The sequence below is a fragment of the Scyliorhinus torazame genome, chromosome 12 (genome assembly GCF_047496885.1).
Source record: "Scyliorhinus torazame isolate Kashiwa2021f chromosome 12, sScyTor2.1, whole genome shotgun sequence".
Taxonomy (NCBI): domain Eukaryota; kingdom Metazoa; phylum Chordata; class Chondrichthyes; order Carcharhiniformes; family Scyliorhinidae; genus Scyliorhinus; species Scyliorhinus torazame.
Window position 1 is genome coordinate 14,891,878 of NC_092718.1, and position 71,296 is coordinate 14,963,173.

At 51.2% G+C, this 71,296-nt stretch overlaps 1 long non-coding RNA gene and 1 other non-coding gene across 3 annotated transcripts; one reads left to right on the forward strand and one right to left on the reverse strand.

The window, feature by feature from the left end:
- The first annotated feature begins 6,772 nt into the window (after positions 1 to 6,772).
- LOC140387560 (U2 spliceosomal RNA) lies at positions 6,773 to 6,966 on the forward strand. The gene has a single exon (XR_011933904.1). It is a non-coding gene; the product is annotated as a U2 spliceosomal RNA (small nuclear RNA).
- A 3,023-nt stretch (positions 6,967 to 9,989) lies between these two features.
- Positions 9,990 to 47,185, reverse strand: LOC140387147 (uncharacterized). 2 transcript variants are annotated; one of them, XR_011933738.1, is made up of 5 exons: positions 46,952 to 47,185; positions 20,856 to 20,985; positions 20,590 to 20,739; positions 11,239 to 11,324; positions 9,990 to 10,430 (listed from the first exon to the last, which is right to left on the reverse strand). It is a non-coding gene; the product is annotated as an uncharacterized lncRNA (long non-coding RNA). The 2 variants fall into 2 exon arrangements; XR_011933737.1 differs by lacking the exon at positions 9,990 to 10,430 and having other exon boundaries at positions 11,092 to 11,324.
- Between the last annotated feature and the right edge of the window lie 24,111 nt (positions 47,186 to 71,296).

Here is a 71,296-nt window from a genome sequence, read left to right on the forward strand (position 1 = left end):
GTTCCCGTGTTGGCTTCCCAAGAGGTTCCCCTGAAACCCGACAATGATGTCTGTGGGTTTGAGCCCCACTCCGTCTGAGACAGCGGCGAGCGAGCTGCCCTCTGGGACATGCCCAAGTCCTGAAGAATATTGCGTTCTGTTTGGTCCAGCAGAACCAACCATTTCATTGTCAAGCCCATAAAAAGAAATGAATCACTCAAATTTAGATAATCCGATTGCCTCCTCTGTGCACATCCTGAAATATACCTGAAATTTTCTTCATGGTTCATTAGCAATGAATGAATTTCTTGAACTCTGCACTTGAAAAAGATTGACGACAGGATCCAGCCAATGAAGCTGTGGGTTCAGAGGCATTTGTGCCACAATCTATTCTTCCTTTGCACGAAAACAGCGGCAGAAGATAAAACAAGCACGTTCGCCTTCCAGAAGGTTCCTAGCTGCCATGCCAAGTCCAGCTGCGATTGAACAAGGGAGGGAAAGTTGACTTGAGCTTCTGGCCATGTACTGTTATAGAAGAATGAATAAATACAGAGAAAATCAAGAAATATAACACCCTTCCCCACCTCAGAACCACAGAGCACAGAAACAGACCAGTCATCCCTCATTCTGTGGTTTTGGCTCCACTCAAATCTCCTCCTATCCTTCCTCCACCATTTCTATTGGCATTGCCTTCAAGTGAGGACCTTTTCAACTCTGCAGTGACTGGCAGCTGAACCAGGGGCTAGATGCAAGTTTAATACAGATAACTGTTGATGAGAACATGGGCTCAAGCCAGACCAGCACACAGAATCATCCATGAAGGGACTAAATGCAAATATAACAAGGCACATAGAACTTATTCTGCTGCCCAGAATACCCCAGAGTGCCTAACATCAAAGGTAACTTTGTGATCGCCTCCTACACGGTAGCACAAGTGGATAGCACTGTGGCTTCACAGCGCCAGGGTCCCAGGTTCGATTCCCCGCTTGGGTCACTGTCTGTGCGGAGTCTGCACGTTCTCCCCGTGTGTGCGTGGATTTCCTCCGGGTGCTCCGGTTTCCTCCCACAGTCCAAAGGCGTGCAGGTTAGGTGGATTGGCCATGATAAATTGCCCATAGTGACCAAAAAGGTTAGGAGGGGTTATTGGGTTATGGGGATAGGGTGAAAGTGGGGGCTTAAGTGGGTCGGTGCAGACTTGATGGGCTGAATGGCCTCCTTCTGCACTGTATGTTCTATGTTCACTATGTACAGTAGCGGCAAGTGGTGAACATGTAAATTTGAAGTGTGGAGAAAACTGATGGAGATAATACTCCAACTGTTAAGGTTTTAGATGCATAGTTATATCTGGAAAATAAAGCTAGTCTTGGTAATGATGACCATGGCAACGATTATCAATTGTTGTAAAACCCCATCTGGTTCACTGACGTCCATTCGGGAAGGAAATCTGCCGCCCTTACCTGGTCTGGTCTACATGTGACTCCAGACCCACAATAATGTGGTTGACTCTTAACTCCCCTCTGAAATGGCCCAGTAGGCCATTTAGTGTAAAGGCAGTTAATAATAATAATAATAATAATCTTTAGTGTCACAAGTAGGCTTACATTAACACGGCAATGAAGTTACTGTGAAAAGCCCCTAGTCGCCACACTCTGGCGCCTGTTCGGGTACACAGAGGGAGAATTCAGAATGTCCAAATTACCTAACAGCACGTCTTTCGGGACTTGTGGGAGTAATATGAATATTGCGCACAATTCTGGTCACCACACTACCAGAAGGTTGTGGAGGATTTGGAGAGGATGCAGAGGAGGTTTACCAGGATGTTGCCTAGTCTGGAGGGTGTTTGCTATGCGGAGAGGCTGAATAGACTCGGACTGTTTTCATTAGAAAGACGGAGGTTGAGGGGGGCGACCTGATAGAGGTCTACAAGATTATGAGGGGCATGGATAGAGTGGATGGGCAGGCAGTCTTTCCCAGGGTGGAGGGGCCTGTCACCAGGGGTCATAGGTTTAAGGTCCGTGGGGCAAAGTTTAGAGGAGATGTGAGAGGCAGGTCTTTTACACAGAGGGTGGTGAGTGCCTGGAATGCGTTGCCAGGGGAGGCTGTGGAAGTAGGTATTAATGGCGTTCAAAAGGCATCTTGATAAACACATGGATAGGATGGGTATTGAGGGATACGGCACAAGGAAGTGCTGAGGGTTTTGACAAAGGTTGGTATCATGATCGGTACAAACTTGGAGGGCTGAAGGACCTGTTCCTGTGCTGTATTGTTCTTTGTTTTCTGTTCTAGCCTTAGCCCCCGGCTAGAGCTGCTCCCCCACTCCCACTGAACCACCTCCAACGGAGAAAGACATGCAAAAAGAGAGAAAACTGAAGTGAAAGAGAGAGAGAGAAAAACTTAATAGAGGGATAAGCAGGAGACAATAGAATAAACAAAAACGATCAGTCGGGCAGTGAGTGACGAAGAAGGGAGAAAATGAGGGGCAAAAGATTGCAAGGGGGATGGAATGGAGAAGAATGAAGGGAGCGAGTGAGAGAGGGAAGGAGGGAGGAGGAGCAGAAAAATAAACAGAAGCGGTAGCGACAAGCGGCAGCACAATGACAACAAAGTCAACGAAGAGACAGATTCTTCTGACTTGAGAGGCGAGTGTGGAGATGTAATTCCAGTAGAATGGAGAGACAGAGAGAGATGAGCTATACCTACCAGACTCTCAGGTCTCCACAATGTTGTTAGTTGGAAATGGAGCAGGGTCATCACTTGTGACCCATCTGGTTGGGATGGGCTGGATTGGATTCAGCAAGTGATGTCCTGAGATGCATTGACCATCAAAGAACAAAGGTGCTGCTGGTTTGATTGAGGCAGGTAGCAGCCTGTGTTCTAGCAAGGCTGCATTGCAGGTTTCTGTCTGGCTCAGCTGCCAAGAGCTTTGCTCACAGTCGAAAGATTTAGGGTTCAAGTTGCACTCCAGAAGCTCAGCACAGGACCAGGTCTGTGCTCCAGTACAGTGTTCATGGAGTGCCTTCAGCAGCTCAGCCCTTCAAACATCACGTCACATTCATTTAAGCCTGTCCATCAGTCCACCCCAGTGAATGGGCGGCACGGTAGCACGGCGGTTAGCACTGTGGCTTCACAGCGCCAGGGTCCCAGGTTCAATTCCCTGCTGGGTCACTGTCTGTGCGGAGTCTGCACGTTCTCCCCGTGTCTGCGCGAGTTTCCTCCGGGCGCTCCGGTTTCCTCCCACAAGCCCCGAAAGACGTGCTGTAAGGTGAATTGGACATTCTGAATTCTCCCTCTGTGCACCCGAACAGGTGCCGGAGTGTGGCGACTAGGGGCTTTTCACAGTAACTTCATTGCAGTGCTAATGTGGGCCTACTCGTGACAATAATAAAGATGATTATTATAAAGTGCCGATGGCCCCATTTGAAGAGCATGGATTTCTCCCAGGGCCCCGATTAACATTTTTACTTCAACTAATATTAAAGAAGTAAATCAACTGCAAATTCAACTTGTGCCTTTTGTGGAGCCTCTTTGTTAATGCAACAATGGTGATGTTCCTGCGAGATTTGTCTGTGTTACCTATACGTATATTTTTTCAAGGCGATTGTGTAACGCAAGGTTAACATTGAAAACGATTTACATTTGTATGTCATGTTCAATAACCTTACAGCAAACAAAGTGTTATCACTGTTGTAATGTGGGAAATTTGACAGCCAATTTGCACAGAGCATGATCCCATAAACAGCTAAAAGGTAATGCCCAGATTATCTGCTCTTCTTACTGGTGTTGACTGAGGGGTGAATATTGACGGAGAACATCCTGCACTTCTGGGGCGAAATTCTCCCCCAACGGCGTGATGTCCGCCGACTGGCGCCAAAGACGGCGCCAATCAGATGGGCATCGCACTGGCCCAAAGGTGCGGAATGCTCCGCACCTTTGGCGGCCTAGCCCCAACATTGAGGGGCTAGGCCGACGTCGGAGGAATTTCCGCCCCGCCAGCTGGCGGAAATGGCGTTTGTTTCCCCGCCAGCTGGCGCGGAAATGCGGCGCACGCGCGGGAGCGTCAGCGGCCGCTGACAGTTTCCCGCGCATGCGCAGTGGGGAGAGTCTCTTCCGCCTCCGCCATGGTGGAGGCCGTAGTGGAGGCGGAAGGGAAAGAGTGCCCCCACGGCACAGGCCCGCCCGCGGATTGGTGGGCCCCGATTGCGGGCCAGGCCACCGTGGGGGCACCCCCGGGGTCAGATCGCCCCGCGCCCCCCCCCCCAGGACCCCGGAGCCCGCCCACGCCGCCTGGTCCCGCCGGTAAATACCAGCTTTGATTTACGCCGGCGGGACAGGCAATTTCTGGGCGGGACTTCGGCCCATCCGGGCCGGAGAATTGAATGGAGGGTCCCGCCAACCGGCGCGGCCCGATTCCTGCCCCTGCCCAATGTCCGGTACCGGAGACTTCGGCGGGGGGCGGGGGCGGGATTCACGGCGGCCTACGGCCATTCTCCGACCCGGCGGGGGGTTGGAGAATGACGCCCCTGGTCTTTAACTTTTCCAATTAAGGGGCAATTTAACATGGCCAATGCACCTACCCTGCACATCATTTTGGGTTGCGAGGGTGAGATCCACGCAGACATGGGGAGAATGTGCAAACTCCACACGGACAGTGACCCCCAGGGCCGGGATCGAACCCGGGTCCCAGGCGCCGTGATGCAGCAGTGCAAACCACTGAGCCATCGTACCGCCCTCCCCTCCTCTTCCTCAAGATAATACCAGGGGATCTTGTAGCTTGTATCAGAGGCTCGGTTCAACATCTCGATCAAAAGACAGCACCTTTGGCCGCGGAATGCTCCCTGATAATAAAATTATACATCGATGATTCATCAACCATTTGAACTTCGTTACCACACTTTCAGATGCACTCTGAATCCCTGCGCATCTCAGTGCCTTGTAACAGGCGATAGAAAGAACATTCTTCTGTGTTCACATAGTCCACTTGTCAAAGAGACATTGAGGGAGTTAAAATTCCCTCAATCCAGATTTGATCTTTACTGCAATCAATGTGCCATTTAGTCTCCAGAAGAAAAAAAACGCATGAGTATAAAGCAGCTCTGATGAAGCCGAGACAACAATTTAATGAGTTAGAAATGTTAACCATGCTTAGCTTGTCTGAATACTGTAATATAATCATGCTGGCTATGGTGTCAATATCTTACAAAAGTTGAAAACAGCCAGAGGATGCAAATACTTAAAGAAGATTAAGACTTCTTCGCCGCACTGTATTACTGTGACATGTAAACAAATTAAATTGCTTTATTGTGTTGTAAAGTGCATTATTTTTATATTCCTACAGTTGACTGTTTTATTGAGCTATTACAGGCTAAACATTTGCTATAATTTTGAAGCAGTACAGGAATAATGAGATGGCAGCCTTCAAACCGGTAATGATTAGAATTCCTCCTTATAGAGAGTATGGACAGAAGAAAAAAAAAAATCACATTTTTGCACACATAACATATATAAAAAGGAATTATTTAGTGTTTGTATGGGCGGCTTAATTATCTCTCCACTGCCCAAGGGGCTGAAAAAGAAATGATAAAAAGAAGCAACTAGAATTTCCGATTCAGGAGGATAAGACATTTGTACTCCCGGATCTCGCTGAAATATGACATAAACCTATGACTGTTTAGTCTCATCCTTGCACTTTATGCTTCGCATTAAGAAAAGTAATTTTGCACGTATGGATGAAAAGTGATATGTCGGGGCATTAAAAATATTTTGAAGATAATTTTATGATGATTAGTTAAAAGGGAGAAAGAAATACAGAGTTTATGTCATCCATATGCACTGATTTGCATAAAAATGCCCAAAGTTGCTATGCCAACATTTTCCATGGCGCTAGTCAGGGTCGTTTCTATGTCAAGACTGCGTATTAAAATGGTCTCCAGTGTGTTCTCCTTTAATTCATTCAATGCTGTAAGTCATTTGCTCCAAATTGCTTCCAGTAAAACAAATGAATAGCTAAAATACTCATTTGCATGATTCCCATTTTAAAATGATTCCCCTGAAATTAAAGAGCGTGTTCGATGGTTGTAAAGATGAATGTGCAGATGAGGCATGCAATTAATATTTCTGTGTTCTGTTTAAAAGCCCTCTGAAGAATTAAAGAAGCACGCACCGTCTTCAAGACAGATTGGGCTTTGTGACAATTCCAAAACAGCACAGTGCGGTCTGTTCTACATTTCCCTCCTGTTATCCCCAGTAATTAAAACTATTTACTATCCCTGCACATCTGCCATCTGTACCGTTCTGACTCGGCCTCCTTAGGACTCTGACAGCAATGGAGCTGGACACTGCTACAGAGTTAAGTAGGGTAACCGCATCACAGATCTGCTTGCGCTTTGCCCTAAGTGGACTCAGGGAGACTGTTGTCGACCGAAACGCCTTTTAAAAAGAGATAAGGGAGTTGGAAAATCCCCAAGTAGGATTAGGATGGGAATGACAAGTGCAGACAGAAATGATTGAGTGTGGGGCAGAGCGTGGTGCTAGGAGCACAGGAAAAGTCATGTCAACAAGTTAATAATATTGGGTGTAAGGTGAGTTGAGATGAATAAGCCTGGAGCTTTTTTCAACTTTCCTTTGATGTGGGAGGGGAGAAATTTCCTGGGACGTTTCCTGAAGAGTTGGTATGTTGTGTAGGGTCCACGTAGCCAAAGATATGTGAGTGGGCTGGTAGAATAGACCTTTTGCTCTAATTTTCCCTTGTTTTCTTAAAATTGTATGACAACCACTTGCCAAGTTAGCAACAGGAATTGCTTCTCAGCCTTTTGGCTAAGATCAAGTGCAGTATCTGCTCTGCCTTTTGGCTCAGATCTGGTATGTCTCTGTTGTGGGGACCGTGAATTGGATTCAATTTGAATTGGTTTTTGGAGCAGGCAAGGAGCTGGATTCGGGGTTCGCCCCTGTCCACACTCTGAGCCCTGGCTTTGGAACTCTGAAAAAATAATTTTAAAAAAGTAGCCGAGGCGGGGGAGGGAGGGATAGACCGGGGGGGGGGGGGGTGGGGGGGATAACAGCTAAACCTAAGAGAAAAGAAAGGCGAAGCATAGGAGAAGGGGAGGGGGTGAAGGGGGCAGAAGGGGGGGGGAGGGGGGGAAAGAGGGAGGAGACAGGGAACAATAGAGGGGAACCAGAGAGGTGGGGGAGAGGCAGGGGATGACAACCGGAAGGAGGGCACGGGAAACGATAACAAACTTGGCATCTACAGGAACAGAGAGCAAGGAAAATCCGGGCGAAAGACGGGACGTACGGCTGAAGCGGAGGTGAACGCGAGACGACAACGGCGGCGAAAACCGTCCGGGAGAAGCAAGCGACAACACCAACACCAGACCCATTCGCGTATTGCCCTCTGTATTTGTTCTGTAATTGTTTCTCTGGTGTCCAAATGTATATGTACCTCCCCAGTTCCCTCCCCCCCCCGCACCCCCCACAAACAGATGCCTACTTATGTGCTAAAAATAATATTGCCAATTGTACAGAGTTGCTGTTGTTGAGCGAGTGCACAATAGCCTACCGGTTATTTTATTCTAATTTTTTTTTTTTGGTTTTTTTGTGTGTGTTCTCTTCTATATATATATATATTTTTTTTTTTTTTATTCTGTGTACATAACGGTAAATATACTTTGTTCAAAAACCCAATAAAAAACATTTATAAAAAAAGAATTCTTTTTTAACCTCTTTCTGTCGGTCCGTTGGACAAATATCCACCTTATAATAATCTTTATTAGTGTCACAAGTAAGCTTACATTGCCATATAGAATGGTGCAGCAGACTCTATGGGCTGAATGGCCTAATTCTGCTCCTATATCTTATGAATTTATGAACAGTGCAATGAGGTTACTGTGAAAAGCCCCTAGTCGCCAAATTCCGGCGCCTGTTCGGGTACACGGAGGGAGAATTCAGAATGCCCAATTCACCTAACAAGCACAACTTTCGGGACTTGAGGGAGGAAACCGGAGCACCCGGAGGAAACCCACGCAGACATGGGGGAGAACGTGCAGACGCCGCACAGACAGTGACCCAAGCCGGGAATCGAACATGGGACACTGGCGCTGTGAAGCAACAGTGCTCACCACTGTGCTACCGTACCGCCCTTCTTCAATAGGAAATTGGTGGCCCCATTTTAGCCACTTTTAACAGATAAGGGAGTCGATGCATCCCCTGCCTCCTCCAGAATCTTATTTAGTTCAAGTTAGGTTACAATGAAATGTTGGGAAAGGACAATGTCATTCCATTGGTTAGCTACGGGATTACCTCAGTTCTGACACCTATAAGGAGCTGCAGATATCCACCACAATATTTTAGTCTCAATAAAATGCCGTCTACTTGCAAACAAATTGTTCCCCAACTTTCTGCCTTCGCTCCTGAAGATATTGACAGAATAGAGTTCCAGAAAACTGCTGATTCACACACACACATAACACTGATTTTTCATGTTTAGGGATAAGCAATGATTATACAACAGTGAAAGGGAAAAACAATTTATAGAATGCAGCACATACCAGATTAGAAAAGCATAGACTGACTGTCGCCTTAACTGGATCACCATGAAATTTGAATCAATGTTCAGGAGCTGCTCAGATGATTTTTATCTGTCTCTTACCCGTGATACCAAAAACACATCCCTCCCAGAAGGAATGAAACAGTTCAGACCAATATTCTTATTTCCCCGTTTTACTGTTTCTTTTACCTTCCGGGAGCTTCGCTTTCAGTGAAATCGCAATGTTGCCCACTTTATCTTTTGAATCGAATCACTAATCAGGTGGCAGTCTATTGAAACAAAGCTGTTCAATGTGCAGTAGTTACTTTTTGAGCTTCAGTTGCCTGGAGGAATGATCAGATTGTGATCATGTGAGTAGCTTCTCTGCTTTTGACTGGGGACAAAATTTCTCGATCGTGCACCATACTCCCTTCTTCAGTGAAAAACAAAACCTGGATTGTGTCCTCTTTTGTGTTGGATTTTCGAGTGGGAAGAAATTGAGCTCCCTTGTTCATCTGCATTGGAATCTCTCAAACGTTCTACAAATTATGGGCACCCATGGTGGCACGCCAGCACAGTGGTTAGCACTGCTGCCTCACCGCTCCAGGGTCCCGGGTTCAATTCCGGCCTCGGGTGACTGGTTGGAGTTTGTATGTTCTCCCCGTGTCTGCGTGGGTTTCCTCCGGGTGCTCCGGTTTCCTCCCACAGTCCAAAGATGTGCAGGTTGGGTGGATTGTCAAAGCTAGAGGGAACTGGAAACGGGGGGGGGGGGGGGGGGGGGGGGGCGGTGCTGGTGGAGCAGTGGGGCTGAATAGATGGCCAGCGATAGGTGAAAATTGACAAAGATGTCATGGACAGAAAGACAAAGGGAATGTGAAAGGCTAAGAAGGACGCTGTTAGAGGCATATAAATGGACGCAGTGTGTCAAAGGGCAACTAGGAACAGGGAACAGATGCCCCAAGTGGGGTGGGGGGGAGGGGGGAACAATTGTTATGGGTCCGGGTTTACAGAACCCCAAAGTGTTTCATGGAGTTCAACCGACCCACAACTTTTAATAGATTGTGGTGTGGGAAGCACACGGCGTACTCTCCAGGTGTGATACAGCAATTATGGACAAGTGGTTTTTAAAACAAAACAATGTTTATTCTATGAACTCAAGTTAACCTTTTAAAAACAAACATTGAATATCTTAACACCCATTACTTCAAAGATAACCCCAAAAGACTACAACACCAAATAATCCTTCAAACTGTTCCTTTAAACATCCAAAAGACTTCAAACCTTCAAAAATAGGAGCACATTAGGTTACATTCAATATATTTATAGTCTTTGGACTACAGAAATCAACAGACCAGCTCTGTGTTTCTTCCTGCAGCTCACAGCAAAACACACAGACACTCCCAGCTGCGTTCTCAAACTGAAACTCAAAAAGCAGAAGTGAGCTCAGCTCGCACCCCCCCCCCGCCCCCCCCCCCCCCCCCCCCCCCACCCTGACATCACTTCAGTAATATGATCAGCTCCATTTCTTAAAGGTACATTGCTTAAACATCCATTTCTTAAAGGTACTCTCACATGACACAATGGTGAGGGAAAAACGGATCGATGGAAGAAATGAAAGTAAATTGATAGAAATAAAAACAGGGTGAAGGTGGAGTTGAGAGTTCACAGTCTGAAGTTGTTGAACTTAATGTTAAGACCGGAAGGCTGTAATGTGCCCGATCGGAAGGTGAGGTGCTGTTCCTCCAGTTTGGGCTGGGCTTCACTGGAACACTGCAGCAGGCCAAGGACGGACATGTGGACGTGAGGGCATGACAGGGAGTTGAAATGGCAACGACAGGAAGATCTGGGCCCTGCTTGCGGACGGACCGGAGGTGGTCTGCAAAACGGTCACCCAGTCTGCACTCTATCCTCTTCACCCATTTGGTGTTGCCTGAAATGAAAATGAATGAAATGAAAGTCACTTATTGTCACCAGTAGGCTTCAAATGAAGTTACTGTGAAAAGCCCCTAGTCGCCACATTCCGGCACCTGTTCGGGGAGGCTGGTACGGGAATTGAACCGTGCTGCTGGCCTGCCTTGGTCTGCTTTCAAAGCCAGCGATTTAGCCCTGTGCTAAATCAGCCCCGTCACATGACAGCAATGCCGTCGCAATATTTAAGCACTCTCTTGTCCAGAAAAGGGAAGGCTGAGGAGTAATCTCATAGAAATTGTTACATTTATGAAACCAAATAGAAAATGCTGGAAAATCTCAGCAGGCCTGGCAGCATCTGTAGGGAGAGAAAAGAGCGAACGTTTTGATTCCAAGTGACCCTTTGTCAAAGCTAAAAGACTTAGAAAGTGGGAAATATTTATACTGCGGAGGTGGGAGAATGAAAGATGAGTCATAGCCACAGAAACCAAGGGAACAGAGGGCTAATAGCCACAGAAAGCAAGGGGAAAGAGTTCTAACGGCAGTCCCCAGAGAGAACAAAAGGAGTGAAAGGCCAAACAGCAGAGAAACTAACATCAGAGGGTACACTGTGACAGATGTAGATGTGGGGGGATAAAAGGTTAGGGGAGGGGGATACGATCGGGGGGGGGGGGGGGGGGATATGTATAAAGAAAGACAAGAAAGAGAGAAATGGTAAAAGTCAATTAAAATGAAATGGGATGAAAACAAATGGGTCGAGGTGGGGTTGAGCTGATCATCTGAAGTTGTTGAATTCGATGTTCAGACCGGAAGGCTGTAGCGTGCCTCACCGGAAGATGAGATGTTGTTTCTCCAGTCTGCGTTGTTACATTTATGTACTGCTTCAATAGGGTTGATGTAGATAATATTTTTCCGCCTGTAGGGAATGCAAAACTAGAGGTCATAAATGTAAGAAATACACCAATAAAACAAGGAATTCAGGAGGAACTACTTTAGCAAAGAATATGACGCGGAATGAAACGGTTATGCAGATAGGTTGAGACGATTTCGAGTGGAACAAGGTTTGTGTGGGCCATAAATACTGGCATGGACCAGTTGGTCCGAATAACTTGTGTCTTTACTACAATCTGGTGTCATTCTATCGAACTGACCTTGTACTAATTGGCGAGGTCAGTTGATTTTGACACAGTGCTTGAAGCGCCTAATAAGCAGTGGTTCTGGGAATAGCAATTCCAGATGTTGTTGAACATCTGAACGGAAACGTACCAAACATGACATTCCCTTTCAATGGGCTTGCCCTGTGGTTATTGTAGGTTTGTCAAGGTTGCTCCCCCCTTGTCCAAGTGAACTGTTCCACTGATGGTCCTTCATTGGAATCCCCATGCTCTGTGGATGGAACAGTTCATTGGTGGAGATGGAGGAGACCCTCATCGTCTCGACTATGTTTCAGAGGTGATAGGACATGTGCCAGGAACAGCATCCCCGCACCCCCCACCCCCAACATGCTGCTTTCCCGATCACAGCTCGACTGGGACAGGGAGATGTTAGATGGAAACCAAGAATTTTCTAAAGAGAGAGAACAACTAAGGAGAGTTATTAATTCCATGCAGTTTTCCTTCAACCACTAATATCTATCAGCAACAATTTGTCTTTGTATAACTCCTTTGGCGTCATAAAACATTCCAATGCATTTTTCAAGAATGTTATCAAGCAAACTTTGACTAAGTCGCATTAGGAGGCATTCGGACAGGTGACCAAAGCTTGATCAAAGAAAAAGAGCGGGATTCAACGACTGCGTTGTGCCTGGCACGGATGCGGACACACTGGTTGAATAGCGGGAAAGGCCAAAATCGAGATTTGCGCCGGATGCGAACCATTTTGTGATTCACCCGACCTGCTCCTGATGGGGAGTTCTCAATCTCGCCCAAAAATGGCAAGAATATCATTAACCTTCATTTCAATCTCATTAACAAGATTGAAGATATAAAGCTCAGTGCAGCGCCTCCCTGTGTATTACCCGACTCCCCAGCGAGAAATCACAGGGGCATCGTATAGGACTCCTTTTCAAAAACATGACGCTGGCGGCAATGGACTCGCAGTAGCACAGTGGTTAGCACTGTTGCTTCATAGCTCCAGGGTCCCGGGTTCGATTCCCGGCTTGGGTCACTGTCTGTGCGGAGTCTGCACATCCTCCCCGTGTGTGCGTGGGTTTCCTCCGGGTGCTCCGGTTTCCTCCCACAGTCCAAAGATGTGCGGGTTAGGTGGATTGGCCACGATAAATTGCCCTCAGTGTCCAAAAAGGTTGGGTGGGGTTACTGGGTTACGAGGATAGGGTTGAGGTGTGGGCTTGGGTCGGGTGCTCTTTCCAAGGGCCGGTGCAGACTCGATGGGCTGAATGGCCTCCTTCTGCACTGTAAGTTCTATGATTCTATGAGGGGAATTGTGGAGGTGAGTAGCCATTTCCATTTTGCAACATGCAGGTCAGGGGCACCCAGGCTGCTCCGAGGGACCCCTCAGCGGGGTTGGGCTTGGTCAGGGAACGTTCTAGTCGGGGGTCGCCCCTGGGGAGGGGGGTGGGGGTTAGGTGCTTTGCGTTTGTGTAGCCTTCCAGCCATCTTTAAATCTTGTGGATGCCACAACAGGGGCAACTACAGCAGCAGCCTGTCTGTCCCCACCAAACTCACCCAGGACAGAGCCCTGCTGCGGCTTCTATCCTGCAATTCAATTTCACTCCCTTTGACAGTGAGCAGCCTCTAGCTTCACAGCTGAAGGCTATTTCAAATGAGGAATTAGCCTTGTTAGTTATGAAACCACTTTGCGCTCCTCAACTCTCAAGTGCCTCCTTAGGGCACAGGTTCCGTGACTCAGAGGATGATTAGTGGACTGCATATCCAGCAAACTTTGATGCCTGAACAGTTTGCCTGAACTTTAGGAGAGTCAGCACCACTGAGGCAGCTGCCAACGATCAAACAGCTTCAGCACTGTGGATCTTCTCGCGACGAAAGGGTAAGTGTGTGGATCAGCGGAGGGCAGCTGAATACGTCTCCCTAATGTTCCCGGCAGAGGACTAAGGCCTGTGGGTCTCTCTCCTTCTCCAATCCCTTACAGATATAACAACGTCTGGTGGAATCGATCCTGCGGAGACTGACCTTGCATTGCTGGTGGTAGCCGAGGCGGGCAGACGCTAGAGACGGCAGCAAGGCCAACACTGGCTGGATGCAGCATTCCATGCGCAGGGGGCCACCGCAAACCCTGAAGACCCGGCCACCCATCAGGCCAAGGAGGTCCCCAGACGGGGAGGCCAGCGACGGCCCAAGGTGTACAGGCATCGTTGGTCATTCAATCAGCTGATTGACACCATGTGCCGCAGAAGACTGTGATTCAGAAGGGATACAGTGCGGCACCTATGACACACCCTCACGGACTTGGCACCCCGCCCGCTCCCGGTGGTCATGAAGGTCACGGCAGTCCTAAACCTTTACGCCTTTGGGTCATGCCAGGGCCCAAGCGGAGACCTGTGTGGCATATCACAATCCACAGCCCACAGGTGCATTCAGGATGTTTCTCAAATAAATTTTAAGTCCCCGATTCATTTTTTCCAATGAAGGGGTAATTTAGCGTGCTCAATCCACCTAGCCTGCACATCTTTGGGTTGTGGGGGGAAAACCCACACAAACACGGGGAGAATGTGCAAACTCCACAGGGACAGTGACCCGGGTCCCGGATCGAACCCGGGACCTCGGCACCGTGAGGCAGCAGTGCTAACCACAGCGGCACCGTGCAAACCTTGCATCCAAGAGGTTACGGATGCTCCGTATTCCTGGGCATCCAACTATATGTGACAGAGGCTTCACACGTGTCAAGTGTAACATGTTTCAATAGTGAAAATTGTTCTGTGATGATCTCCACCCCCCCCCCGAGCTACAGATAGTGACCACACAACCCCTCTGCAGCCTCCAGCGATTCCTCCTCCCCGACGGTGCCCGTGGGGCCCGGGGGGACTCCAGGGGACGGAGGGGCAGCTGGAGTGAGCTCCAGGGGCCTCTGAGTCATCTGGCTCTGCCAGTCCTGGAGGCTCCCCATGGTCAGCACCATGATGTCAACACCCTCAGCGATGGTCCTCAGAGATTGGGACATGCTCTGGAGAGCTTCAGCAATGACCACCTGCGTCTGGGACATGTCTCTCAGAGACTGGGACATGACGTTGAGGCCCTCAGCCATGGTGGTCTCAGACTGAGCCATACCTTGGACCACTCATGCGGATGTCGTGCTCCAGGTTTTGCGGGCAGCTTGACCAGGAGGACCGCCGTGCAATGTCGGAAGAAGATCAATGACCACCACCAAGCTGCAAGGGTAAGTTACCACCTCTCTCCTGGCAGCAGTTCCGCCTGCCACCCCTCCAATTCCCACCATCCCCCAAATCACTGGCTGACGCCTCGCACCCGCCTGACATCCGATCGTCCGCCTTGTTCCTCAGAACTCCCTGGCACCCACAGTACAACTCCTTCATGTCCAGGTGCGGTGCCCACACAGGCCCCCTGCTATAGACCCCGCTGACCCTTCACGCATGAGGCTCACAATGCTCTCTCTGTGTCCCCGCAGGAGAAGGTAGCCCATAATAAATAGGAAAGGGCCAAGACAGGGAGAGGGGGCGGGTTGGAGCCCCAGAGATTCGAGCCTTCACCCCCTATGAGGAACGGGCACTGGAAAATCGCGGGGTTGCCCGCGGAGAGAGCAGTCACCGACAGCGAGGTTGGCCTGCGCCAGAGAGGTGAGGACCCACTGCCCCTTCACCCAGATGACCCATCTCAAGTGTGTAAAATGATCCTTCCCTCTCACTGACCACATGTCCATCGTCTCACAGGATCTCTATCTGATGAGGCTGGGCCACCCGGATTTAAAGGAGGCGAGTGTCCTGTGAGAGTACCTTTAAGAAATGGGTGTTTATTACTGCAGTGATGTCAGAGAGTGCGTGGAGCTGGGTTGTCTGTCAGCTTTTTCCTTTCATTTTAGGCTGTTTGCTGCAAGGTGTGTTTTAGTTTCGTTTTCAGAGCTGGATAGCGGCAGTCACAGCCAGAAGGTGTATGAATCTCTCTCTGTCATCTAAAGACTGTAAATCGATCCTGGTGATTTAAAACTAATAACTAGTGACTTTAACCTGATGTGCTTCTGGTAAAAGGTGTTTTAAGTCTCATGGATGTTAAAAGGAAAGCTTAAAGGATTACTTAGTGTTGTATTCTTTGGGGGTTGTATTTGGATTAATGGTTGCTAAGATGTTACTGTATGTTTTAAAAAGGTGAACTTGAGTTCATAGAATAAACATTGTTTTGCTGAAAAAAATACTTTTCCATTTCTGCTGTCCCACACCTGTAGAGTGGGCCGTGTGCTCCCCATACAACAATCTATTAAAAGTTGTGGGTCAGGTGAACTCCATGATACACTTTGGGGTTCTCTAAACCCTGGCCCATAACAGCGAGGTTCAGGGAGCTGATTCCAAAGCTTAAGGACCAGGCAGACGAAGGCACAGCCACCAATGACGGGGTGATTAAAATCAGGAGTTGCAGGAGGTTTCAGAGATGGCGAGGTGTAAGGCGACAGAGGGATTTGAAAACAAGGATTGATTTACAGTGCGGCATTAACCCTGCCGTGCAGGCAATGGACACCTTCAAAGGGAAATAAATTGCAAGTCGATTGAGAAAGAGCTGGGGGGGAGTGGGGGTAGGATAAATTTAAGGGCTCTACTAAAGAAACAGCGCAGACGTGATGGGCCAAATGGTCACTTTTTTTGCTGTATTTATCTCTGTATCGGAGAATGTGGTGTGTAACAGCATTTGGAGGTATGAGGAAACAATGGACATTTTGAAAATATGCTGATAGGTGAATGATTTACTGTCAGGAAACATTCCCTTTGGGTATCATAAAAATATAATTGATTTGACCATAAGAACAGAATATGTAAAAAGTAAACGCATTGATTTTAAAATCATTTTTATGCATCAATTTTACTCCTTTAGAAAATATAAATATGATTCTAATAACATAAAAATGGCAGCTTTATCATAATGTTAATTCAAATCAAGATCATTGGAATAGTTATGTTTGAGAGACACTAATCACTATGGAATCATCCCACCTCTTTTCTATCTGTAACCTTGTGCTGAAATCTATATTCCTTTCAATGATTTCAGAAATTAATTCCCCAATAAAAACGATTGATTCCGAATTGCAGATCCTGGTTTGGAATCCCATTCCCAATGTGTTAGCATTAGGATTTGTCCCCCTGCGCCCAGCCCTGTTCAAAACTCCCCCTGGCGGGATTCTCTCAGCCCGGGGCCGGGCCGGAGAATCGGCGCGATCGGCATGGTCTCTCCTCAAAGGTGTCAACACTTAGCCTCAGGATCAGAGAAACCCACCACCCATTCCCAGCACCCTCAGAACTGAGAAATTCCTCACCCAACAGACTCTCCCTCTTCCTAGGACAATCAAAGTCAAGCCCCGTGGCATTTTCTGGTTCATTGTTCATAGCCATGATGAATCATGGGAACTTTGACCCATCGTATGAGCCCCATAGCTTTTAGAAATAATTCACACTTACAATGGATGTTAAACACGTTCCGTCCACCCTCGACATCTGCTGTCGTAGCACCTCCATATCATCAGAGTTCTGTTAGAGTGCTGCACAGCCAATGACCTTCTCCTGAAATGTTCTCGCTGATGATACAGAGGCAAATGTGGCAACAAATTCACACACAACGATGTTCTAAAAATGACAATGAGACAAGGCAGCACGGTAGCACAGTGGTTAGCACAATTGCTTCGCAGCTCCAGGGTCCCAGGGTTCCGGCTTGGGTCACTGTCTGCGCGGAGTCTGCACATCCTCCCCGTGTGTGCGTGGGTTTCCTCCGGGTGCTCCGGTTTCCTCCCATAGTCCAAAGATGTGCGGGTTAGGTGGGTTGGCCGTGATAAATTGCCCTTCGTGTCCAAAATTGCCCTTAGTGTTGGGTGGAGGTGTTGACCTTGGGTAGGGTGCTCTTTCCAAGAGCCGATGCAGACTCGATGGGCCGAATGGCCTCCTTCGGCACTGTGAATTCTATGATCTAAATGGTTATTTCCCAGTGCTGTGCGCTGAGGAATAAGCCATGGCTCAGGACACCAGGAAAGACCTGCGTTCATAGGGGCTGCACCATTATCTAATTTCATGGTCACCCATCTGCGCTTAACTTAAAATCATCGCAGGTTTATATCACAGAAACAGGTCACTTGGCCCACCATGTCTGTGCCGGCCAAAACGTGAGCCACTGACCTTTGTGCTGAAGTAAATAGGAACTTCCCATCCACTCCATCCTGGCCTCTCACAACTTGTACTCCTCAATCAAACCTTCCCTCAGCCTCCTCCATTCCAACAATCCCCAGCCTACCCAATCTCTCCTCAAAGCTGCAATTTCCCAGCTCTGGTATAACCCTCGGAAATTCCTCTCCAGTGCAACTACATCCTTTCTGTCATAACCTGGGGTTAAGCAGGTCGGGGAACAAAAATAAAACCTTAAGCAGATCATGGGACACTTATGAGACTGGGAGATTAATATATGGGGGATACACACTCCCCCACTGAGCATTTTGTGTCATCCGCACTCATCTTCATTGAATCCCCTGTATTTATGTCCAAATCATTAATAAAACCACAAAAAGCAAGTACTTGTGGTGATATGCATCACTGTAAATACACAAGGTGCCAATGTAGATACACTAGGACTGAGTAAACACTAGAGGGAGCACCAGAGACATCATGACATGCAGACATACAGCTAATGAACACATAGAATAGGACACGACCAATGGGCAGTCAAGACACCCAGAGGTGACACTGCCACAAGGGGGCAACCCATATATAAGGACAGGGCACACATGCTCTGTCTCTTTCCACAGGCAACACTCAGGGAGACACGGGGGCACATCGAAAGCATCACACCCACCGCATGGCTTAGAGCAGACTGGTTAATTAGATTGAGTTACTATAGCAAGATCAGCAGGAGAGTCGAACTCAAGTAGGAGAATTGTTAACTGTTCAATAAATGTGTTAAACCGATCTCCAAGTCTGAACCTTCCTTTGTCAGAGTATACATCAGGAAAGCAGCTTATGCTACATGAAGAAGCAGAACACAACAGAAGTGAGCCCTGCGGAACACCACTGGAATCTATTTTCCAGTCACCAGGAGGTACAAGTGTCACTTTTCTTTTAATTGTTACTGTTCAATGTAGAGCCCCATGCAGGACAACTGAAGCTTCTATTCCTGGTTAAACAAGGTCCTGGCTTATCATTTAACACTGTTCCTCCTGTCAATACAAGGTGGCCACTGATACCCTTCAGCACCTGTCCACTGGGCCACCGCGTGTGCAGGAAACCAATGATGTCACTCCACTGCACACTTCAGATCATTCTTTAACCTAAGAAACTAGTAGAATGAGAACTGGACATTTCATCATTGTCTCTTACTTTGTAGATGTATAATCCATTCTATTGTGAATTCTACCCAACTCATTTGATCCCCCTGGAAAAAAAAAGGTTTCCCCCTGCATTACTGAACTGAATCCCCACACAACTTCACAGCGCCCCCCCCGCCCCCCCCGTGTGATTCACCCGTGGCCTTCTTTCGTGATATCATGGTTGTGTTGTAATTCACCGACTGACCACTAGGAGTCTCATTAGTATAAGTGAATGTTAGAGTCAGGTGATCTCAGACTGACTAGGGATCTGGGAGAGAGGTTGCTTGTGCCTATTCATACTATTATTCATCTGGTGTTCGCATATATTTGGCTCACAGTTAATGTGTTTTTTTTAATAATGTTTTTTATTGGGTTTTTGAACATAGTATATTTACAGTCATGTGCACAGAATGAAATATAAAAAAACAAACTGGTGGGATATTGTACACCAGCTCAAAAACAGCAACTCTGTATAGTTAGCAATATTACGTATAACAACTAAGTAGACACATGTTTGCGCGGGGGGGGGGGGGGGGAGGTATATATACATTTGGGTGCTGGAGAAACAATAGAGGGAGGGGCAAGACGAGAATGGATCTGGGGTTGGTATTGTTACTTGCTTCCCCTGGACGGTTTTCGCTGCCGTCGTCGTCTCGCGTTCACCTCCGCTTTGACCGTTCGTCCCGTCTTTCGCCCGTGTTTTCTTGCTCTCTGTTACTGTACTTGCCGAGTTTGTTATCGTTTTCCGTGCTCTCCTTCCGGCTATCATTCCCCCCCTCCCCCCCTCCCCCCCCCTCTGTGGTTCCCCTCTTTTGTTCCCTGTCTCCGCCTTCTTCCCTCTTCCCCCCTCTCCCCCCACCCCCTTCTGCCCCCCTCCCCCTTCTCCTGTGGTTCACCTTTCTTTTCTCCTAGGTTTAGCTATTCCCGCCTATTCTTCTGCTTCTTCGTTGGTCACAAACGGGTCCCGGAACAGTTGGGCGAATGGCTCCCACGTTTGCCCACCGTTAATGTTAATAAATCATTTATAGCTTTAGCTATGAGGAATGGTTGAATAAACTTGGTTTGTTCTCACTGGAACGACGGAGGTTGAGGGGCGACCTGATAGAGGTCTACAAAATTATGAGGGGCATAGACAGAGTGGATAGTCAGAGGCTTTTTCCCAGGGTAGAGGGGTCAATTACTAGGGGGCATAGGTTTAAGGTGCGAGGGGCAAGGTTTAGAGGAGATGTACGAGGCAAGTTTTTTACACAGAGGGTAGTGGGTGCCTGGAACGCGCTGCTGGAGGAGGTGGTGGAAGCAGGGACGATAGTGACGTTTAAGGGACACATTGACAATGAATAGGATAAGAATAGAGGGATACGGACCCAGGAAGTGTAGAAGATTTTAGTTTAGGCAGGCAGCATAGTCGGCACAGGCTTGGAGGGCCGAAGGGCCAGTTCCTGTGCTGTGCATTTCTTTGTTCTTTGTTCAAGTGTTCTTGTAATATAAATCAGGCCATCCGACAAGAACATTACACCTGCTACGACAGATCATGTCCTAGACCACAAAACCAGGAACCATTCCTTTGCAGTGGTCAGAAAAGCGCCATCATTTGTACTAGCTTTCTAAGCCTCAATCCCATTCCTGGTCCAAACAGGAGAACTGCCTTCAAACAACCACCCACTCGATTAACTTCCAAGTTGATGGGGTATACCAACCTGCACTGTAGGGAGTCTATTATTCTGTGAGTCCAGGACACGAGGGACATCGTCTTAAAATGGCGGCAAAGTCACTCAGGGGTGATGGCAGGGTGAACTTCTCAACACAAACGGTCGTGGAAATCCGGAACTTTCTCTCCCCAGCAAAAGCTGTTGAGGTTGGGGAACAAGTGAAAATTTCAAAACTGGAATTGAAAGCATTTTTATTTTGGAATTATATGAACAAATCCAGGTGAAAGAGGTTAAAATTGCAAACCAACCATTACCTGTTTTAATGGCCCGAACAGGCTCGAGGGGCTGGAAGGCTCGGGACCTGTTTCTTGAAGAATGACTCAAGAAGGTGGTTTTGTCATTCGTTTATAAGGCTTGCATCAATCACGTCGTTTGTTTGTGTATCTAAAATAAAAGCAAAATACAAATTGTGTCCCAGGTTGCTGTGGGAGGCGAGGGAGGATATTGCAGGGGTTTAATTCATCTCTGACCACGGAAAAGTGCCAGAGGACTGGAGAACTGCCAATGTGGTCCCACTATTTAAGAAAGGGTGTAGGGATAAGCCAGGGAACTATAGGCCAGTGAGTCTCGCGTCAGTGGTGGGGAAACGACTGGTGAAAATGCTGAAGGAGAGAATCTATCTCCACTTGGAGAGGCACAGCATGGCTTTGTCAGAGGGAGGTTGTGCCTAACAAATTTAATTGAATTATTTGAGCACGTTACTAAGTGTGTAGATGAGGGTAGTGCAGTTGATGTAGTTTACATGGATTTCAGCAAAGCATTTGACAAGGTTCCACATGGGAGACTTATAAAGAAGGCAATTGCACATGGGATACAGGGGAACCTGATAAGGTGGATTCAAAGCTGGCTGAGCTGTAGGCGACAGAGGGTGATGACAGACGGCTGCTTTAGTGACTGGAAGCCAGTGAGCAGTGACGTCCCACAAGGATCTGTGCTGGGTCCCCTATTATTCGTCATTTGTAGAAATGACTTCGATGACTATGTGGGGGTAGGATCAGTAAGTTTGCGAGTGACACAAAGTTTGGGCGGATGGTTAACAGTGAGGCTGAGAGACTTGGATGACAGGAAGATATAGACGGGATGGTCAAATAGGCAGAAAAGTGGCAGACGGGATTTAATCCTGAAAAGTGTGAGGTGTTACACTTTGGAAGGAGCAATTTGACAAGGAAATATTCAATGAATGGCCTGACACTGGGAAATCCTGAGGAACAAAGAGACCTTAATTTTTTTAAATAATCTTTATTGTCACAAGTGGGCTTACATTAACACTGCAATGAAGTTACTATGAAAACCCCCTAGTCGCCACACTCCGGCGCCTGTTCGGGTACACTGAGGGTGAATTCAGAATGTCCAATTCACCTAACAACACGTCTTTTGGGACTTGTGGGAGGAAACCGGATCACCCGGAGGAAACCCACACAGACATGGGGAGAACGTGCGGACTCTGCGCAGATAGTGACCCAAGCCGGGAATGGAACCTGGGACCCTGGTGCTGTGAAGCAACAGTGCTAACCACTGTGCTACCATGCCGCCCTTGGCATGTTTGTAAATAGATCTCTGAAGGCGGAAGGGCAGGTTAATAGGGTGGTGAAAAAGGCATGTGGGTCACTCGCCTTTATCAATCGTGGCAGAGATTACAAAAGCGGGGAGGTTTTGTTGGAGTTGGATAGAACTTAGGTAAGGCCACAGCGGGAGTACTGCGTGCAGTTCTGGCCGTCACATTATAGGACGGATGTGATTGTACTGGAGGGGGTTTCACCAGGATGTTGCCTGGGATGGAACATTTTAGTTATGAAGAGAGGTTGGATAGGCTTGGGTTGTTTCTGCTGGAGCAGAGAAGGCTGAGGGGCGACCTGATCGAGGTGGACAAGGTGGATAGGGAGCAGCTGTTCCCCTTAGTATAAGGGTCAGTTACGAGGGGAGACCAGTTCCAGGTGAGGGGTGGGAGTTTCAGGGGGATTTGAAGAAAACCCTTTTTACCCAGAGGGTGCTGACGGTCTGGAACTCACTGCCTGGGAGGGTGGGAGAGGCGGGTCTGGAACGCGCTGCCTGGGAGGGGGGTAGAGGCGGGTTGCCTCACATCCTTTAAAAAGTACCTGGGTGAGCACTTGGCACGATTTAACATTCGAGGCTGTGGGCCAAGTGCTGGCCAATGGGATTAGGTAGGCAGGTCAGGGCCTTTCATGCGGCGGTGCAGACCCGCTGGGCCGAGGCGCCTCTTGTGCACTGTAATTTTCTGTGATTGTGGTGGAAATCTGAAGTTAAATCAAAAAATGCTGGATATACTCAGCAGGTCTGGCAGCAAGTGCGAAGAGAGAAACAGAGGCCGGAATTCTCCGGCCATTGGTATTTGCTGTTCCCGTCGGCAGCGCAGTCCCGCCTGTGGCATTCCCGACAGTGTGGGGGTGATCTTCTTCCGCCTCGCGTCTTTTGGTGAAGTGTGCATGTGTAGGCCGGGAATGCGCGTGCGTAATATGGCTGCCGTCCGAAACGCGCATTTTTCTGAACTGCGCCACAGCTCCAACGCAGCAGGCTCGTTTTCACAGCCTTTTCTGTTTTCAGAATCTCAGAATACTGACTTTTAGACAATTCATGCACTCGACACATTTCAATAGCGTTTTCTTGCTTCAGATCTTTATGTCTTAGCAAAAATTCCCTGAGCTTTTCATCCACGATTCCAAAGACAATCTGGTCTCTGATCATCGAGTCAGATAATATGGAGGAATTGCATGTCAGAGCTTTGAGTTTTAAATAAACTAGACGATGACTTGACCTCGTGATATAATTCTCTATTCAACTTTAACTCTGCTCACCTCGTGTCCTCTTCAGCTTCTCCCAGAATTCCTTGAGATGCTGTCTTATATAAAGTGAATTAGTGACACCCTCTGGTGTTTGATTTACACATAGAGTCAGATATTAACCCTTTACTATCCTAGCAATATACATGTCATTACAGCCTCAATGGGAAATCCCGTCGACAAGCGGCGGGAATAGTAAATCCTTCCGGCAGCGAATGGGAGACTGGTGGTAGGCGGTGGGGGGGGGGGGGGGGGGGGGGGGGGGCACTTCATTGCTGCAATTACCAGGACGCCACATTTGAAGCCCCAGCTAACACCAGCCATATTCTGTAGGTCGCCAGGAAGTGACGGCTGCCAAGAAATCTTCACCCAATTGTGCGGACGCCTCCCTAGAGAGACTCTCCGGCGCAGTAGGGACCCGAAGTGATGTCCTCTATCCAGCATGGGAGGCTGTGGCAGTGGTGCTCAACGCTAATGCCCTGCGGAAGAGGGCAGCCACCCAGGGCAGGAAAAGGGTGAATGATCTCCTCTATCTGCCAGGGGAGGTCATTCTCCTCATCGCTCATCGCTCTCAGCTCACACCTCCAACACACATCCACAAGGTTCTCACTCACCGCCAGCTCAAGGGACACCACCACTCGCTCCCCCACACACCTTCGCGTCCTCGCTGGTCACACTCACCAGTCACACATGCCAGGCATCCTTATCATCTGCCCTGGCATGCGTCCTGCACACTCTCTCCATTTGTTTATAGGCAGGAAGAGTTGGTTCGCAACAAGAGGGTAGAGATCACCAATGGGCGAAGGGATGCCGGAGCTGAAGGTCCTCATGGATTTTGAGGGGGGAGCCATCTGGCTGGCCGGGGAGGATGTTGACCGCTGCTGTGCTGATGGTGAAGATCCAGAATGGCATCATCCATCAGACAACAGTACTGAGTCATGTCTCCAGTCTCTCAGGTCCCTGCCATGCACTAATGGCTTCTCCTTTCTGTCACAGGCACAGGTGGGAAGCAGTCCAGGGAGTCCACCAGCCAGATCCTCAACTCCAGACCCGAGAGCAATGCAGAAGAGGAATTCAGTGACCCCGATATTGAAGACCCATGACAGGACCCACCCACACCCTCCACCAGAGCCAGGTTGAGCAGGGCGCAATCATAGTGCCTGATACTCTGCGGATTGTATGGCAGGCCTCCACCAGACCCGTTCAGACACCGGAACCTCATATTCAGCGTCCCTTTGGTCTGACCCACCAACGTGCGAGTTGCAGCGTGAGCCTCATCGCACATTGTCTCGGCTGCACTCTCTGTGACCTCCGCGCTGGCATCACCAGCCACCTCCTCAGTGGGTCGGCCTTGTCCCTGAGGAGCCAACCCTGCAACTTCTGTGGACCCTGAAACATGACAGGGATCTGAGAGCGGGTGAGAATGTAGGCGTCGCGCACACTCCCTGGGAATCGAGCACACACCTGGAGGACGCATGTGGTATAGTCACAGACCAGCTGAACAGTCAGGGAGACGACGCCCTTCTGGTTCACATTGGTCACTGCTTGATGCCTCAGAGATGCCTGAGAGATCTCGGTGTCACTGAGCGCAGTCGATAGCACCTATGGAGAGCCAAGGATTTGTGCAAAGGTCATTGCTCTTGCATCCTGGCTCGCCTGATCCCGGTCAAAATGGACGAAGCTGAGTGCCCTTGCAAAGATTGCATCTGTAAGATCTTGGATGCAAGAGGCTTGCGAAATCCTGCCGAGGTCAACTGTGGATTCCTGAAAGGGGCCAAGGACGTAAAATAGGAGCGCGGCTGCCACTTTCAGTGGCACTGACAGTGGCTGCCCTCTAAATGTCCGTGACCCTGAATCCTACAGGTGACATATGTAACCAACCAGTTCCCTGGACATGTGTAGTCTTCGGCGACACTGGTTCTCGGACATCTGCAGGTATGCTAGGTGCTGTCTTTCCAACCTGGGTCCAGTAAGGCGCTCCAAGCTCTCTCGGGTTCACCCGGTGCGTGTGGAGTAAGCCCTGCCTTTCCTTCCCCTTCATGGTTCTGCTCCTGCCTTTGGCAAGCCAGGAGCCTCCACTGACGTCTTCTTCTTCTCTCCTGCCTATGATCGAGCAGAATGACAACGGGTTCACCCTGCTCCATATTTCGTACGTTCTCCTCACCGCAGTATCAAAGGGAGAGACTTGACGGTTAGCTTCTGTCTCCTAAGGACCACTCCTTTTCCCCCTTCAGCGTCTGAAGCTGCCTCTCAAACCCCGCCGACTCATCTCATGGCTACCACACTGATGCCCAGTCTTTCATTCGCATGCTGATTGGACAAGACCCTCACACCACCCCCGCCCCACACCACATGAACAAGTAGCCACAGCTTTAGCCACTCGACTGCATCCTGAGTTCTTGTCGCAGGTGCGGGCATTGTGTCCCAAGCTTCGCTCCAAGGGCCTTGTGCTCGACCTGGTCTATGGGGGGCACTTGTCAGTACGTGAGTCAGCCCCCGTAACACAGAGCTGCTCCGCGATCACTGCGCTCACCTCCCAGCTCTCCTCGGAGGGCTGCTGGCCAAGTGCGTGCCGTTTGAAGCCAGTCATGGTTCACCCCGTTCCGACATCAGGCTGCCGAGTTGGGTTTCCGATGGGGGGGGGGGGGGGGAGGCGGGGTATGGGCTCGATAATGATATGCAAATGTATTTGAATAAGGTTCCTAATGTTGAACGGCGGGAAAAGCTGCCGGCCACTGACGGTGGGGGGGAGGGGGGGGGAGCGGACGATCGCGACAAGCTTTCACGCCAACGTGAAACGCCACTTTGGCATTCTCATGGTATTTCCCATCGTCAACGTGGGTGAAAATTCCCGGCCGACGTTTCGAGCCCGTGTGACTCATCCTCCAGTGCTTTTTCTCCTTCCACGCTTGTGTATTATGGTAATGACATCGAAACAATTCCCATGAATTTTGAAAGGTTTTTCACGGGGTAAATTGGGGTTTTGTTTCAAAGGGGAGATCTCCCTGGCCAATGCCTACCCATCGACCATCACCACAGCAATAGATTATCTGGGCATCATCACATGGTTGCTTGTGGGAGCTTGCTGTGCCTAAATTGGCTGCCGCATTTCCTACATTGCAACAGTGACTACGCTTGGACAAAGTACTTAATTGGTTGTGAAGCACTGTGGGGTGTCCCGAGTTTTCGAAAGGTGCTGTATGAATATTTTGTAAAAATGTTCTCGATCTGATATCGCCTTTGTGGAATTGGCGCTCCAACGGGCCCTCCAAAATGGGAAACCCGAAATGGAGGTTGGTAGGATACCCTTCCTTCTAATATAAACCAGTGCTTGCAGAGTTTAAACATTTAGACGTTTAGCTTTCAACTGCTGTGCTTCATTATGAATTATCAAGATAAAGAAGGACTGGTAACACAGGGGATTGTCATCTGAAAATTACAGTTGCCACAGTCTAGCTTTTGCCAGTAACTCTTTGTAGACCCCTCCAAGATCACAGACATGAGAAGGAATAAAAGGCAAACAGTGGCTTTTGAAATTGTTCAGTGCAATCAGCTTAAACATAATGAGCTCTGACCGTGTACTTGGACAGGGGCCAGCCTCGCACATACTACGCGCCTGGTGTAAATGAGTGTAAATTACCGTGCACTGGTTTCTTCAACACCCCCAACAGCTCGATAGGCGGTAAGTTCAGCGCAGACGGTTGACTCGATGTTAGGTCAGAGAGTTTTTCTTGTGACATTACCGTCCAAGGTGCAGAAAGGTTACAATGAAAGGTTGTTTTGAGATTGTTGAAGTGATAATCAGACCCCATGTGGGCCTTGTCTACCCTTCCCCCATTCACTAGTTTTCCAATTTGCCTTCGGCCCATCACCTTCCTCCCCAGACACAAAGGGGTAGATTTTAACCGCTGAAAATGGGTGAGTAGGGGATCATCTGAGATCAAAACCCAGCCTCAGCCGACCCTTTCAGGTTTAACAAAGACGGGTCAAGGGGTACAGGTGTTCTAATGATATAAAGGCGCCAATGATGGGAGTTTATTTATTTAGACCAGGAACAGGAAAACAGGTGTACAAGGATAGAAGGCTTGAAGACATTAGATCTGGGTGGCACAGTGGCACAGTGGCTAGCACTGCTGCCTCACAGCTCCAAGGTTCAATTCCGGCCTCAGTTGACTGCCTGTGCGGAGTCTGCACGTTCTCCCCGTGTCTGCGGGGTTTCCTCCGGGTGCTCCGGTTTCCTCCCACAGTCCAAAGTTGTGCAGGTTAGGTGGATTGGCCAAGCTAAATTTCCCCTTAGTTTCCAAAATGTTAGGCGTGGTTACTGGGTTATGGAGATGGAGGCGTAGGGTGCTATTTCCAAGGGCCAGTGCAGACTCGATGGGCTGAATGGCCTCCTTCTGCACTGTAAATTCTATGACTGTGACTATCTGTGTTGTGTTCTGCTCAGAGGCAAAAATGAAATTAAGGCTGGATCCCATGACGTACTTTCCTTCTCGTGATTTCATGCTGCCATCCCTTAAAGGCATATTACGTTATCCCCTTCCTTTTTAAAGGTACCATCCCCCTTCCAAAGACGTAAGACAATTTGAAAAACATGTTTATGGTTAGTTGCCATGACATAAGTGTGCAGAACAGATGAATATAAAGTGTAAAAATAATCTGCTGGGATGCTCAGATCATGTGATGGTGACCTAACCTGGAAGTTGTTTAATTGCTCACGGTGATCAGTGAGGTTGTCATTGTTAGATGTTGTTCCTGGGTGCATTTGGCAACTTGTCCTCAATGCAATTGGACTAGATTGAGGAGCTGAAATTGGTCTGACCCGTAATCTCTTGCATCTCACTGTTGTGTACAATTACTTCATAGAACTTTGTTTCCGAAGAGGTCCTTGTCACTTTGGTCTGTTGCCACATATCGTCTGTGAGATCCCAGCTGCAAACTTGGCAATTTTGTCCCTGCATTTTATTGTGAACACTTGTCACCTTCCCTTGCAGTTTTTAAATTTGGGTGGGAGTTGGCACAAAGTGGTCGACTGAACAAGAGCTACATCGGTGATCGACTAGTTGCACTTAAAGGTGTCGCTCTCAGATGTACCGGGGGAGGCTTGGTTGCTGCCGGTGGTGATGCCAAGTTTCTCAAGCTTTCTGTTCTTGGTGTGCATATAGGTGGCGTAGTATCGTTGTCTCATCTGTTTGGCGGTGTTCCGCAGCTGGTCTGCTGCGTCCTGAGCGCCGGTTGAGAATATGGCCTCTATCTTGGTTTCCAGGTTGCGGCATCTGCTGTAGAGCTGGTGTACGAGGTGGTTGAGGAGTGTGAGAGAGGTGCGACGGCAGATTCTCTCAGCGCAGTCTGTGTTTTAGGTCGACTTGAGTGGGTTTGTGATCTGTAGCCCTTTTGGGATCTTGTCTGCTTTCTTGCATCTCTGTAGAAACTTAATGTCAGTGTCTATATGCGCGATCTTCCTGGAGATCCTCTCCACTTTGAGCCAGCAGTTTGTGGTGTCTATGGTAGCCATGATGAGATTTTTAAAAAAAATTTTTTTTTTAAGTTTACAGCATGGAAACAGGCCCTTCGGCCCAACCAGTCCATGCCGCCCAGTTTTTACTATTAAGCTAGTCCCAGTTGCCCGCACTTGGCCCATAACCCTCTATACCCATCTTACCCATGTAACTATCTAAATGCTTTTTAAAAGACACAATTGTACCCGCCTCTACTACTACCTCTGGAAGCACATTCCAGACACTCACTACCCTCTGAGTGAGGAAATTGCCCCTCTGGGCCCTTCTGAATCTCTCCCCTTTCACCTTAAACCTATGCCCTCTAGTTTTAGACTCCCCTACCTTTGGGAAAAGATGTTGACTATCTACCTTATCTATGCCCCTCATTATTTTATAGACCTCTATAAGATCACCCCTAAGCCTTCTACGCTCCAGGGAAAAAAGTCCCAGTCTATCCAGCCTCTCCTTATAACTCAAACCATCAAGTCCCGGTAACATCCTAGTAAATCTTTTCTGCACTCTTTCTAGTTTAATAATATCCTTTCTATAATAGGGTGACCAGAACTGCACACAGTATTCCAAGTGTGGCCGTACCAATGTCTTGTACAACTTCAACAAGATGTCCCAACTCCGGCGTTGGATTGGGGTGAGCACAGTAAGAAGTCTTACAACACCAGGTTAAAGTCCAACAGGTTTGTTTCGAATCACTAATTTTCGGGGCACTGCTCCTTCCTCAGGTGAATCTGAGGAAGAAGCAATGAGAGGAAGGAGCAGTGCTCCGAAAGCTAGTGATTCGAAACAAAACCTGTTAGACTTTAATCTGGTAAGACTTCTTACTGTGCTCACTCCAGTCCAAAGGCGCCATCTCCACATCATGGCTCTCAGATGTAACATTGCAATGTATAGAAACAGAGGAAAATAGGAGCAGGAGGAGGCCATTCGGCCCTTCGAGCCTGCTCGGCCATTCGTCAGGACCATGGCTGATCATCCAACTCAATAGCCTAATCCTGCTTTCTCCCCATAGCCCTTGATCCCATTCGCCTCGAGTGCCATATCTAGCTGCCTCTTGAATGTATTCACTGTCTTAGCCTCAACTACTTCCTGTGGTAATGAATTCCACAGTCACCACTCTGTGTGAAGAAATGTCTCCTTATCTCTGTCCTAAATGGTTTACCCTGAATCCTCAGACTGTGACCCCTGGTTCTGGACACACCCACTATCGGGAACATCCTCCCTGCATCTACCCTGTCCAGTCCTGTTAGAATTTTATAAGTCGCTATGAGATCCCCCCTCATTCTTCTGAACTCCAGCGAGAACAATCCTAACCTAGTCAATCTCTCCTCCTACGTCAGTCCCGTAAAAAGCCTGGTAAACCTACACTGCACTCCCTCAAGTGCAAGAACATCCTTCCTCAGAAAAGGAGACCAAAGGAGACGCACGAACAGACTCAAAAACAGCTTCTTCCCCGCTGTTACCAGACACCTAAACGACCTTCTTGTGGACTGACCTCACTAACACTACATCCCTGTATGCTTCACCCAATGCCGGTGTTTATGTAGTTACATTGTGCACTTTGTGTGGCCCTATTATGTATTGTCTTTTCTTTTCTTTTCTTTTCATGTACTTAATGATCTGTTCTGCTCGCAGAAAAATACTTTTCACTGTACCTCGGCACACGCGAGAATAAACAAAATCCAATCCAAAACTGTAGATTCTGCTTGGTCTATCTACATTCGAGCATTAGAAATTTCACTGTGGGAATAATTCATTCAGCTGGGCCATGAGGTCTAGCGTAATGAGGACCAGTAGTAGTGTGATCGATAGTCCACTTCTCACGCATATCCTAAAATGGCTTACCAATAACTTATGGACTGTTATTCATAATTATCTCACAGGGCACACCAAATAACCTGAAAATAGCACTTACAGAGTGTGTGTAACAGTAGCGATTGATGCATTGTGCAATTGTCAAATAATAAGGGACTTGGTAAAGTAGTCGGCATGATGCTGAAGTTGGTGCTATGAACATGAAAGAGGTTGGATGTGATTTTGGACCAAGGATGGATAAGAACTTCATATGGAATCACTAGTGCTTTGTGCTGACTAGCATATGCTCCCGACATACCTCACATTTCTCGATGACGACTTGACTGTCATTGTTCATACCTGGCAAAGAGGCTGTCTCCTTTGCGAATCCTCTCATCTGACCCATGCCCATGTATGAGTGATGAAGTTGTTGAAGAATATCGGATCACAAAGGTCCTGGTATGATGACCTGCCTGTGTTCAAAAATGACGGCAATCCCTCGCTCATCCCAGGAAGGCCAAAATGGTCTCACATTTCATAGGCACGCTGAATTCAACCAGGCCATCCTTCAATGATGACTTTCTGCAGTTTCTGTAGTGTAGACTCTTTCGCCATTTCATTTTATATTTGCTGGCATTTGCGTTGTGCAAAATGTACAAGATCAATACCGGATGGCACATTTAGGGGCAGCACGGTAGCATTGTGGATAGCACAATTGCTTCACAGCTCCAGGGTCCCAGGTTCGATTCCGGCTTGGGTCACTGTCTGTGCGGAGTCTGCACACCCTCCCCGTGTGTGTGTGTGGGTTTCCTCCGGGTGCTCCGGTTTCCTCCCACAGTCCAAAGATGTGCAGGTTAGGTGGATTGGCCATGCTAAATTGCCCTTAGTGTCCAAAATTGCCCTTAGTGTTGGGTGGGGTTACTGGGTTATGGGGATATGGTGGAGGTGATGACCTTCGGTAGGGTGCTCTTTCCAAGGGCCGGTGCAGACTCGATGGGCCGAATGGCCTCCTTCTGAACTGTAAATTCTATGATAATCTATGATTTCAGACTGTTGAACTCCAATCTTCACACAGTGCTCTTCCATCAACAAGTGCAGAATATGGTCATGTTTTTGTTTTTTTCTTCCCACAATAGAAATGTCCTTGGTGCCTCGGCCAGGGGTGGGGGCAGGGTTGGGGGGGGCTGCCATTCCATAGGGCAGGGACTCACTTTAGATACCTGGGGTTGCAGGTTGCTAGGGATGGGGGGGGTGGGGGGGGGGGGTGCTCCGTAGGTACAACATTTCTAGTTTGGTGGGGAGAGTGAAAGCCGATCTGGCAAGGTGGGATGGTCTCCCTCTATCACTGGCGGGTCGGGTACAGGCGGTTAAAATGAATGTGCTGCCGCGATTCCTGTTTATTTTCCAATGCCAGCTGATTTTCCTGCCAAAGGCATTTTTTAGAGAGATTGAAGGATGATTACCTCGTTCAAATGGGGAGGGAAGGTGGCCAGAGTTAGAAAGGTGCTGCTACAGAGGGGAAGGCAGGCAGGGGGTTTGGGTCTTCTGAACCTGATGTATTATTACTGGGCAGCGAATGCGGAGAAGGTGCGGAGCTGGGTCAGAGGGGTTGACTCCCAATGGGTCAGAATGGAGGAGAGTTTGGGTAGGGGGTCGGGATTGAAGGCGCTAGCAACAGCTGCGCTCCCGACGGCTCCGGGAAGTACTCAGGGAGTCTGGCAGTAATAGCTTCGTTGAGAATTTGGAGGCAGTTTCGCCAACACTTCGGGTTGGGGGCAGGGTCAAGGGAAATGCCGATTCGGGGGAACCATAGATTTGAGCCAGGGAAGTGGGATGGAAATTTTCAGAGCTGGGAAGAGGAAGGAATTAGGACACTAGAAGATTTGTTTCTTGGGGGTCGGTTTGCAGGATTGAAGGAGCTGGGAGCGAAGTATGGGCTGGGGCAGGGGGAAATATTTAGATATATGCAGGTTCCAGAATTTGCCAGAAAGGAGATACAGAGCTTCCCAGTAGAGCCGCTTCCACAATGCTGGAGGAGGTGCTGACGACAGTGGGACTGGAGAAGGGGGTAGTATCGGCGGTTTACGGGGCTATTTTGGAGGAGGAGAAGGCGCCGCTGGAAGGGATCAAGGCAAAGTGGGAGGAAGAGTTGGGAGAGGGTATGGAGGAGGGGTTCTGGTGTGAGGTGCTCCGGAGGGTGAACGCCTCCATCTCGTGTGCGAGGTTGGGGCTGATACAGCTGAAGGTGGTATACAGAGCACACCTTACAAGGGCGAGGATGAGCCGGCTCTTTGAGGAGGTAGAAGATGTGAGTGAACGTTGCGGGGAGGGGCTCAAACCATATGTTTTGGTCCTGTCCAAAGCTGGAGGATTACTGGAAGGAGGTGTTTAGAATAATCTCTAAAGTGGTGCACGTAAAACTGAAACTAGGTCCTCGGGAGGCCATATTCGGGGTGTCTGACCAGCCAGGGTTGGAAACGGGCGGGGTGGCAGATGTTGTAGCCTTCGCCTCGTTGATCGCCGAAGGCGGATTCTGTTAGGGTGGAGATCAACCTCTCCACCCTGTGCCCTGACGTGGCGGGGGGACCTGCTGGAATTCTTGACGCTTGAAAAGGTCAAATTTGAACTGAGGGGAAGGATGGAGGGGTTCTACAATTCATGGCCGTTATTCATTATGCACTTTCAAGAACTGGATAACATCGAACATTAGGTGGTGGGTGGGAGGGTTGGGGCGAGGGGACTGTGTGTGTTAATGGTGACTATGGGTGATTCCTGGTTCCATTTTGGCATTTGTTTATGTTAACATGCGGGCTAATGTCTGGGGGTTGGGTGAGAGGATGGGATCGTTGTTATTGATATGGGGATTGACATTACATTCGTCACTGATTATTGTTTATTGTTGGGTGTAAATTTGGGAGAAAATGTGAAAAAGGAGGAAAATAAAAATATTTTAAAAAGAAAGAAGAAATGTCCTTGGTGATACAGATGCATCCTGTTACAGCGCATTTATTGTGGTCCATGTGAGCTTAAAACTGATCCAGACTTACAGAAAGCCAAAAAGGACAGTATCATCTGAATGGGATACGACATGTAGAAAGCTCTTGGGACTTCTCCATGACATGCACTGACCAGTAACCATACTTGGCAACAAAGCTCAAGAGGAACTTTGCACCTGCAAACCTCAGATTTAACTCTTCAAATTTTGTAAGAAGAACATTTCAAAGCTGCGTTTAAATATCGTGGTTTGAGGCATACTCTCACTGATCTGCTGTTCTTTATGACACATGTAACGGAGCTACAGCAGTCTGTGCTCTCGCTCTCTTCCAATGATTCCGTCTTTCTCCATTTTGTCTAGTATGACCTTCAATCTGACTTGTAAGTAGATGCTGCACTTATCTGGTGGGTCAACTAATGGATACATTACGCAAAAATATGTCTCACATGGTTTGTCTTGGCATTTCCTCTTGGGCTGGCAAGGCTAGAATTAATCGTCCATCCGTCATTACCCTCAAGAAGGTGATGGTGAGCTGCCTCCTTGAAGCACTGCAGCCCATCTGGTGTAAGTACACCCACGGTGCTGTTAGGGAGTTCCATGTTTTTTGACCAAGAGACAGTGAAGGTTGGCCATATAATCCCAAGTCAGATGCAATGGTTTGTGGCTTGGATTCAAACTCCCAGGTGCTGGCGTGTTTCCACGAGTCTGCTGTCCTTGTCCTTCTAGATGGCAGAAGTCATGGTGTTTGGAAGATGCTGTTACAGGAGCCTTGGCGAGATGGTGCAGATCAGCTGGTAGGTGGCAAATCCCAATGTGCCACTGTAGGCTGATGGTGAAAGGAGAGAATGTTTAAGCTGGTGGATGGGGTGCCAAGCAGGCAGGCTGCTTTGTCCCGAATGGTGAGCTTCTGGAGTGCTGCGGGACTGCACTCATCCAAGCAAGTGGAGAGGATTCCATTACACTCTTGCCTTGTGAATTGTAGGTGGTGGACAGGCTTTGGGAAATCAGGAGGTGAGGTGGTCAACACAGGATTCCCAGCCTCTGGCCCGTTCTTGAAGCTGCACTATTTATGTCACTGATCCAGTTAAGTTTATTGTCAATCGTAACTCCTAAAATGTTGATGGTACAGCATCCAGCAATTGTAATGGCATCCAATGTCAATAGGAAATTTAAATTCTCTCTTATTGGAGATGGTCAATCAACTCACACAACAATTATTTGATCCTTATCGGTCCAAACCCGAATGATTCTTCTTTAAGTCGCTGCTTACAACCTACCCCTTGTTTTTTGTTGTCTGTCCTAATATCACCTTCTTTGGTTCAGTCTCAATTCTTGTCAGATTCCACTCTAAGGAAACACTTGTGAACATTTTGCTCCATTAAAGGCATGACATACGTGTATGTTGATGTTATTGGTGTTAGTAAATTCTCCGTGGCAAGTGTTACAAAAAGTGGTTGTTATTCCTGTTGTGTTATGCTCTTGTCGTAGCATAAGCTGCTTCCTTGATGTGCACTCTGACAAAGGAAGGTTCAGACTTGGAGATAGCTTTAACACATTTATTAAGCTATTAACAATTCTCCTACTTGGATTCGACTCTACTGTTAATCCTGCTATAGCTACTCAGACTGACAAACCAGTCTGCTACAATCCACGTGGTGGGTGTGATGTATTTCAAATCAACCCTGTGTCTGTGCTCACTGAGTGTCTCCACTGGAAAGAGGAAGATCATGTGTGCTGTGTCCTTATATATGGGTTGGTGTAATGCCCCCCCGTGGTAGTGTCACCTCTGTGTGTATCGTGAATGCCCATTGGTCGTGTCCTATCTAACTGGCCTATTGGTTGAATGTCTGTGTGTCATGTCTCTGGTGCTCCCTCTAGTGTCTATCTAGTCTACGTGTATTTACATGAACCCCTTGTGTATTTACAGTGATGGATATCACCACAATTCCAATAACAGTAGCTTTGCTCAGTTTCAGTCTAAGTGCTTTTTTCCAGCACAAACTTTAAGAGGCACGGACTAATAACAGTACGGGATTTTGTTTTCACATAAGCTGGTCCACAGTATTGTATTAAGTGACAAGTTGACGTACGCAGTAGCCAGCCCCTGACGGATCAGTTCTGGCTTCTCTACAGTACCAGGGTGGCTGTGGATATCCCAGTGGTCCAGACAAAGCTCCGACCCTCCGAGAAAAACGCAGCCTGCGTCCCAGGCCTGGAGCAACCATTTCTGGCTCTCAAAGCCAGCTGCGTGGCTACATAGCCTCTGACTATCCTGAGGACACTCTGCGCCTTAGCTTGAAAAGAAAGTCCCATGCTTCCACCATTCAGCTGGCTTGCACTGCATCCCACACAGCAACAAAGGTGTTGGCGGGATTTTCCGTTTCTGTGGCGGAGTGCCAGCGGCAGCGGAGAATCCGCGGTGTTCCACAACCGGTAAATCGGCCCGAATCCCTCACCGACTCCGGTATTGGTGAGGGGCTAGCACCGGCGCCGTGTGGAACATCCGTGGATCGCACGGAGAACGGTGAGAATCGCCGGGTCCCGGGCCGCGCATGCGCAGGGCTGACAAGCTGCAGCCGCGCACGCCTACACCCCCATCAGTCTTGCTGGACCGCGTAAGCGCCCCCCCCCCCCGACCCCACAGCTCACCCTCTGGCTACCCCCCACCACCCCCGCCAACCCTAGCAGAAGCCCTCCACCCCACCCCGGGCAGCGGCACGAATCGCGGTCGAGTGTGGCGACGGTGGACGCTGTCCGCAGCCGGCACGGCGGGTTCGCGACCACTGGGACCACACGTGGCCCCCGCCGTCGGGAACTCAGCCCATCGGGGGCAGAGCATCGCAGGTGGGCCGGCTGATGACGCGCCAATGGCGTTGCGGTTGCACGTGCCGTGCGTCCCGATGACGCCGATTTGGAGGGGGCGGAGCATCGCAGACCTGCAGCAAACCGGTGCCTGCCCCAATTCCGGCGTCGGAAACCATTCTCCGCCCAATCACCATTTCCGATTTTGCCGTCGGGTATGGGGAATCCCGCCCATGTAGCTGCGGAGATCACAGCAGCTGATTCTAATCTTTTTAACCTTCACATCTCTCTGCAAATTTTCTTGCATTTTGACTGCCCTGGGACTATCTGTGACTGTGGAGCCGCAATGATTATCCCCTTATCCCGGCGACTGATTCCCACGGCTCAGGCACATTTCCATGCACAAAGAAACAAAGCCCTTTGAATTCTTTATCTCGGCATTTCGGGCCTTTCCAAAGTGAATGGGGTTTGAGTGAGTTAAAGTTGGGCCCTAACTCCCCAGCTGAAAATTCCAGAACAAAGCATGTGGGATGTAAGGATGCCCTTTCACAGACTTCATTGGTGAATCCAAACAAGAATTTGCCAATAAGAAAACAGCAGTCTCGTGGATGCACCCAGCTCCCTACATGCCTCCTGCCTAAGAGGACTCCATCGCCCTGGGGTGATTGCCCACCCTGAGTCCCAATTGGTCCCCCCAAACCAGGTGACCCTTACTCTGCTGTGTTGACCTTAAAGGAACAATCACCACAAATCGCTACACTGGAATTCTTTAACCAATTTGTATCATTTTAAGATATGCTACCAAATATATATACATGTTCGACACAAATTAATCAGATTCAATGGATTTTATGACAAGTTTCACTTCCTTTAAATGTGCACCTGTTGTCCCACAATGTCATTACGGAGCAACAGGTGAAATTCCACTTGTTGCTTATCTTACCACCAAAGAAAGTTCCCATTTACCACAATGCCAACTATAGTTTGCTACAGTTACTGAGAGAAGGAATGATGGTGCTTTGTGAAATAGACCAAGTCAAAGGCCAGGAAAGACATAGCGAACTGGCGGAGATCAGGCCAGGCCCAAGATATTTTATACAAGCTATATATAGGGCAGCATGGTAGCACAGTGGTTAGCACTATGGGTTCACAGTGCCAGGGTCCCAGGTTCGAATCCCGTCTTGGGTCACTGTCTGTGTGCGGAGTCTGTTAGGTGAATTGGACATTCTGAATTCTCCCTCCGTATACCCGAACAGGCGCCGGAATGTGGCGACTAGGGGCTTTTCACAGTAACTTAATTGCAGTGTTAATGTAAGCCTACTTGTAACAATAATAAAGATTATTATTATTTTAAGAGGTTCGGTTTACAACAATTGTGAGGGTGTTTTTTTTAAATGTCTATTTATCTTCTTGCACGTCATGAAAGGAATTCAAACAACAAGGAATCTCTACTTAAATTCTCAAGTGTGAGCTTCAAGGGACAAAAATATTTTACATGTGCAGGACTCTGTGAGCAACCCATTCTATTTTTCTTGGCTCCCCGAGTGGCTGTGGGCTTGCCAGTGATCCAGACAGCAGTCCAACCCTCAAGGGAAAAACACATCCCGTGTCCCAGGCCTGAAGTAAATACTAACTAATGGGTAGACATAAATAATAAACTTGTGTTGATTGGGTGCGCCTCACATCCAAGGTGCATTAGTGGTAATGAAGTATTTTTGAAGTGCAAACCCTGTTGTAATATCCGTGCATGGAAAGATCCCACAAGCAACAATGTGATAATGACCAGAAAATCGTTGGTGAGGAGAAATGGGAAGGGGAGTTGGAAGGGGAGATCAATTGGGGAGTATGGAGTGAGGCACTGCGAAGGGTAAACGGGACCTCCTCTTGTGCAAGGATGAGCCTGATATAGTTTAAGGTGGTGCACAGGGTGCATATGACTCGGGTGAGAATGAGTGGGTTCTTTCAGGGGGTAGCAGATAGTGTGAGAGGTGTGGGCGGGGGCCAGCGAATCATGCGCACATGTTTTGGGCTTGCAAAAAATTGGGAAGATTCTGGGCGGGAGTGTTTGCGGTCTTAGCCAGGATAGTGGAGGAGGAGGTGGACCCGGAACCTTTGGCGGCGACATTAGGGGTTTCAGAGAAGCCGGAGCTCATAGAGAGGGGGGAGGCCGATGTCGTGGCCTTCGCCTCTCTGATTGCACGGCAGCGAATTTTACTGGAGTGGCAGTCGGCATCGCCACCGGCGGTAGCAGCGTGGTTGGGTGGCCTGTACGACTTCCTGCGGTTAAAGAAAATAACGGATGAGTTAAGGGGCTCTGCAGATGGGTTTGAGAAAAGGTGGGGGATGTTTGTAACCGTGTTTGAGGAGGTGTTCATCGCAGGATAAGGGGGGGGGTGAAAAAGGGGAAAACATTTGTACAGACTGTATAGTTGATTGCTGGGAAGTATGTTTCACGAGGTGTTTATGTGTAATAACCTGTTTTGATACATGTTGGTAATAAAATACATTTTTTTAAAAAGATAATCGTTGGTGAATAATGGGAGTGCTGACTATGGTTTATCAAACCTGTGACACTGTCAACACTTCAAAGCATTAGCCCTGATTTTAATTCAGGCCATAAGCGCAAGGTGCTACACTGCCATGCCATGCCAGTAACAATTCAACCCCATCACAGGGACTGGTTTAGCACAGGGCTAAATTGCTGGCTTTGAAAGTAGACCAAGGCAGGCCAGCAGCTCGGTTCAATTCCTGTACCAGCCTCCCCGAACAGGTGCCGGAATGTGGCGACTAGGGGCTTTTCACAGTAGCTTCATTTGAAGCCTACTTGTGACAATAAGCAATTTTTATTTAATTTCAGGAGACCATTATACAGCTGTGAGTCTCACCAGCAAACTTGACCAGGTTTGTGAATTACCCCCAGGTTCCCCTCCTGACATTCGGCACACTGGGGCATCAGTTCAGATAGGGAAGCTTGGCTGGTCTTTCTGTGACCCTGCCCCTTGAAACTGAGGCAGGTTTCAGGGCCCTAGGTAGAAATTTGGATTCAAACAGTGACCTCTCTACCCCTCGTGCCTCAATGGTCTTTTCTAATGTCTCCCACTGTAGATGTGTTCAAGGATGCAATAACATTGCCAGTCCCTGTTCAACACTGTTTAGAAGCAGCAACACAAAAATATGCATTGTTAAAAAATCATTCACGCGATGTGGGCATTGCTGGCTGGTCCAGGATTTGTTACCCACCCCTACTTGCCCCATTTGGCCATTTAAGAGTCAAGCATGTAGGCCAGACAAGATTAAGACAACAGATTTCCTTCCCTAAATGACATTAGTGAACCACATGGGGTTTTACAATCAATTTATGGGGTGCGATTCTCCGACCCCCAACCGGGTCAGAGAATCGCCGGGCGCTGGCGTGAATCCTGCCCCCGCTGTGTCCCGAATTCTCCGCCACCAGAGATTCGGCGGAGGCGGAAATCGCGCCGCGCCGGTCGGCGGGAATCGTGCCCCCACAATGGCCTGGCCCGCGATCGGGGCCCACCGATCGGCGGGCGGGCCTGTGCGTGGGGGCACTCTTTTTCGTCTGCCTTCGCCATGGTCTTCACTATGGCAGAGGCGGAAGAGACCCCCTCCCCTGCACATGCGCAGGGATGACGTCAGCAGCCGCTGACGCTCCCGCGCATGCGTTGCCCGGCGAAGACCTTTCGGCGCCGGCTGGCATGGCGCCAAAGGCCTTTCCCGCCAGCCGGCGGAGCGGAAACCACTCCGGCACGGGCCTAGCCCCTCAAGGTGAGGACTTGGTCCCTAAAGGTGCGGAGACTTCCGCACCTTTGGGGCGGCCCGACACCGGAGCGATCCGCGCAGTTTTTGACACCGGGTAGAGGACGTCACGCCAGTTTCCGGAGAATCCCACCCATGGTTTTTAAGGAAAGTTTTTATTGAATTCAAATTTCACCATCTGCCATGGAAGGATTCAAACCTAGGTTTGACCCTGGGTCTCTGGGTTTCCAGCTCAGGGATAATCCCACTATGCCACCACTGCCTTCTGTATTTACATACAACCTTCAGGGTGGTATAACATTGCATGGCCCTTTGAGGTGGAAGGAAAAGAATGGACATCTAACCAAAGAATTAGAGATTGGAATGGAGCGGCCACGTGCCTGGGTGCATGAGAGTGAAATGCAGAGACGTAGAGAGGTTTAGGGAGGGAGTTCCAGGGAGCAAGACCTGGACATCACAGTCTCAGGAACGGTTGAACCGAGAGTTGGGAGTCAGCAGAGAATTAAGATGGAATGGGGTGGGTATTGTCGCACTGGCAAAGGTTACAGAGGTGGGGAGGGTGGGGGGGGGGGGGGTGGCGTCGGACCCTTATTGGGTTTTGAACGCAAGGAAACAAATTAGAAATTTGCATGATCAGGAGTAAATACAGATTCTGACATGGACATCGGGAAGATTATGCATGGGAAGAGGCGCGGAGCACTGGCACTAGTTAGGCTGTCTCTGCACTGTAAATACTTGAGAAGTTTGTGCTCCATCATTGAAAAACAGTCCTCATTTGTATTAAATTATTTTCTCATCAGTCTGCTGCTGTTATTGCATTAGGATTCCCAATTTGCGGTCTCTGACCATCCTGGTAGCTAAACACAGTAGCCGCCAGTTATGTCGATCGCCTCTTTGGGCTGGGGATATTCCCTTATGGAGATACAAATGGGCTGAAAAAGAGACACTCAACATACAACAACCATGATTTACGAATTTGTAATGACTGTGTAGATATAAGAGGCAATTTCAATCTTAGTTTCACTGCTCCTCGGTAAAAGCCAGCAAACAAAACAAAGCACTTCTTTGCCTTGTTAATTTATCGGAATTATAAAATTTTAATGTGTGTGGTGTGAGTGTTTAATTGAAGTCACTGCAATTAAAGAAATAAAACGTTTAATAATACAGCCAGAGGAAAATAATTTCACAAGCTGAAATCTAGTTATGACATTAGATTTTAAAAATTCATTTACGGGATGTGGGCGTCGCTGGTTAGAGCAGCATTTATTGCCCATCCCTAATTGCCCTTCAGAAGGTGGAGGTGAGCTGCCTTCTTGAACCGCTGCAGTCCTTGAGGTGTAGGTCCACCCACTCTGCTGTTAGGGAGGGAGTTCCAGGATTTTGCCCCAACGATAGTGAAGGAGTGGCCGATATATTTCCAAGTCGGGGTGATGAGCGACTTGGAGGGGAACCTCCTGCTGGTGGGGTTCCCAGGTATCTGTTGCTCTTGTCCGTCTAGATGATAGTGGTCGTGGGTTTGGAAGGTGCTGCCTAAGGAACCTTGGTGAGTTACTGCAGTGCATCCTGTAGATGTTACACACGGCTGTCACTGTGCGTCGGTGGTGGAGGGTTTGAAAGTTTGTGGAAAGAGGAGCAATCAAGCGGGGCTGCTTTGTCCTGGATGATGTCGGGCTTCTTGAGTGTTGTTGGAGCTGCATTCATCCAGACAAGTGGAGAGTATTCTATCACACTCCTGACTTGTGTCTTGTAGATTGTGGGCAGTTTGGGGGGCCAGGAGGTGAGTTACTCGCTATAGAATTCCTAGCCTTTGCCCTGCCCTGGTAGCCACAGTATTAATATGGCTGGTCCAGTACAGTTTCTGATCAATGGTAACCTCCAGGATGTTGACTGTGGGGGATTCAGCGATAGTAATGCCATTGTTGAATGTCAAGTGGCAATGGTTAGATCCTCTCTTGTAGGAGATAGTCATTGCCTGGCACTTGTGTGGCATGAATGTAACTTATTATCAAGATTATTGTCAAATAGAGCTGCATTATTTTCAGAAGATAATACACAACCGTCAATCTGTTCTCATTTTTAAGCTGTGGTGTACTGTTAGAATTCGGAGGGGGGTTTGAAAGCTTAATTCTGCAGAGGCCCACCTTTTGTCTTCCCTAACCAGAGGTTTCGACTGGTGCTACTTAGAAACTTGGACCGTGTCCAACACAGTACCTCAAGGGGTTAAAATCCCTCTGTGGATTCCTACTCAGTCGCGCAACCTCATCGTCTTGCCAAGCAAAGAGCCTACAACAAAGTACAAAGGGCAACACGGTAGCACAGTGGTTAGCACAGTCGCTTCACAGCGCCAGGGTCCCGGGTCCGATGCCCGGCTTGGGTCACTGTCTGTGCGGAGTCTGCACATTCTCCCCGTGTCTGCGTGAGTTTCCTCCGGGTGCCCCGGTTTCCTCCCACAATCCAAAGATGTGCAGGTTAGGTGGATTGGCCACGCTAAATTGCCATTAGTGTCCAAAAAGGTTAGGTGGGGTGACTGGGTTACGGGGATAGGGTGGAGGTGTGGGGTGCTCTTTCCAAGGGTCGGTGCAGACTCAATGGGCCGAATGGCCTCCTTCTGCCTGTAAGGGTCTAGGCAAGGTGTTTGGGGATTCTCTATTTTCCCATGATGCTCGAGGCTGCTTCTCAAAACCACCGCTCTTCATTTGCAGCAAACAGTTACACATTTGGGCCTCTACGTGAGGGAGGAGATTCTCCTCCTTCCGGATCTCTCTTACTTCTCAATCATGTGATCTGACCATGATTACTTCATATTTATGTATGCTTCCGATTAACCCTTTACTCTACAATGGGACATGGAAAGGAAAGCACAGTATGATCTTCAAAATCCATTCCAGCAGTGGTTCCCAAACTGTGGGTCATGACCCCAATTGGGTCGCAGAATCAGCAAATGGGGTCGCCAGCTCCCCTCCCCTCTTCCAAGACGGTGCCGTGCATCAGCACTGAGGCCCAAGTGGCATCTGACGGTGCCCTGGCACTGCCCATCTCTTATCCTCCCTCTTCCCAGGCCGTGGGCCCCTGCTCACGGTCGCTTCACTGAGTCTCAAAGCCCAGCCCTGAACTTGAGCCTCGTGTCAATGCCTCCACAACTGAACCAAGTCTGAGCCAAAACCCATCACCCTGCCTCTGCGCACAAAGACCTGGGTTCAGCAACCAAAAGACCGTCAACCTACGCTTCATCTCTTTCCTGGCCAAGGTCCATGAACTGGTAAGTACATAAAATCATAACACTTTTTACAAAGTATTTTAAAAACACAGATATTCATATTTAAATTATGTATTCTATGTTGATCTATAATGCGCAAACTTTAATAATTTTTTTAAAAATTTAAATTTAGAGTACCCAATTCTATTTTCCCAATTAAGGGGCAATTTAGCGTGGCCAATTCACCTAGCCTGCACATCTTTTATGGGGGCAAAACCCACGCAAACACAGGGAGAATGTGCAAACTCCACACGGACCCAGAGCCGGGACCGAACCTGGGACCTCAGTGCCGTGATACAGCAGTGCTACTCACTGCGCCACCGTGCTGCCCTAAGCTTTAATAATTATATACTAAAAGTTACTATGCTGCTTTATTACTGCTTTTATTTTGTTGGTCTCAGAGGTTGCGGTAATTTTGAAGTGTTAAAATTGGGGTGGGCTGGAAAATAGTTGAAGCGCCGCATTACAGGTCTGCATTTCCTTTCTTTTTTTTTTTGCCCCTCCATCATGTGACTTATGTGAAAAGGCTGTAACATGAGAGTGATCTGTTTATTGGATTCTGCAAACTCTAGACTAGATATACTTTTAGAAAATGTGGTCTCCGTGGGTCTGTCATGCAAAACGATTCAATTATAGGGCTACACAAATTACAACACAAAGCTGCAAAAGATTGCTTTTAAACTTTGTACGGCTTTGGACACTGACATATTAAAAGCAGCAGAAACACTCTTTCCCGAGACAGACGTACAATTGCAATAATGAAAAATGCCAAGATTTCAGATTAAAACCCCCCACAACGAAATGGGAAACTATCCCGCTTCCTCCCACACTGAATAGTTAATGATGAGGTAAATTTCTCAATGCCAGCGGTTTTTGATTGAGCTCCAAATGGAAAGCACACGACGGGCATTGTTGAATTTTGCTTTTCAGTGATTGGTCTTGATTTTTCCGCAGCACAGCAAGCTCCCAGCCTGAGCTGAAACACCCAATGGTAGGTCACCAAAATGGGAGTCGGGAGGGTGCATCAGAATGCCTACTATGTCAGCAACTCCTAAAGGGCTGTGATTCGACATTAATGGAGGCAGCTGTTCAAAGGCGAGTGCCCATGTGTCCAAAGATTGTGGGCTGGTGTTATACCGTCAATTCACTGTGAGAACGAGTGAACATTAGGCTTTAATATCCATGAACTCGCCTGCCAGATTCGGCTGTACAAATGAGTGCCACCCACAGGTGGCCGGACTATATATGGCCCCGGTGAGGGCAGAGCCAGAGGCGGAGTCCACCGGGGTTCCAGTACAGTACCTGGAAGTAGCCCGTATCATCACTTCCAGGTCATGGGTCCCATCATTATACAGACAGTACAGGCAGCTCATGCATTAGGTGAAATACATTCACGACAGCTGGATTCTCCGATTTTGAGGTTATGACCAGAGGAAGGGTCTAATTTTACAATGAAAAGGTCGGCGCCATCCCCGCACCGATGCTCTGCCCGGTGGGGGGCTAGCAGCCATGCTAGGTAAACCCCCCGGCATTCCTGACATAAACGGCCGTAGAATTGCCAGGTCTGTGGCCGCGCATGCGCAAGGTGATGACCTGCAGCGGTCGCATCATACAACATGGCACCGGCCGCGCGCGGACCCTGACGGCCAAATAGTGTCCCCCTGGACCTCCCCTCGCCACCCCCGGACCACCCCCCCCCCCACCAGCCCCCCCCCCAGCCCTCTCCGAAGCCCCCCCCCCCTGCCAGCAGCACGGCTCTTCCCCGACTGTGGCGGCGCTGGACATAGTCCAGCGAAAACTCAGACCACACGTGACCCGCGCGGTCGGGAACTCGGCCCATCGGGGGCGGAGCATCGGGCGAGGGCCTCAAAGCGACACACCGACGCCTCGATGACGCTGATTTGGAGGGGGCGGAGCATCCGAAAAGCGGCGCCGACCCCGATTCGGTCGCAAAGTAGGTTTCTCCGCCCGGTCGCCGAATACAGAGAATCCCGCCCAGGGTTTGGCAAATTAAAGGGTTTGCGAAAAGCAGCAGGCTGGAAAAGCAACAGCCACAAGGCGGACAGGCCGACCCACTAGGTTGGAAGAATGGCAAGATGGAGGTGGCTGTGAGGATTATTTCGTCTCCCAGGGGAACTCCCTGCCATGGAAGGCGAGCCACACAGACAGCAATTGATGGGCAGAGTTCACACTGTCCACTCCACACAGGCTGGGGAAAGAAAGAAAGACTTTCATTTTTGTGACGCCGTTCACCGCCCGAGGACATCCCAAAATCCTTTTCAGCCAATGAAGCGCTTCTGAAGTGAGGTCACCGTCGTAGTGTGAGAAAGCTTAGGGTAAAAACAACAACGATGACACGAGGAGAAGGCGTTTTAATGGCGAGGTGGTTCGGCTCGGGAACGCTCTGCCTGAGAGTGTGACACAGGTAGATTCAATTCCGGCTTCCCAAAGCTGATTGGACAGTAATCTGAACAGAAATAAGCAGGACTACAGGGAAAAGGTGGGAGGGTGGGCAGGATGCTCCTGGAGGGAACTGGCATCCACATAATGGACTGAATGACTTTCTTTAACCATTTCATTCTATTCTATAATCTGTGATGTTGATCGAGTGATAAATACTGGGCAGAAACCAAAGTCTTAATTTCTCTTTTCCAAATAGTGGTGTGGGATCTTTTATGTCCACTTGAGAGGGCACACAGGGCCTCAGTTTAATGTTTTATCTGAAGGGCGGCATCTCCAACTGTGCAGCACTCCCTCAGTACTGCGTAGGAGGGTCAGCCTAGAGGTCTCTGGAGTGGGGCTTGAACCCACAACCAAGACAGTCAATGGCAAATTTGCATTTCCATAGCACCTTTCACCACCTCAATTCTCTTTACAGCCTATCCGGGTACTTTTGAAGTACAGTCACTATCGTCATGTAGGAATCTCTCTTGTTTCTAATTCACAGGCCAATGAAAGTAACCTTTTCACCGCTTGCTCTGTCAAACTCTTTCAGAGGGACAATAAGACCATAAGACATAGGAGCACGGGGGCATGGCGGCACAGTGGTTAGCACATGGTTGTGTATTAATATACCAGTATATCTATCACATTAAGGTGTGTTTTTTATGTCTATCATTGTCCACTGTACAGAACACCACCATCTGGAGGTTCCCGTCCAAGTCACTCACCACCCTGACTTGGAAATATATCGCCATTCCTTCACTGTCGCTGGGTCAAAATCCTGGAACTCGCTCCCTAACAGCACAGTGGGTGTACCTACACCTCAAGGACTGCAGCGGTTCAAGAAGGCAGCTCACCACCACCTTCTCAAGGGCAACTAGGGGTGGGCAATAAATGCTGGGCCTAACCAGCGACACCCACAACCCTTGAATGAATTTTTTAAAAAATCATGCTTAACAAGATTGAGATAACTTACGTCCAGATACCCTGAAGTGCAAATGGTCAGCACGCCACGTTTAACAGCTTGCCGAGATGTTTCAGTGGGTCTCCCGGCACTCAGCAAACATTCTTCTCAAACCATTTCACAGCAAAGGTTCTCCTTTCTGCACCAACAAACGTTGCTGCTCTCACTGAGTGCCTGCCCCAGGCCTGCGTTATGAAGCCTAGCTTGGAGTCATGGTGGTTTAAATGCTGCAGTGTCTGTTTACACTTCCAGCGGCCTCCAACGTCATAAATACATGCCTCCTTTCAATTTATTTGCTTAGCGTGAGACTTCTGGAGGAGAACTCAGGCCCGCTCTGGCTCTCAGAGGCACGGTGAGCGCAGAGCAAATAAATAATCCAACATCAGAATCCATTTTGACAAACCCTGGAGGCTTCGGAAGGGGATGGAAAAAGTATTTTCTGATTCTCTGATATGCAGAGTGAAACTTTCAAAGACAGTGAGAGGACGCAGCGAGCTGGTTGGCCTGTTTAGTGCAATTATACCAAATAGAACAGAGAGCTTCAGTAGCGCAGACATTAAAGGCCGGGATTCTCCGATCCCGCGGGCAAGCTCTGACGCCGGCGTCAACAGCAGAGCCCAGGTATTCACCCCTTCCTAGGGGGCTAGTACGGCGCCAGAGTGGTGTCCGCTGCTGCGGCGCTCGAAAGCCGCCGTCCACAGACGGCGCGGATCCGCTCATGCGCGCCACGGCAGGCGCGAGTCCGCATGCGCGTGGGTTCCCGTCTCCACACCGGCCCCCGGGCAATATGGCGGAACCCTACAGGGGTCTGGCGCAGAGGAACATAGGTTCCCCCACGGAATTAGCCCGCCCGCCGATCGGTAGGTCCTGATCACGGGTCAGGCCACCATCTCCTGCACCGGAGTCGGATCCCCCCTCTCCCCCACCAGGACAACCCCCGCAGCCAGAACTCCAAGGTCACGCCGGGTGGGACCATACGTAACCCACGCTGGCGGGACTAAGCCGAACACGGCGGGCACTCGGCCGGTCGAGGCGCGGAGAATCACGGGGGGGGGGGTGTTCTTTCAACAGCCCCCGACCGGCGCGGTGGCTATCCAGCGGGCGCCCGAGAATCGGCGCCGGAGAATCGGCGGGCTGGCGTTGGAACATCGTCACGCGATTCTCGCGCGCCCCCGGCGATTCTCCAACCTGGCGCGGGATCGGAGAATCCCGGCTTTTATGCCCTTCAGCTGTACTGAGGGAGCATTAAGGTTCCAAAGCTGTTTTATTTTCCGACGTAAAAGGTCTTGCAACACCAAGTTAAAGTCCAACAGGTTTGTTTCGAATCACTAGCTTTCGGAGCGTAGCTCCTTCACCTGAGGAAGGAGCTGCGCTCCGAAAGCTAGTGATTTGAAACAAACCGGTTGGACTTTACCCTGGTGTTGTAAGACTTCTTACTGTGCTCACCCCAGTCCAACGCCGGCATCTTCACATCACTATTTTCCGAAGGCAATGAATCGTGCAACCAGATTCATCTGGCATAGGTGGAGCCCATTGTGCCCATCGTTCCTCTGCTGGCCCTGTGAAGTGACCATCCAATTAATCCCATGTTCTTCCCCCACTATTCTGTTAATCTTTAATTTATGATTCAATTCCCATTTAAAAGTTACCGTAGAGTGTGTTTCAAGCACCCTCCTGGGCAAACCATTCCAGATCAGAACAACTCAGTGTGTAAAAAAAAGTCCGATTGCTGTTGTAGTGAGACAATGATCTCCCGGCGACGACCGATTTTACAGCACGGTAAAAGCTCAGACCTCCCGCTCCCCCGCTGTTGAGTTCTTTAATAAACTTTTCTTTTTCTGAGGTTCCTTTGCTTTTGTGAAGCCACTGACTCTCACATGGAGATAAAGGTCGAGGGGCACGTCTGAGCAGATAATACACTGTTCTGTGTAAGTTAAAACCCATGGTGTTAAAGGTAAGATCCTGGCATGGATAGAGGATTGGCTGACTGGCAGAAGGCAGAGAGTGGGGATAAAGGGGCCTTATTCAGGATGGCAGCCGGTGACTAGTGGTGTGCCTCAGGGGTCTGTACCGGGACCACAACTTTTCACAATATCCATTAATGATCGGGAAGAAGGAACTGAAGGCACTGTTGCTAAGTTTGCAGATGATACAAAGATCTATAGAGGACAGGTAGTATTGAGGAAGCAGGGGGCTGCAGAAGGACTTGGACAGGCTAGGAGAGTGGGCAATGAAGTGGCAGATGGAATACAATTTGGAAAAATGTGAGGTTATGCACTTTGGAAGGAGAAATGGAGGCATAGACTATTTTCTAAATGGGGAAATGGTTAGGAAATCAGAAGCACAAGGGGACTTGGGAGTCCTTGTTCATGATTCTCTTAAGGTTAATGTGCAGGTTCAGTCAGCAGTTAGGAAGGCAAATGCAATGTTCGCATTCATGTTGAGAGGGCTCGAATACAAGACTAGGGATGTACTTCTGAGGCTGTATAAGGCTCTGGTCAGACCCCATTTGGAGTATTGTGAGCAGTTTTGGGCCCCGTATCTAAGGAAGGATGTGCTGGCCTTGGAAAGGGTCCAGAGGAGGCTCACAAGAATGATCCCTGGAATGAAGAGCTTGTCGTATGAGGAACGGTTGAGGACTCTGGGTCTGTACTCGTTGGAGTTTAGAAGGGTGAGGGGGGATCTTATTGAAACTTACAGGATACTGTGAGGCCTGGATAGAGTGGACGTGGAGAGGATATTTCCATTTGTAGGAAAAACTAGAAGCAGACTAAAGGGACAATCCTTTAAAACAGAGATGAGGAGGAATTTCTTCAGCCGGAGGGTGGTGAATCTGTGGAATGCTTTGCCGCAGAATAATAATAATAATAATAATAATAATAGCTTATTGTCACAAGTAGGCTTCAATGAAGTTACTGTGAAAAGCCGCTAGTCGCCACATTCCGGCGCCTGTTCGGGGAGGCTGGTATGGGAATTGAACCCGTGTTGCTGGCCTTGTTCTGCATCACAAACCAGCTGTTTAGCCCACTGTGCTAAACCAGCCCAACCACAGAAGGCTGGGGAGGCCAAATCACTGAGGGTCTTGAAGACCAGAGACATATAGCTTCTTGGTTAATGAGGGAATCAGGGCATATGGGGAGAGGGCAGGCGAATGGAGATGAGAAAAATATCAGCCATGATTGAATGGCGGAGCAGACTCGATGGGCCGAGTGGCCTAATTCTGGCTCCTGTGCCTTATGTTCTTATGGTATCAGCTGATTATTTCATTGTGGGGTTCCAGACTGGAAGGGAAAAGGAGAGCGTGAGCCTAATGCCAGCAAGGGAATGATGTCGAGAAGCAAGACTTCTCCCACTTCGATGTGTCCAGTAGATTGCTGCCATTGATAGATGGCCCCATGATTTGCTGTTTCCAATTCCAGGTGGCAAACCTCTCGATTTGAACCTTCCTTTGGAAGGTTTGAAAGAAAGAAAGATTTGCATTTATATAGAGACTTTCCCCACCACAGGATATCCCAAAGTGTTTTACAGTCATTGAAATCATTGCCATATAGGAGACCCAACAACCAATATGCACATAGTAATTTCCTACAAACAGCAATGTGATAATGACTGGACAGTCTGGGTCTTTTTTTTTTGGAGGGGTCAATATTGGCCAGGGTAAGCGCCCCTGTTTCTACATAGAACATACATAGAACATACATAGAACACAAAGTGCAGAAGGAGGCCATTCGGCCCATCGGGGGGGGGGCTGTGGGTGGTGTCGGGGAGTGCTGGTCGGTGTAAGCTGGGATTTCAACCCAGTTATTTTACATGAAAATTCGAATGTGTTGCTGTCAAGACGGAAAGGACTGACCCGCAAAGAATTAAAACCGAATTCTACCATCCTTCTCCCAACTTGCAAACATCACTCATGGTAACTACAAAGAGAAGTCCACGTATGTTTGGAATGGTTAACTGCGCTGATAAGATAAATGTTTTACCCAGAAGTAGCGAATCAAATGCTATTTATCTATCCTTGGGGACAGGGCTCTTACATTATCTGTCATCAGATTGTAATGATGGTGTAATGTTCAAGGGAAAGGTTGAATTTAAAAGACAGCATTTTGCTCCTCAATACTACGCCAGGCTATCAAAAATCAATCTTAGCCTTTAAAGCAATTTCCACAGCAATGGTTGTGCCAGTTTCTGCTTATTTATTAAGGTCTAGGGTTAAAGGAGAGCTAAATTTAACTTGTAGCTGTGCTTATATTGAAAGGATGCTGGCTGCTATGGTCATAGCAAGATTTGGCCAGTCTTAGAGCTAGAATGGGGGAGAGTCTGTTAAATAGGTATATCTGTGACCATTAACGACTAGATTCTTTTCTCTGAGGGAATATGTCTTTAATGGACATACACACTGTAGCACAATCAATCACTCACGAGACGAGAAGAGATGGAGTCAATCGATGGCTTTATTACGCAGACTTGTTCCCCAACAGCACAGTTACAGAATGCGGCTGCTGGGAGAACCCGGGCTCTTATACTCCGCCTTACTGGGTGGAGCCAGTAGGCGGCTGATCCAATCGGGACCCAGCATCTATCCACCAATAGCCTCTCGGCATCACAGGGTACCGTAATACCCCTAATACATACCACCACATTCACCCCTTGTTAAAAAAGAACCCGGCGGGGGTAGTGGGCCGTATGGTGGTAGGGGTTCACAGAGTCGGTACCTAGGATGCCGCTAACATGGCGGCTATGCTCCGATATCAACGACCAGTACTATTTACAATGCCACTTTTACTGGGCAACTGAATTATTTACAGAGGCATTTCTTGCTTTGTTATACGGATTCGATGAGTCGAATAGGTGCCCTGGTCATCTTCGCCGATCGTCTCAGCCCCGGTGGTGATGCAGGCGCTGGCTCGGGCACCGTCGTATCTGGGAGCGTAGCGACGCCTCTTCCTGCTCCACTACCCCTAATCGCGACTGGGGGGAGGACCGATCCACCCGGGAAGGGGGTGGCTGTGGGGTGCGCCGGTGGGAGGGAAGGGGTGATTGGTGCTGGGGGGGGTGTGTGGAGCTCCAGAGGGGGCGGCTGTGGGGTGTGCCGGTAGGAGGGAGGGGTGCGTGGAGCCACGTAGGCGTATTGAGGGTTCGCGTGGAGGAGGTGAACCCTCCCGACCAACGGGTCCGATTTGTGCGTCCGCACATGTTTTCGGAGCAGGATGGGTCCCGGGCTGCCAGCCAGGTCGGAAGTGACGTTCTGGAGGAGGACTTCCTAGGGAAGACCAGGAGGCGTTCTTGAGGTGTTTGATTTGTTGTTGTACAGAGCAGCGACCGGATGGAGTGGAGGGCGTCCGGGAGGACTTCCTGCCAGCGGGAAACTGGGAGACTTCTGGACCATAGGGCCAGCAGGACGGTCTTCCAGACCGTTCCATTCTCCCTCTTTACCTGACCGTTCCCCCGGGGGTTGTAACTGGTCATCCTGCTCGAGGCAATGCCTTTGCTGAGCAGGAATTGACGCAGTTCGTCGCTCATGAAGGAGGACCCCCTATCGCTATGTATGTAGGCGGGGAAACCAAACAGTGTAAAAATGGTGTAGAGGGCTTCAGTGACCGTGGCCGAGGTCATGTCGGGGCAGGGGATGGCAAAAGGGAACCGGGAGTACTCGTCAATCACGTTCAGGAAGTACGTGTTGCGGTCGGTGGAGGGGAGGGGGCCTTTGAAGTCCAGACTGAGGCGCTCAAAGGGACGGGATGCCTTTATCAGGTGCGCTTTATCTGGCCTGTAGAAGTGTGGCTTGCACTCTGCGCAGATTTGGCAGTTCCTGGTGGCTGTCCTGACCTCCTCGATGGAGTAGGGCAGGTTGCGGGTCTTTACGAAGTGATAAATCCGAGTGACCCCCGGGTGGCAGAGGTCCTTGTGGAGGGTACGGAGACGGTCCACTTGTGCGTTGGCACATGTGCCGCAGGATAGGGCGTCGGAAGGCTCGTTCAGCTTTCTGGGACGATACAAGATCTCATAGTTATAGGTGGAGAGTTCGATCTTCCACCGCAAGATCTTGTCGTTCTTGATCTTGCCCCGCTGTGCATTATCGAACATGAAGGCCACCGACCGTTGGTCAGTGAGGAGAGTGAATCTCATGCCGGCCAGGTAATACCTCCAATGTCGCACAGCTTCCACTATGGCCTGGGCCTCCTTTTCCACTGAGGAATGGCGGATTTCTGAAGCATGGAGGGTGCGCCAAAAAAAGGCCACAGGTCTGCCCGCTTGGTTGAGGGTCGCCGCCAGAGCTACATCGGACGCGTCGCTCTTGACTTGGAAGGGGAGGGATTCGTCGATCGCGTGCATCGTGGCCTTTGCGATATCCGCTTTGATGCGGCTGAAGGCCTGGCGGGCCTCTGTCGACAGGGGAAAGACCGTGGACTGGATTAGCGGACGGGCCTTGTCCACGTAGTGGGGGACCCACTGGGCGTAATATGAGAAAAAGCCCAGACAGCGTTTCAGGGCCTTGGAACAGTGAGGAAGAGGGAACTCCATAAGGGGACACATGCATTCAGGGTCGGGGCCTATAACTCCATTTCGCACTACGTAGCCAAGGATGGCGAGACGGTCGGTGCTAAACACGCATTTCTCCCTGTTGTATGTAAGGTTAAGGATCTTTGCGGTCTGGAGGAATTTTTGGAGGTTGGCGTCGTGGTCCTGCTGATCGTGTCCGCAGATGGTGATGTTATCGAGGTACGGGAACGTAGCCCGCAAACCGTATCGGTCAACCATTCGGTCCATCTCCCGTTGGAAGACCGAGACCCCGTTAGTGACGCCGAATGGAACTCTTAAGAAATGATAGAGCCGCCCATCTGCTTCAAAAGCGGTCGCTCGGGCGGATGGGGAGCTGGTGATATGCGGACTTAAGGTCCACCGTGGAAAAAACCTTGTACTGTGCAATCTGATTGACCATGTTGGATATGCGGGGGAGAGGGTACGCATCGAGCTGCGTGTATCTATTGATGGTTTGACTATAGTCCATGACCATCCTCTGCTTCTCCCTGGTCTTTCCAACTACCACCTGAGCTCTCCAGGGACTACTGCTGGACTGGATTATGCCCTCCCTCAACAGCCGCTGGACTTCCGACTGGATAAAGGTTCGGTCCTGGGCGCTGTACCGCCTGCTCCTAGTGTCGACGGGTTTGCAATCCGGAATGAGGTTCGCAAACAGGGAAAGCGGGTCGACCTTGAGGGCCGCGAGGCCGCAGATAGTGAGTGGGGGTATAGGGCCGCCGAATTGGAACGTTAAACTCTCGAGGTTGCACTGAAAATCCATCCCCAGGAGTGTGGCAGCGCAGAGGTAGGGGAGGACGTAAAGCCGGTAGTTCTTGAACTCCCTCCCCGGATGGAGCCCTATGGTCCAGAAGTCTCCCAGTTTCCCGCTGGCAGGAAGTCCTCCCGGACGCCCTCCACTCCATCCGGTCGCTGCTCTGTACAACAACAAATCAAACACCTCACGAACGCATCCTGGTCTTCCCTAGGAAGTCCTCCTCCGGAACTTCACTTCCGACCTGGCTGGCAGAACCCAGAACCCTTTGATCGTTCGTGACGGGGGTCCACGGTGCCCAAGGGGCAGTCGTGCGGTCGGGGGCACATGGAGTCCGGGACCCAAAATGGCGGCACTCGTTGGCCGCACATGGATCGTTGGGGGGGTTGAGTTTGGGGTCCTGGTTCTCCCTGGTAGATTGCGGCGACCCCCCAGGCCTGGCACACTGCTACAAAGTGCCCTTTTTTGCCGCACCCCTTGCAGAGTGCTGAGCAGGCCGGGCAGCAAACCCGGGGGTGTTTCGTTTGCCCACAAATGTAGCAGCGGGGCCCCCCCGGGTGGGCTGGCGCTCTGGCAGCACAGGCCTGCGGGGGGTGGCATGTGCCGGGGGGGGGGGGTCAGTCGTGGCGGGGGTCCACGTGCCAAGGGGCAGCCGCGCGGTCAGGGGTGTAGGCACGGGCGTTCTGTGACGCCGCATCGAGCGAGGCAGCGAGGGCCCCTGCCTACTTGAGGCCTAGTGCGTCTCTCTCCAGCAATCGCTGGCGAATGTGGGACGGGAGCATACCTGCTACGAAGGCATCCCAAACTAGTAGTTCCGTGTGTTCATTAGCCGAAACCGATGGGCAGTTGCAGTTTCTCCCCAGTATCAACAGCGCACTGTAGAATTCGTCGAGCGATTCCCCGGGGATCTGCCGTCTCGTCGCGAGCTGGTGACGTGCGTTGACCTGGTTGACCGACCGAACATAGATTCCCATCAGCATGGTGAGCGCCAACTGGAAATCCTCTGCGTCCCCTATGAGAGTGTAGATTTCCGGGCTCACCCTGGAATGCAGGACTTGCATTTTCTGGTCTTCTGTAGTCACGCAGGTGGCCGTTCGGAGATATCCTTCGAAACACGCTAGCCAGTGTTTAAAAGTGGCCGCTGAGTTTGCCGCGTGGGGGCTGATTCGCAGACACTCCGGAGTGATTCGGAGCTCCATGTCCTTTAAGTCTGCATAATAAATTGTAGCACAATCAATCACTCACGAGACGAGAAGAGATGGAGTCAATCGATGGCTTTATTACGCAGACTTGTTCCCCAGCAGCACAGTTACAGAATGTGGCTGCTGGGAGAACGCGGGCTCTTATACTCCGCCTTACTGGGTGGAGGCAGTAGGCGGCTGATCCAATCGGGACCCAGCGTCTATCCACCAATTGCCTCTCGGCATCACAGGGTACTGTAATACCCCTAATACATACCACTACACACACCGATGTAGATACCAATGCTGATTGCGATCTCCTTCATTCTTACCTTCGTCCAGCTTTAGTCTGTTGCTTCAAGGCTTCTGCGATTTACTTTGAGGTTTCTGTCTAAGCAATCAGTCCCTGTGACACCCCCACGGAACGTAAGGATATTTTGGGACACACAAGGCCGCTGGCCACAACAGGCCTGCCCTATTTCTTTGATTTACAAGTCAACCCATGCATTTTCCCACTTCCTCCCTTAATTCCTTCTCTCTCTCTCCAGCGACGCATCCAATCGCCTCCTGAACCTATTTCTGTCGATCTTTTCAAAGCCAGTTTCCTCGGCAGCACTGGAGGTGACAAACGTTAGCCTCTCCTGTTGCTGTGTTCCTCCTCGAGTGAATGCGTGGCTCAGCGGATGGTTTGGCTCCAATACTCTGTGTCAGATAGGGATAGAAACCTCAGCGCGCAGAACATGAACACAAGGAAAAATTTGCAGTTCCACATCATCAGGGCGGCACAGTAGCACAAGAGGTTAGCACTGTGGCTTCACAGCTCCAGGGTCCCAGGTTCGATTCCCGGCTTGGGTCACTGTCTGTGCGGAGTCTGCACGTTCTCCCCGTGTGTGCGTGGGTTTCCTCCGGGTGCTCCGGTTTCCTCCCACAGTCCAAAGATGTGCAGGGGAGGTCGATTGGCCGTGATAAATTGCCATAGTGACCAAAATAAAAGGTTCGGAGGGGCTATTGGGTTACGGGGATAGGGTGGAAATTAGGGCTTAAGTGGGCCGATGCAGACTCGATGGGCTGAATGGCCTCCTTCTGCACTGTATGTTCTATAACATCAGGGTGGCCCAATTGGCTTTACAGCCAATGAACTACTTTTGAAGTGTTGCCTTTGTGATAATTTAAGAAATGCAGCGACCAATTTGTGCACAGACTCCCACAAACCACATTGTGATGACGAAAGACAGCCTGTTTTTTAGTGATGTTGATTGAGAGATGACCATTGGCCAGGGCACCGGGTGGTCGTCCACTACTCTTCTTTAAAATAATTTCCATCGTAACACTGCAGCAGCCCCCGAGTGGGTCCAGTCTGAACCAAACACCCCTGCAGCTGGCCATTAAAAAAGCAGAGGCATTATTTGAGAAGCAGGGAGTCCGCTTGTACACCAGACGGATAAATCAGTGGCTCACGGAAGCGTAGACTCCTGGACGTTCAGTACTGAGGGAGTGCTGCACTGTCAGAGGGTCTGTGCTGAGGGAGTGCCGCACTGTCAGAGGGTTAGTACTGAGGGAATGTGGCACTGTCAGAGGGTCAGTACTGAGGGAGTGCCGCACTGTCAGAGGGTCAGTACTGAGGGAGTGCCGCACTGTCAGAGGGTCAGTACTGAGGGAGTGCGGCACTGTCACAGGGTCAGTACTGAGGGAGTGCTGCACTGTCAGAGGGTCAGTACTGAGGGAGTGCCGCACTGTCAGATGGTCAGTACTGAGGGAGTGCCGCACTGTCAGAGGGTCAGTACTGAGGGAGTGCCGCACTGTCAGAGGGTCAGTACTGAGGGAGTGCTGCACTGTCAGAGGGTCAGTACTGAGGGAGTGCCGCACTGTCAGAGGGTCATTACTGAGGGAGTGCCGCACTGTCGGATGCACAGCACTGAGGGAGTGCTGCACTGTCGGAGGCAAAGTACTGAGGGAGTGCCGCACTGTCAGAGGGTCAGTACTGAGGGAGTGCTGCACTGTCAGAGGGTCAATACTGAGGGAGTGCTGCACTGTCGGACGCACAGTGCTGAGGGAGTGCTGCACTGTCGGAGGCAAAGTACTGAGGGAGTGCGGCACTGTCAGAGGGTCAGTACTGAGGGAGTGCCGTACTGTCAGAGGGTCAGTCCTGAGGGAGACTCACACTGTCGGAGGGACAGTACTGATGGAGTGCTGCACTGTCGGAGGGTCAGTGGTGAGGGAGTGCTGCACTGTCAGAGGGTCAGTACCGAGGGAGTGCTGCACTGTCGGCGGGACGGGACAGTACTGAGGGAGACTCACACTGTCATAGGGTCAGTGCTGAGGGAGACTCGCACTGTCAGAGGTTCAGTACTGAGGGAGTGCTGTACTGTCAGAGGGTCAGTGCTGAGGGAGTGTCGCACTGTCAGAGGGTCAGTACTGAGGGAGTGCCGCACTGTCAGAGGGTCAGTACTGAGGGAGTGCCGCACTGTCGGACGCACAGCACTGAGGGAGTGCTGCACAGTCGGAGGCAAAGTACTGAGGGAGTGCCGCACTGTCAGAGGGTCAGTACGGAGGGAGTGCTGCACTGTCAGAGGGTCAATACTGAGGGAGTGCTGCACTGTCGGGCGCACAGTGCTGAGGGAGTGCTGCACTGTCGGAGGCAAAGTACTGAGGGAGTGCGGCACTGTCAGAGGGTCAGTGCTGAGGGAGTGCCGTACTGTCAGAGGGTCAGTCCTGAGGGAGACTCACACTGTCGGAGGGACAGTACTGATGGAGTGCTGCACTGTCGGAGGGTCAGTGCTGAGGGAGTGCTCTACTGTCAGAGGGTCAGTAATGAGGGAGACTCACACTGTCATAGGGTCAGTGCTGAGGGAGACTCGCACTGTCAGAGGGTCAGTACTGAGGGAGTGCTGTAATGTCAGAGGGTCAGTGCTGAGGGAGTGTCGCACTGTCAGAGGGTCAGTACTGAGGGAGTGCTGCTCTGTCAGAGGGTCAGTACTGAGGGAATGCCGCACTATCAGAGGGTCAGCCCTGAGAGAGACCCACACTGTCAGAGGGTCAGTACTGAGGGAGTGCTGAACTGTCGGTGGGGCAGTACTGTGAGACTGCTGCACTGTCGGAGGGTCAGCACTGAGGGAGTGCAGCACTGTCAGAGGGTCAGTACTGAGGGAGTGCCGCACTGTCAGAGGGTCAGTACTGAGGGAGACTCACACTGTCGGAGGGACAGTACTGAGGGAGTGCTGCAATGTTGGACGCACAGTACTGAGGGAGTGCGGCACTGTCAGAGGGTCAGTGCTGAGGGAGGGCCGCACTGTCAGAGGGTCAGTACTGAGGGAGACTCACACTGTCAGAGGGTCAGTGCTGAGGGAGTGCTGCACTGTCAGAGGGTCAGTAATGTGGGAGTGCTGCACTGTCGGGGGGACAGTACTGAGAGAGACTCACACTGTCAGAGGGTCAGTACTGAGGGAATGCTGCACTGTCAGAGGGTCAGTGCTGAGGGAGTGCCGCACTGTCAGAGGGACAGTACTGAGGGAGTGCTGCACTGTCGGAGGGACAGTACTGAGGGACTGCTGCATTGTCGGAGGGTCAGTACTGAGGAAGTGTGGCACTCTCAGAGGGTCAGTACTGAGGGAGTGCTGCACTGTCAGAGGGTCAGTACTGAGGGAGTGCTGCACTGTCAGAGGGTCAGTACTGAGGGAGTGCTGCACTGTCACAGGGTCAGTGCTGAGGGTGTGCCGCACTGTCAGAGGGTCAGTACTGTGGGAGTGCTGCACTGTCAGAGGGTCAGTACTGAGGGAGTGCTGCACTGTCACAGGGTCAGTGCTGAGGGAGTGCTGCACTGTCAGAGGGTCAGTACTGAGGGAGCGCCGCACTGCCAGAGGGTCATTACTGAGGGAGTGCCGCAATGTCCGAGGGTCAGTACTGAGGGAGCGCTGCACAGTCAGAGGGTCAGTGCTGAGGGAGTGCCACACTGTCAGAGAGTCAGTGCTGAGAGAGACCCACACTGTCAGAGGGTCAGTCTTGAGGGAGTGCCGCACTGTCAAAAGGACAGTACTGAGGGAGTGCTGCACTGTCAGAGGGTCAATACTGAGGGATCGCTGCACTGTCAGAGGGTCAGTACTGAGGGAGACTCACACTGTCAGAGGGTCAGTGCTGAGGGAGTGCTGCACTGTCAGAGGGTCAGTACTGAGGGAATGCTGCACTCTCAGAGGGTCAGTGCTGAGGGAGTGCCGCACTGTCAGAGGGACAGTACTGAGGGAGCGCTGCACTGTCAGAGGGTCAGTGCTGAGGGAGTGCCGCACTGTCAGAGGTTCAGCCCTGAGAGAGACCCAAACTGTCAGAGGGTCAGTACTGAGGTAGTGCTGCACTGTCAGAGGGTCAGTACTGAGGGACTGCTGCATTGTCGGAGGGTCAGTACTGAGGAAGTGTGGCACTCTCAGAGGGTCAGTACTGAGGGAGTGCTGCACTGTCAGAGAGTCAGTACTGAGGGAGTGCTGCACTGTTGGAGGGACAGTGCTGAGGGAGGGTCAGTCATGAGGCATTGCCACACTGTCAGAGGGTCGTAATGAGGGAGTACTGCACTGTCAGAGGGTCAGTACTGAGGGAGTGCTGCACTGTCAGAGGGTCAGTACTGAGGGAGTGCTGCACTGTCAGAGTGTCAGGACTGAGGGAGTGTGGCACTATAGAGGGTCAGTGCTGAGGGTGTGCCGCACTGTCAGAGGGTCAGTACTGTGGGAGTGCTGCACTGTCAGAGGGTCAGTACTGAGGGAGTGCTGCACTGTCACAGGGTCAGGACTGAGGGAGTGCGGCACTGTCAGAGGGACAGTGCTGAGGGGGTGCCGCACTGTCAGAGGGTCAGTGCTGAGGGAGTGCTGCACTGTCAGAGAGTCAGTGCTGAGGGTGTGCGGCACTGTCAGAGGGTCAGTGCTGAGGGAGTGCTGCACTGTCAGAGGGTCAGTACTGAGGGAGCGCCGCACTGCCAGAGGGTCAGTACTGAGGGAGTGCCGCAATGTCCGAGGGTCAGTACTGAGGGAGCGCTGCACAGTCAGAGGGTCAGTGCTGAGGGTGTGCGGCACTGTCAGAGGGTCAGTACTGAGGGAGTGCCGCACTGTCAGAGAGTCAGTGCTGAGAGAGACCCACACTGTCAGAGGGTCAGTCTTGAGGGAGTGCCGCACTGTCAAAAGGACAGTACTGAGGGAGCGCTGCACTGTCAGCGGGTCAGTACTGAGGGAGTGCTGCACTGTCAGAGGGTCAATACTGAGGGAGCGCTGCACTGTCAGAGGGTCAGTGCTGAAGGAGTGCCGCACTGTCAGAGGGTCAGTACTGAGGGAGTGGCGCACTGTCAGAGGGACAGTACTGAGGGAGCGCTGCACTGTCAGAGGGTCAGTACTGAGGGAGTGCCGCACTGTCAGAGCGTCAGTACTTAGGGAGTGCTGCACTGTCAGAGGGCCAGTACTGAGGGAGTGCCGCACTGTCAGAGCGTCAGTACTTAGGGAGTGCTGCACTGTCAGAGGGCCAGTACTGAGGAAGCGCTGCACTGTCAGAGGGTCAGTCTTGAGGGAGTGCCGCACAGTCAGAGGGACAGTACTGAGGGAGCGCTGCACTGTCAGAGGGTCAGTACTGAGGGATGCCGCACTGTCAGAGGGTCAGTACTGAGGGAGTGCTGCACTGTCGGAGGGACAGTACTGAGGGAGTGCTGCACTATCAGAGGGTCAGTACTGAGGGACTGCTGCACTGTCGGAGGGTCAGTACTGAGGGAGCGCTGCACTGTCGAGGGTCAGTACTGAGGGATGCCGCACTGTCAGAGGGTCAGTCCTGGGGGAGTGCTGCACTGTCGGAGGGACAGTACTGAGGGACTGCTGCACTGTCGGAGGGTCAGTACTGAGGGAGTGCGGCACTGTCAGAGGCTCAGTACTGAGGGAGTGCTGAACTGTCAGAGGGTCAGTACTGAGGGAGTGCTGCACTGTCGGAGGGAAAGTACTGAGGGAGTGCGGCACTGTCAGAGGGTCAGTACCGAGGCAGTGCTGCACTGTCAGAGGGTCAGTACTGAGGGAGTGCTGCACTGTCAGAGGGTCAGTACTGAGGGAGCGCCGCACTGTCAGAGGGTCAGTACTGAGGGAGTGCTGCACTGTCAGAGGGTCAGTGCTGAGGGAGTGCTGCACTCTCAGAGGTTCAGGACTGAGGGAGTGCGGCACTGTCAGAGGGGTAGTGCTGAGGGTGTGCCGCACTGTCAGAGGGTCAGTGCTGAGGGAGTGCTGCACTGTGAGAGGGTTAATACTGAGAGACTGCTGCACTGTCAGAGTGTCAGTCCTGAGGGTGTGCCGCACTGTCAGAGAGTCAGTGCTGAGTGAGTGCTGCACTGTGAGAGGGTTAATACTGAGAGACTGCTGCACTGTTAGAGGGTCAGTACTGAGGGAGACTCACACTGTCAGAGGGTCAGACCTGAGGGAGTGCCGCACTGTCAGAGGGTCAGTACTGAGGGAGACTCACACTGTCAGAGGGTCAGACCTGAGGGAGTGCCGCACTGTCAGAGTGTCAGTACTGAGGGAGTGCTGCACTGTCGGAGGGACAGTACTGAGAGACTGCTGCACTGTCGGAGGGTCAGTACTGAGGGAGCGCGGCACTGTCAGAGGGTCAGTACTGAGGGAGTGCTGCACTGTCAGAGGGTCAGTACTGAGGGAGCGCCGCACTGTCAGAGGGTCAGTACTGAGGGAGTGCTGCACTGTCAGAGGGTCAGTACTGAGGGAGTGCTGCACAGTCAGAGGTTCAGGACTGAGGGAGTGCGGCACTGTCAGAGGGGCAGTGCTGAAGGTGTGCCGCACTGTCAGAGGGTCAGTACTGAGGGAGTGCTGCACTGTCAGAGTGTCAGGACTGAGGGAGCGCTGCACTATCAGAGCGTCAGTTCTGAGGGAGTGCTGCACTGTCGGAGGGTCAGACCTGAGGGAGTGCCGTACTGTCGGAGGGTCAGTACTGAGGCAGTGCTGCACTGTCAGAGGGTCAGTACTGAGGGAGCGCCGTACTGTCAGAGGGTCAGTACTGAGGGAGTGCTGCACTGTCAGAGGGTCAGTACTGAGGGAGTGCTGCACTGTCAGAGGGTCAGTACTGAGGGAGTGCTGCACTGTCAGAGGGTAGGTACTGAGGGAGTGCCGCACAGTCAGAGGGACAGTACTGAGGGAGCGCTGCACTGTCAGAGGGTCAGTACTGAGGGAGTGCCGCACTGTCAGAGGGTCAGTACTGAGGGAGCGCTGTACTGTCGAGGGTCAGTACTGAGGGATGCCGCACTGTCAGAGGGTCATTACTGAGGGAGTGCTGCACTGTCGGAGGGACAGTACTGAGGGACTGCTGCACTGTCGGAGGGTCAGTACTGAGGGAGCGCTGCACTGTCTAGGGTCAGTACTAAGTGATGCCGCACTGTCAGAGGGTCAGTACTGAGGGAGTGCTGCACTGTCGGAGGGACAGTACTGAGGGACTGCTGCACTGTCGGAGGGTCAGTACTGAGGGAGTGCGGCACTGTCAGAGGGTCAGTACTGAGGGAGTGCTGAACTGTCAGAGGGTCAGTACTGAGGGAGTGCTGCACTGTCGGAGGGAAAGTACTGAGGGAGTGCGGCACTGTCAGAGGGTCAGTACCGAGTAGGTGCTGCACTGTCAGAGGGTCAGTACTGAGGGAGTGCTGCACTGTCAGAGGGTCAGTACTGAGGGAGTGCTGCACTGTCAGAGGGTCAGTACTGAGGGAGTGCTGCACTGTGAGAGGGTCAGTACTGAGGGAGTGCTGCACTGTCAGAGGGTCAGTACTGAGGGAGTGCTGCACTGTCAGAGGGTCAGTACTGAGGGAGTGCTGAACTGTCAGAGGGTCAGTACTGAGGGAGTGCTGCACTGTCAGAGGGTCAGTACTGAGGGAGTGATGCACTGTCAGAGGGTCAGTACTGAGGGAGCGCCGTACTGTCAGAGGGTCAGTACTGAGGGAGTGCTGCACTGTCAGAGGGTCAGTACTGAGGGAGTGCTGCACTGTCAGAGGGTCAGTACTGAGGGAGTGCTGAACTGTCAGAGGGTCAGTACTGAGGGAGTGCTGCACTGTCGGAGGGAAAGTACTGAGGGAGTGCGGCACTGTCAGAGGGTCAGTACCGAGTAGGTGCTGCACTGTCAGAGGGTCAGTACTGAGGGAGTGCTGCACTGTCAGAGGGTCAGTACTGAGGGAGTGCTGCACTGTCAGAGGGTCAGTACTGAGGGAGTGCTGCATTGTGAGAGGGTCAGTACTGAGGGAGACTCACACTGTCAGAGGGTCAGTACTGAGGGAGTGCTGCACTGTCAGAGGGTCACGACTGAGGGAGCGCTGCACTATCAGAGCGTCAGTTCTGAGGGAGTGCTGTATTGTCGGAGGGTCAGACCTGAGGGAGTGCCGCACTGTCAGAGGGTCAGTACTGAGGGAGTGCTGAACTGTCAGAGGGTCAGTACTGAGGTAGTGCTGCACTGTCGGAGGGACAGTACTGAGGGAGTGCAGCACTGTCAGAGGGTCAGTACCGAGGCAGTGCTGCACTGTCAGAGGGTCAGTCCTGAGGGAGTGCTGCACTGTCGGAGGGACAGTACTGAGGGAGTGCGGCACTGTCGGAGGGTCAGTACTGAGGGAGCGCGGCACTGTCAGAGGGTCAGTACTGAGGGAGTGCTGCACTGTCAGAGGGTCAGTACTGAGGGAGCGCCGCACTGTCAGAGGGTCAGTACTGAGGGAGTGCTGCACTGTCAGAGGGTCAGTACTGAGGGAGCGCCGTACTGTCAGAGGGTCAGTACTGAGGGAGCGCTGCACTGTCGAGGGTCAGTACTGAGGGATGCCGCACTGTCAGAGGGTCAGTCCTGGGGGAGTGCTGCACTGTCGGAGGGACAGTACTGAGGGACTGCTGCACTGTCGGAGGGTCAGTACTGAGGGAGTGCGGCACTGTCAGAGGCTCAGTACTGAGGGAGTGCTGAACTGTCAGAGGGTCAGTACTGAGGGAGTGCTGCACTGTCGGAGGGAAAGTACTGAGGGAGTGCGGCACTGTCAGAGGGTCAGTACCGAGGCAGTGCTGCACTGTCAGAGGGTCAGTACTGAGGGAGTGCTGCACTGTCAGAGGGTCAGTACTGAGGGAGCGCCGCACTGTCAGAGGGTCAGTACTGAGGGAGTGCTGCACTGTCAGAGGGTCAGTGCTGAGGGAGTGCTGCACTCTCAGAGGTTCAGGACTGAGGGAGTGCGGCACTGTCAGAGGGGTAGTGCTGAGGGTGTGCCGCACTGTCAGAGGGTCAGTGCTGATGGAGTGCTGCACTGTGAGAGGGTTAATACTGAGAGACTGCTGCACTGTCAGAGTGTCAGTCCTGAGGGTGTGCCGCACTGTCAGAGAGTCAGTGCTGAGTGAGTGCTGCACTGTGAGAGGGTTAATACTGAGAGACTGCTGCACTGTTAGAGGGTCAGTACTGAGGGAGACTCACACTGTCAGAGGGTCAGACCTGAGGGAGTGCCGCACTGTCAGAGGGTCAGTACTGAGGGAGACTCACACTGTCAGAGGGTCAGACCTGAGGGAGTGCCGCACTGTCAGAGTGTCAGTACTGAGGGAGTGCTGCACTGTCGGAGGGACAGTACTGAGAGACTGCTGCACTGTCGGAGGGTCAGTACTGAGGGAGCGCGGCACTGTCAGAGGGTCAGTACTGAGGGAGTGCTGCACTGTCAGAGGGTCAGTACTGAGGGAGCGCCGCACTGTCAGAGGGTCAGTACTGAGGGAGTGCTGCACTGTCAGAGGGTCAGTACTGAGGGAGTGCTGCACAGTCAGAGGTTCAGGACTGAGGGAGTGCGGCACTGTCAGAGGGGCAGTGCTGAAGGTGTGCCGCACTGTCAGAGGGTCAGTACTGAGGGAGTGCTGCACTGTCAGAGTGTCAGGACTGAGGGAGCGCTGCACTATCAGAGCGTCAGTTCTGAGGGAGTGCTGCACTGTCGGAGGGTCAGACCTGAGGGAGTGCCGTACTGTCGGAGGGTCAGTACTGAGGCAGTGCTGCACTGTCAGAGGGTCAGTACTGAGGGAGCGCCGTACTGTCAGAGGGTCAGTACTGAGGGAGTGCTGCACTGTCAGAGGGTCAGTACTGAGGGAGTGCTGCACTGTCAGAGGGTCAGTACTGAGGGAGTGCTGCACTGTCAGAGGGTAGGTACTGAGGGAGTGCCGCACAGTCAGAGGGACAGTACTGAGGGAGCGCTGCACTGTCAGAGGGTCAGTACTGAGGGAGTGCCGCACTGTCAGAGGGTCAGTACTGAGGGAGCGCTGTACTGTCGAGGGTCAGTACTGAGGGATGCCGCACTGTCAGAGGGTCATTACTGAGGGAGTGCTGCACTGTCGGAGGGACAGTACTGAGGGACTGCTGCACTGTCGGAGGGTCAGTACTGAGGGAGCGCTGCACTGTCTAGGGTCAGTACTAAGTGATGCCGCACTGTCAGAGGGTCAGTACTGAGGGAGTGCTGCACTGTCGGAGGGACAGTACTGAGGGACTGCTGCACTGTCGGAGGGTCAGTACTGAGGGAGTGCGGCACTGTCAGAGGGTCAGTACTGAGGGAGTGCTGAACTGTCAGAGGGTCAGTACTGAGGGAGTGCTGCACTGTCGGAGGGAAAGTACTGAGGGAGTGCGGCACTGTCAGAGGGTCAGTACCGAGTAGGTGCTGCACTGTCAGAGGGTCAGTACTGAGGGAGTGCTGCACTGTCAGAGGGTCAGTACTGAGGGAGTGCTGCACTGTCAGAGGGTCAGTACTGAGGGAGTGCTGCACTGTGAGAGGGTCAGTACTGAGGGAGTGCTGCACTGTCAGAGGGTCAGTACTGAGGGAGTGCTGCACTGTCAGAGGGTCAGTACTGAGGGAGTGCTGAACTGTCAGAGGGTCAGTACTGAGGGAGTGCTGCACTGTCAGAGGGTCAGTACTGAGGGAGTGCTGCACTGTCAGAGGGTCAGTACTGAGGGAGCGCCGTACTGTCAGAGGGTCAGTACTGAGGGAGTGCTGCACTGTCAGAGGGTCAGTACTGAGGGAGTGCTGCACTGTCAGAGGGTCAGTACTGAGGGAGTGCTGAACTGTCAGAGGGTCAGTACTGAGGGAGTGCTGCACTGTCGGAGGGAAAGTACTGAGGGAGTGCGGCACTGTCAGAGGGTCAGTACCGAGTAGGTGCTGCACTGTCAGAGGGTCAGTACTGAGGGAGTGCTGCACTGTCAGAGGGTCAGTACTGAGGGAGTGCTGCACTGTCAGAGGGTCAGTACTGAGGGAGTGCTGCATTGTGAGAGGGTCAGTACTGAGGGAGACTCACACTGTCAGAGGGTCAGTACTGAGGGAGTGCTGCACTGTCAGAGGGTCACGACTGAGGGAGCGCTGCACTATCAGAGCGTCAGTTCTGAGGGAGTGCTGTATTGTCGGAGGGTCAGACCTGAGGGAGTGCCGCACTGTCAGAGGGTCAGTACTGAGGGAGTGCTGAACTGTCAGAGGGTCAGTACTGAGGTAGTGCTGCACTGTCGGAGGGACAGTACTGAGGGAGTGCAGCACTGTCAGAGGGTCAGTACCGAGGCAGTGCTGCACTGTCAGAGGGTCAGTCCTGAGGGAGTGCTGCACTGTCGGAGGGACAGTACTGAGGGAGTGCGGCACTGTCAGAGGGTCAGTACTGAGGGAGTGCTGCTCTGTCAGAGGGTCAGTACTGAGGGAGGGCTGCACTGTCAGAGGGTCAGTACTGAGGGAGCGCCGCACTGTCAGAGGGTCAGTACTTAGGCACTGCTGCACTGTCAGAGGGTCAGTACTGAGGGAGCGCCGTACTGTCAGAGGGTCAGTACTGAGGGAGTGCTGCACTGTCAGAGGGTCAGTACTGAGGGAGTGCTGCACTGTCAGAGAGTCAGTACTGAGGGAGTGCTGCACTGTCAGAGGTTAAGTACTGAGGGAGTGCTGCACTGTCAGAGGGTCAGTACTGAGGGAGAGCTGCACTGTTAGAGGGTCAGTAACTGAGTTAGTGCTGCACTGTCAGGGGGTCAGTACTGAGGGAGTGCTGCACTGTCGGAGGGACAGTACTGAGGGAGTGCTGAACTGTCAGAGGGTCAGTACTGAGGGAGTGCTGCTCTGTCAGAGGGTCAGTACTGAGGGAGTGCTGCACTGTCAGAGGGTCAGTACTGAGGGAGTGCTGCACTGTCAGAGGGTCAGTACTGAGGGAGTGCTGCACTGTCAGAGGTTAAGTACTGAGGGAGTGCTGCACTGTCAGAGGGTCAGTACTGAGGGAGCGCCGCACTGTCAGAGGGTCAGTACTGAGGGAGTGCTGCACTGTCAGAGGGTCAGTGCTGAGGGAGTGCTGCACTCTCAGAGGTTCAGGACTGAGGGAGTGCGGCACTGTCAGAGGGGTAGTGCTGAGGGTGTGCCGCACTGTCAGAGGGTCAGTGCTGAGAGAGTGCTGCACTGTGACAGGTTTAATACTGAGAGACTGCTGCACTGTCAGAGTGTCAGTCCTGAGGGTGTGCCGCACTGTCAGAGAGTCAGTGCTGAGTGAGTGCTGCACTTTGAGAGGGTTAATACTGAGAGACTGCTGCCCTGTTAGAGGGTCAGTACTGAGGGAGTGCCGCACTGTCAGAGGGTCAGTACTGAGGGAGACTCACACTGTCAGAGGGTCAGACCTGAAGGAGTGCCGCACTGTCAGAGTGTCAGTACTGAGGGAGTGCTGAACTGTCAGAGGGTCAGTACTGAGGGAGTGCTGCACAGTCAGAGGTTCAGGACTGAGGGAGTGCGGCACTGTCAGAGGGGCAGTGCTGAAGGTGGGCCGCACTGTCAGAGGGTCAGTACTGAGGGAGTGCTGCACTGTCAGAGTGTCAGTACTGAGGGAGTGCTGCACTGTCAGAGGGTCAGTACTGAGGGAGTGCTGCACAGTCAGAGGTTCAGGACTGAGGGAGTGCGGCACTGTCAGAGGGGCAGTGCTGAAGGTGGGCCGCACTGTCAGAGGGTCAGTACTGAGGGAGTGCTGCACTGTCAGAGTGTCAGGACTGAGGGAGCGCTGCACTATCAGAGCGTCAGTTCTGAGGGAGTGCTGCACTGTCGGAGGGTCAGACCTGAGGGAGTGCCGTACTGTCGGAGGGTCAGTACTGAGGCAGTGCTGCACTGTCAGAGGGTCAGTACTGAGGGAGCGCCGTACTGTCAGAGGGTCAGTACTGAGGGAGTGCTGCACTGTCAGAGGGTCAGTACTGAGGGAGTGCTGCACTGTCAGAGGGTCAGTACTGAGGGAGTGCTGCACTGTCAGAGGGTAGGTACTGAGGGAGTGCCGCACAGTCAGAGGGACAGTGCTGAGGGAGCGCTGCACTGTCAGAGGGTCAGTACTGAGGGAGTGCCGCACTGTCAGAGGGTCAGTACTGAGGGAGCGCTGTACTGTCGAGGGTCAGTACTGAGGGATGTCGCACTGTCAGAGGGTCAGTACTGAGGGAGTGCTGCACTGTCGGAGGGACAGTACTGAGGGACTGCTGCACTGTCGGAGGGTCAGTACTGAGGGAGCGCTGCACTGTCTAGGGTCAGTACTAAGGGATGCCGCACTGTCAGAGGGTCAGTACTGTGGGAGTGCTGCACTGTCGGAGGGACAGTACTGAGGGACTGCTGCACTGTCGGAGGGTCAGTACTGAGGGAGTGCGGCACTGTCAGAGGGTCAGTACTGAGGGAGTGCTGAACTGTCAGAGGGTCAGTACTGAGGGAGTGCTGCACTGTCGGAGGGAAAGTACTGAGGGAGTGCGGCACTGTCAGAGGGTCAGTACTGAGTAGGTGCTGCACTGTCAGAGGGTCAGTACTGAGGGAGTGCTGCACTGTCAGAGGGTCAGTACTGAGGGAGTGCTTCACTGTCAGAGGGTCAGTACTGAGGGAGTGCTGCACTGTGAGAGGGTCAGTACTGAGGGAGACTCACACTGTCAGAGGGTCAGTGCTGAGCGAGTGCTGCACTGTCAGAGGGTCACGACTGAGGGAGCGCTGCACTATCAGAGCGTCAGTTCTGAGGGAGTGCTGCATTGTCGGAGGGTCAGACCTGAGGGAGTGCCGCACTGTCAGAGGGTCAGTACTGAGGGAGTGCTGAACTGTCAGAGTGTCAGTACTGAGGTAGTGCTGCACTGTCGGAGGGACAGTACTGAGGGAGTGCAGCACTGTCAGAGGGTCAGTACCGAGGCAGTGCTGCACTGTCAGAGGGTCAGTCTTGAGGGAGTGCTGCACTGTCGGAGGGTCAGTACTGAGGGAGTTCTGCACTGTCAGAGGGTCAGTACTGAGGGAGTGCTGCACTGTCGGAGGGTCAGTACTGAGGGAGTTCTGCACTGTCAGAGGGTCAGTACTGAAGGAGTGCTGAACTGTCAGGGTCAGTACTGAGGGAGTGCTGCACTGTCGGAGGGACAGTACTGAGGGAGTGCGGCACTGTCAGAGGGTCAGTACTGAGGGAGTGCTGCTCTGTCAGAGGGTCAGTACTGAGGGAGGGCTGCACTGTCAGAGGGTCAGTACTGAGGGAGCGCCGCACTGTCAGAGGGTCAGTACTTAGGCACTGCTGCACTGTCAGAGGGTCAGTACTGAGGGAGCGCCGTACTGTCAGAGGGTCAGTACTGAGGGAGTGCTGCACTGTCAGAGGGTCAGTACTGAGGGAGTGCTGCACTGTCAGAGGGTCAGTACTGAGGGAGTGCTGCACTGTCGGAGGGAAAGTACTGAGGGAGTGCGGCACTGTCAGAGGGTCAGTACCGAGTAGGTGCTGCACTGTCAGAGGGTCAGTACTGAGGGAGTGCTGCACTGTCAGAGGGTCAGTACTGAGGGAGTGCTGCACTGTGAGAGGGTCAGTACTGAGGGAGACTCACACTGTCAGAGGGTCAGTACTGAGGGAGTGCTGCACTGTCAGAGGGTCACGACTGAGGGAGCGCTGCACTATCAGAGCGTCAGTTCTGAGGGAGTGCTGCATTGTTGGAGGGTCAGACCTGAGGGAGTGCCGCACTGTCAGAGGGTCAGTACTGAGGGAGTGCTGAACTGTCAGAGGGTCAGTACTGAGGTAGTGCTGCACTGTCGGAGGGACAGTACTGAGGGAGTGCAGCACTGTCAGAGGGTCAGTACCGAGGCAGTGCTGCACTGTCAGAGGGTCAGTCCTGAGGGAGTGCTGCACTGTCGGAGGGTCAGTACTGAGGGAGTTCTGCACTGTCAGAGGGTCAGTAGTGAGGGAGTGCTGCACTGTCGGAGGGTCAGTACTGAGTGAGTGCGGCACTGTCAGAGGGTCAGTACTGAGGGAGTGCTGCTCTGTCTGAGGGTCAGTACTGAGGGAGGGCTGCACTGTCAGAGGGTCAGTACTGAGGGAGCGCCGCACTGTCAGAGGGTCAGTACTTAGGCACTGCTGCACTGTCAGAGGGTCAGTACTGAGGGAGCGCCGTACTGTCAGAGGGTCAGTACTGAGGGAGTGCTGCACTGTCAGAGGGTCAGTACTGAGGGAGTGCTGCACTGTCAGAGGGTCAGTACTGAGGGAGTGCTGCACTGTCAGAGGTTAAGTACTGAGGGAGTGCTGCACTGTCAGAGGGTCAGTACTGAGGGAGAGCTGCACTGTTAGAGGGTCAGTAACTGAGGGAGTGCTGCACTGTCAGGGGGTCAGTACTGAAGGAGTGCTGCACTGTCGGAGGGACAGTACTGAGGGAGTGCTGAACTGTCAGAGGGTCAGTACTGAGGGAGTGCTGCTCTGTCAGAGGGTCAGTATTGAGGGAGGGCTGCACTGTCAGAGGGTCAGTACTGAGGGAGCGCCGCACTGTCAGAGGGTCAGTACTTAGGAACTGCTGCACTGTCAGAAGGTCAGTACTGAGGGAGCGCCGTACTGTCAGAGGGTCAGTACTGAGGGAGTGCTGCACTGTCAGAGGGTCAGTACTGAGGGAGTGCTGCACTGTCAGAGGGTCAGTACTGAG